Raw genomic sequence first — 72089 nt, forward strand, 5'->3', positions numbered from 1 at the left:
TAGACATCAGATCATCAACCACAAGGGCCCGGAACTTACCCTGCGTTCATCGTAGTGTTAGGCAGAGGGAAAGGGCAGTGGATTCAGAGACAGAAATCCTGGGTTCAATTCCTAACTTAACTTATACTACGTGATCTTGATTAGTTACCTGCCTTCTCTGAACCCCATTATCTTCATTTGTAAAATAGAGTTACTCATAATTTATATCTCACAGCATCGAATGAGATACTACGTAGGAAAGTGCTTTATAAAAATGCAAAGTTCTATGTAGGTAGCATTATGGTGATGATGACTATTAGACTTCCGGGGGAATATAAAGCAGTATAAACTAACCTTTCTGTCTTTAGATAGCTCCTCACACGGCAGACCTAACTCAGCTACTCTTATTCCTCGCTCTCCTTTTTGGAAACTACCATAGAAGGGCAGGAGTGGGGCACAGGGAAGGAGGCACAGGAGCTCTGGCTCAGAGAAAGGAACCTGCTGAGTCTGGTCATGGCCATTTCAGGAACAGAGCTTGTCCTCTGCTTCCGCTCTCTCCATCCCTGCTTCAGAGACAGGCAGCTCCCAGGGAAACACAACCACCCCTGGACCAACTCAGGAAGCTGACCTCTGAAGTTTCTTTATTACCAATACAGCGTTTCACAATCATATTGCATAGAACTGACTCAGAGCAACTTAAAACTGATTTTCACAATGACCTGGTGACCTCACTCTTCCCTAGTAACGAGGCAGTACAAAAGGAGATCAGCTGAACTGCGGGACTGAGGTTTAGCTGAGATTCAAAATTACATTTCCTGATAAAAAAAAAATATATAAAAGTGGAATCCGATAGTTATTGACTGACGGTCTGTATGTCTGTCTGCATACTTATTTGTTTGTTGTTCTGGTATAAATTAAATCAGGCAAACTTGTTGTAAAAAACAGCTAATGAAAATCTGAGGTATTTGTGAGTCAAGGATATCACATAGGCACTTATATATCATAGGAAATTATATATTTGACAAAATCCAAAATATACAGATAATAATAATCAAATTATTATTTTTATTTGATTATTATTGTAATAATCAAATAAAATTTGATTATTATTATTATTGTAATACAGATCTAACAATAAGAAAAATAGAATTTTTTTTGAAGGGGAGGGTAACATTTCAACTAATTGGAGTCCAATGTTATCCTCTATCACAAAAATCTATTACAAGGGCTGGGGTTGTGGCTCAGAGGTAGAGAGGTCGTCTAGCACGTATGAGGCACTGGTTTTGATCCTCAGCACCACATAAAGTAAAATAAAGACACTGTGTCCACCTATAACTAAAAAATAAGTATTAGAAAATCTATTTTACAAATATTCATCTATTGATGCTGATGTATAATGAGATTTTGTACATTCCTTTTCTTAAATGCCTTTTCACACGCATACTGCTAAATACTGATATCCAAGACATGATTTTAATTGAACATGTGCATCATGTGGAAGATACTGAATAGAATTCTACTAAATTCTACACTTCTTGATGCTTGCCTTATAACATTACATTAAAGACTAATCATTCCCAGTGGAAGGTTAGGGGAAAACTCTTTAATTCCATGGTTAAATAGATTTTGGAGTATGGAAATTTCCTCTGTACTTGTACTGTTATCCAAATAATGCTGTTGGAACTGTAGTTTGATTTCAGAAAATACATGAATCACAAATATGTATGGGAATATATATTCCGCTTCCTACTAATATAACTTTTGACAGCACAGGAGTTTTGACATTGCTTGTGATTTAAACAATATTAGTCATCCTTGAAACAACGTGAGCTTCACATTTAGGCACTGTTATGCCTTGTAATCATAGATTAAATTCATTAAACACTGTCAAGTCGGCCACAAAAAATTAACTTCCAAAGCCATTCAGTGTTCAAACATAGTCAATGGGGGGATTCATCTTATTAAAAAAAAAAAAAAACATCCAATCTCAATCATGAGCTCCAAACAATAACAATAAAACTTTACCACGGTAAGCCATTAAGCCATGGTGTGGAAGGGGAAGTGAAGATATATAACTTCTAGTTCTGATTGGACTAAAAAGTCATAAAACTGACACTCATAAAATCACAAGAACCAAAGAAGTTCAACATTACCACCAATGAAAGATCTAATTGTTTTCTTCAAGTACTTTGGCTACTTTGGCTAAGAACAGTGACTCTTCCTTTTGGCCTGTGGGTAACTGCAAGCAGGATAAAGCTTGGCTTATCTGTCTTTGTTTTAGATCTGTCCCTGCTATTACCTTAAATTCCGCGACCTGCTAGCTAAACATGTGGGTGTGTTAATTATTTAAGGAGCGTTCACCTAAAAACAGATGGTACAAGTTTATTAGTCCTGAATTTACTTCACCTATCTCATCCCCCTTCAAGACTGAGGCAAGATTTGCAGCATCCTGTGACAGACCGCCTTGGAAAGGGTTCAGTTGTCCTACACCTTACAGGAAGAGCGAGAGGCAGGCACATCGTCCCACAGAGGTACTGCCCCTAAGAAGGAGCAACCAGCTCAAGGAAACCTAACTGCCCCCTTCCAGGGTCATAGATAAACACCCAACATTCAAGTGTATGGAAAGTGGGGAAATAGGACAGTGGTCCACTTTATGCTTTGAATATAGCCCTTGCTTCTCTGTCAAAAAGAAAAAGGGATAAGGACTTCTCCAGAGCTACATCACAGAATCAGAATTGAGAAAATGATCATCCCAGACCACAATTTGACCTAGACTGCTTAATTATGCATACCTCCTTCCCCCAATTTTACTTCTGTTTAAACCTAAAGCTCATTTGAGCATCCCTGAAACAGGGCTGAGATTCTGGGTCTCACTTTGTCTTCCTCATATGGCCGTATTGATTAAAAGTTTCTCTTCTGCTTTGCTGTATTTCGTTTTCAGTTTGGTAAGCCCTGGTGGTCAGACCTAGTTTACCGGGACTCCCAGAGCCAGGCCTCTGGTCTAGCTAGGACTTTGATAACCACCTACTAGTGAATAACGAAATGAAGAATCAGAGGCATTAAACAATACATTTTCACAAGCTTTGAAAATTTTTCCATTTAGACTTTTTCTTTTTCACGTGTATTTTAGTAATTGTTATAATAGATCTTAACGGATCTTACTTCAGAAAAGTAGCATTTTCTCTACTTTGAAAATATTTTTTGCATGTAGTTGTTCCACACAGACTATCTATAGAAGCTATTTTTTTTGGTCACTTCAAATTTATCATTAACTACTTGAAAAAACAATGAGTAGCATCAGAAACATCTGTAAACTTGCCAAGAAGAAAATAAAATCACCCAAAACCATTTGCCTTATTAATCAATTGACAATTGATAGTGCTCCCAATGTCCCTTCTTATTCTTTGTTAGGGGTCAAAAACAAGTTTATTTTCTGTGAACTCACTTCAGTGGCTGCAATAGAATATGATTTAATAAATTCACCATTGGCAAACAGCTTTCTTTGCTTGGCTAACAAATGAACAAACCAGAAACTTATTTTGATTGATTGCAGTCTTGTTTTGACATTTTTGTATAGAAATTCTGCTGTGATTTCATTGTAAATTTCTTATTGTTTCTGATCATTGTTTCCTGTGAACTGGGAACTTTGTAACAAGGGCTTACACTTGTCTGGTAATGTCAGAATATTACATTGTAGTATACATTGTTTCAGCACAGCTTCAGTATCATTGCATAATAAACATAATGCTTTTCTACCTAATCTGTAACAACAGAAGTACTTTTCTGTGTCTTAAAAGTATGACATTTGAAGTCCACTTTCTTCTTTTTTGTTTTGACGTGATGGGCATGCGCTGGTAATAAAAAAAAAATGTATGGTACAGCAATAAATGTGACACTCTCCAACAATATCAAGCTAAAACCTCAGCATTGCAGTTTATATCACATCCCACTGCAATGTGAAGCCATTGTCACAGGGGGCCTGCCATAGGCTATCGGGTACATAATGAATGAGCATGGCTATGTCCCAGTAAAACTTTAAAGCACACTAAAATTTGAATTTCATATGACTTTTATGAGTCACAGAATATTGTTTTTCTTTTGATTTTCTGACAAACAGTAAAAATGTAAAATCATTCTTAGCTTGTAGACTTTATAAAAGCAGACAGCAAAAACGTGGGGAAAATGTTTAATTTTTTAAAAAAATAAAAAATGAAGTTAAATTTTTTTTACAAAGTGGTCAATGGGCTTGATACACAGGCCATAGTTTCCCAACCTGTGAATTAGATGGTTGCATTTCCTTAAATGTTTTAGTTGTAGTTGAGACTTGGAGTCAGGGAAATGGGCCAGATGACTTCTAACTTCCCCACTGACCAGAGAATCTGTTGCACGTGTCACAGACCATGGGCACAGTGATGCAATCAAGATCGTCACTGGCTGAGCACTGGTATCCAGCGTGCTGGGGCAGCGCAGGAGGGCAGGAGCTGGTAGATGCAAGAAAGAAAACAAAGGATCTGCCCTCCAGCAGCTTGCGTTCAAGATTAGAAGATTAGACTTCCATGTAGAGACATTAAGAGAAGAGGCGGTTTTAAAATACACCTTTAACATTGTCTAATGTCTACTGAATATAGTTGGCGGCAAATAAATATTCAATGAAGGAAGCAGCAAGTAAATAATTTAAAAAATTGTCGCTCTCTCTAAACGTAACAGAAGCTCAGTATGGCAGCAAGAATTAAGCCCCTATTTTCTGGGCTCTGATTGCCTGACTCAAATCTGACTACTGTTATTTATTGTCTTGATGACAAATTATTTTATAACTTTTAGCCTTCATTTTCTCATCTATAAATCATGAGTGAATAATATCCATCTCATAAGCACTTTATAGGCATCAGATGAGATAATAGGTGTAAAGCAAGAAGCATAGAGACTAAAAAGCTCCATAAACATTAACTGAAAGTGTTGTTATTAAAGAAAGGGAGATCTGTGGGAGGGGAGCCCGGGGAATCGGAGAAGGTTTCATGGAGGAACTAGAGCTTCAGAGAACAAGGGTAAGGAAGAATAGAAAGGAGAGTGCAGGCAGCAGACCAGACACAAACGTGGGAACTTTGTTAGAGGGCATTAGGTTTCCCGGTGAACCAGCTTCCAGACCAACGCTGGAGAGGCTAGGGAGTAAGGGAAGGGCTGGTTCGTGGTAACCTTGCAGGTAACCAAAAGCACCGTTTGGGGCACAGTCAGGAACCCTCTATACTGATGGCCCAGCTACTGCCATGGGCATGTCCATGGAGGGCCACAGAACCAAGGAGACAACCCTGGAGGCCTCTGGGGGGCTTGCTAGATGTACAAGTCACCCTTATCATTGCCATCGGTGGCAGCGGCCAACGTATATTGAGCAGGGCATCGTGCCACAGTTTACTTGAGAGAGTAAATTATGCAACATACACAAACAACTCCATAGGTCTCAGGGGACTGTGATCCTGATCTCAACACTGCCTAGCCACGTGTCATATACACTGTGGGCCTCCTTTTCCGTGTTACAAACAAATCAAACTTGATACTGTTATTTTCAAGCGGTTTAACTGCAGAAATCTTTCCTCAAAGCCATGCTTAAAATGTTTTACAGATTAAAAAACAATAGTTGAATGGGTATAAGCAGCAGAGTTCTACCACCAGGTCCCTTCCCTCAGTTCCTGACAGTTGCCAAGGAACATAGTTTGAAAACCACTTGGTTAGCGATAAGCAGTATGGTCTGTCCCAGCTTGAGGATTCTCTACAGAGGTAAATATTTCTCTAAACCAAAGAAGCCTATGAAAGGTAGGATGTGTCCCTGTAAGGGAGAGAGAAATCACCTTTAGATCACTACTTTCCCCTTAGTTCATTGTTTTTTTCTTTTCTTTTCTTTTCTTTTTTTTTTTTTTTGTTACTGGGGATTGAATTTAGGGACACTCAACCACTGACCCATATCCCAGCCCTATTTGTATTTTATTTAGAGACAGGGTCTCACTGAGTTGCTTAATGCCTCACCATTGCTGAGGCTGGCTTTGAACTTGTGATCCTTCTGCCTCAGCCTCCCAAGCCCCTGGGATTATAGGTGTGCACCACTGTAACCAGTTCCGTAGTTCTTATGTGGGTTCTTCAACTGGATCTAGGAATCGAATTAATGTAGGAGTTGATTAACAAAAGAAAAGCATTAAAATGGTATTAATTTTACATGTACATGGTGTCTTTACAATGTTGTGAAAGTCCCAAGAGGTGTTTAAGGCATAAACTTTATACTTTTTACATTAAAATATATATATATATATACTTTTAGCCTGGCATGGTAGCTCATTCCTGTAATCCCAGGGACTCAAGAGGCTGAGACAGGAGAATCACAAGTTCAAGGGCCTCAGCAACTTAGCAAGGCCCTAGGCAACTTAGAGCTGTCTCAAAATAAAAAACTGGGGGCTGGGGATGTGGCTGGAGGCTGGGGATGTGGCTCAGTGGTTAAGCGCCCCCAGCCCCCAGTACAAAAACAAAAACAATACTGTTGTGAAAGAGTGACAGGACCTATAGACTTCTAGACTAGGGCAGTAAATTGTAGGGATGTTACTAAGAGAATGGGAACGGAGTAGAAACTAGTGGAAGATAAAGGTCATTTACTCAGGTTTGTTGCAGCCCGAATTACCAGTGTCTAGTGATCAAGGCTGTTACCGGGCTTTGACATGCACTGAGCATCCCTTCCCAGAGAATCTTTATGGTTTGCTGCTGTCGGGAAATACAGGTCAAATGGCCTTTTCTGAAGCCCCTCAAGTGATTAAAATAACGAATACATCAACACCCCAATTAGTAATGTTCCATATTATAAGATGGCCCATCTTTAACTCACCCCCAGGTTCAGTCCCGGGAGAGATCAAAGAATAGCTGCAGACATGTGGTTGTTGTAGACACTGAGGGGTGGGTAGATTTAAAGAAATTGGGAGGAGAATGGAACATTAGAGAGGACCACCACCGGAGTAGAGGTGTGGAAGTGGTCCCAGGGCTCGGCATAGAGCCCATTTTAACTAGAGCTGGGAGTCTGGGAGGGAAGATGGAATTAGAGGATGGAGGCCCAGACAAGCCCAGGCCCCTGGTGCCCATCCAGCTCAGTGAGGTGGTGCAGGCCCCTTTGTGACAAGGAACCAGAGGGATCTTGAAGAGTCTCTGGCTGTGGTGGACATCAGCAAACTTTCTTGACACCTGTGATACCCCTTACAAGTTCATCAGGTGCCAGGCGCCTGAGCTCTGTTGTCAGGAAGACCCATCAGGGAGAGAGATGCGCTCCAAAAATTGTTTGCAGGCCCAAGGAGGAACAGAGCCATGGCCACAGGGAAATCGGAGGCTTAGCAATGCACTGTGTCGGGTCATTTAGGAGGAGCTAAAAGCCTTTAAACTACATCCTATCCTTCATTCCAAAACGTCACTAATCCTCTGGAACATTCCGGCATTCTTGAGAACGTGTGGGTGGCAGCAGCTATTATCCTCATTAAACTGGGAAGTGAAGGCCAAGGAGGACTCAGTCACGATGCCTAACACAACCAGAAATGTGAGATGAGGAAGGAGTTGAAATTTGGAGAGACGCTCAACAAAGGAGGGAATGCATAGAAGCCAAACAGCAAAGAACTTAAAAGGAAGACAGCCACAAGCTCAGGCTTCCTTCCCAGCCAGCAAGACGGCCCTGAGCCCCTCTAGGTAGGACGGCGCCCCGTTCTGAAGCGCCACCCACCCAACCGTCCCAGCACAGCGTTCCACGTCCGGTTGGGTTTCCACTCACCTACTTCCTTTCTCACCTTGAAAGGTCCACAGAGGTATGGGTCCTTGTCTGTCTTGTTCATAGTGTGTCCCCTCATGTTTACTCAGTGAATGAGAGAGCTGGGACAGGAAAGAAAATGAGGATCAGAAGCACTCGCTGAATGTCAATACCAGGCTAAACGTCCAACCCACAGGGCCTCTGGTTGGGGCCAGAGAGAGAACTTCACCCCTTCAGGCCACTGTTGGATCTCACCTTCCCTGGCCACCCAGTTACAGTCACAATCCGTCCCTGCCCCCCATTCCACCATCCCAGCCCTTCTCATCTCCTACCTTCTAAATTTCTCTCCAAAGCACATGGCACTGACATATCAGACACATAAGTGACGTGTCCCCCTACCCTAGAATATGAAAGCTGGGTGAGGGCATTCCAAAGCAGTGCCTGATGCAAAGTACATATTAATAAACACCGTTGACTGAATGAACTGTGAAATGAATGAGCCTCTTCAACCCAAGGCCTATGAGGGTCTCCCAATTTCTCAAATGTAAACATTCCCTTCTGCGTTTCCTCCCTGTGTCTCCCACTCGTGAACACCCAAGTGAGATGTAGACCCCTTGTTCCCCACTCTTTCTCTTCCCAACACCCCTCCCTCCTGCTTGCTCTGAACAACCCTTACTCTTTGCCTTCTTCCTTCTTTCTCTCATCTGAAATGGCCAACTGGAAGCCAGCCCTTTGTGCATTGATCCGAGAGTCTGCCTGTAACAAAGGCCAGGGCACTACGGAGACAGACAGACAGCCAGACAGCCAGGAAAGGCACCTGGGCTATCAACAGATTCTTTTTTAAAGAACTTATACAAATCGATATTGTATTATATCATATAAATGCATTGTATTATTCTATGTTATTTTTTACACGTACGCGATTTATTTTTATTGACATACGGTGATCATACACATTTCTGGGGTGTGGTGTGGCATTGCAGTACACCCATGCAGTAATGTAATGGCAGATCAGGGTGACTGGGACACCCATCACCTCAAATGCTGATCACCTCTTTGTGCTGGGAATGGATTCTTACTGTTCAGCTGGTCCCACATCTTGGAGAAGGGAGTTCCACCAAATTATGACCTGTTGTTTAAAATGAAACTTCATTTTGTTTGTCCTAAACTTCCCTGTCTCACCTTAAGGCATAGGGACTTTCTCATTCCAGTGTTTCAGTACTTTCCAGCATAGCACATCCCATAAGCCTTTCCTATCTCACGGTCTTCCTCTGTACCCCTTCCCTGGTGTCATCCTCTCCAAATGAAGAGACCATTTTGCCTCCCAGTCCATTCAACAAGCTTTTACCCACCCGGTCAGGCCCTGTTCTAGGCACTGAGGCTGCAAGTTCTTACCCTCCAATAGCTAAGAGGGGAATGATAAATGAGCAAACGTGGACTCCACGAGGTGATGGTGGGAAGTGCTAAAAGAGAAGCAAAGCAGAGGAGGGAAGAGAGCGTTAGAAAGTGGTGACCGGTGGGAGAGCTTCGGTTCTCTCTACTGAGTGCCCAGGGAAGCCTTTTCTGATAACGTTCAGTAGAAATGAGGAATTGAACCGCGGGACTCCGAGGTGGCAGCCTTCCACACAGTGGAAGTACCAAGGCCTGGAGGTAGGAGATCCCTTATCTCCACCTCCTAGTCGCCTTTACCTGAAACTTTCTGATCATGTTTTACTGAAGGATGTGGAGATGAAGCCCTTAGAAACTCACAGACTGACGAGGAGGGTTGTCAGGCCAGAAGACAGAGCCCAGAAAGCGTGCTCATGGAAGGTGGCAACACAGCATCAGATGACACAGCTAGGAGGTGGGCAAACACATGCCCGCACACAGCCACGACCTCGAGAGGCAGTACAGATTCCTGGGGTCCCTTTCCTGGGTCAGAGACTGCCATTCCATAATAATTTGGCTGGTGTTAGTAATGATAACTAGAATGGCCACTATGCATTCAGCAACCACACGTCAAGAGGCATGCTAAGACTTGATATACAGCCATAGTGCTAAGGGCACCTAATATGCTCGAGGGCCTCCTAGGTGCCAGCAGAGTTCTAAGCACTTTGTTGTCATGACAGCTCCATGCTGCCGTAAGGAGAAGAGACTCTGCAGAGGCCAGGATCTTGTATGTTCGCAATCTAGAGGTGGTGTCTGCTAAGTGACAGGAAGGTACTGCATCTATTGAGGTCAGCCTAAAGCAAAAAGACTGCATTCTTTCAAGCATTCTGAAAAGGCTGAGGCAGAGGGACACCAACCTGAGAAGAAGGGCCTATAACAAAATCAAGCCGAAGCTGGCTTTTCAAAGGAAGGACACCACCTGAAGCTGAAGCCGCTGATCTGGTGTCTGGGACTGAGCCACCCAGGCAGGAAGGCACTGCTTGGAGACAGGGGAACATGTGAGCATGTAATGACTGAGTGACAGCTGAGTCAGCAAATGCAGCTTGCAGCGTCGGCAAACATCTACCGGGGCACCCCACATCTGCAGAACTCCCCTCAGTCCTCCCTCTCCATCTCCGAATGAGTCCTTCAAGTTTAGTGGGAGTTCGCAGAGCCAGGAACGGAGATCAACTCTTCAGACTCCAGCTCTAACTTTTCTCCCCCACGGTGCAGTTCCACACAAGAAATATTCCTCACTAAATGTCTTGTTTTATATTTGGCCACAATCGAAATTCATGTCACTTTCCTGCTGACTTTCTGAACCAAAGAGATGGTGGCCCAAAACCTTAATCACCATGGAACAAAGGATAGAAACAATCTGAATTTCTTCTCTCTGTCTTCTCCTCATCCTATTGGTGGTGTGCCCTAGGGGTCAGCTCTGACCACACCAATCTGCCTGACCCTCGAACCTGTGTTGTGTCTGCCTGGCATTGGATTAGTAAATGTAACCACACAAAAAAAGCAGAACGTAAACTCTCAGGACAAGAAAGAGCCCACAACACATGTTAGAAAATCTGGATTCTAACTCTAAGTTTATGGTTCACCTCTTGTGTGATCCTGTATACCCTGTAAAAATCCCGTCTTCTCTCCTGAGACTAAATGTTTTCCTTTTCAAAGGCAAGAAAACTGGGAGTACCTGAAAATGTTGTTTGGAAAGTTTTAAGGGGCAGAGTCTCTGGTCCCTCAAGATGACAGGGAACCTCTTTGCACTCACCTTCCATAGCCTACATGGGCTCTGAGAGGCCTGCCAAGGTGTGCCTCTCCCCTTGCACACCAGCACACAGGTGCTCAGATAGAGAGCCGGCCTCCTGCTGAGTTTGACCTGCCGTGGTACCAGGAGCCCACCTGGGTGTCCCCTCTGCTGCCACTTCTCCTTCCTTATCCCTTATCCCTTATTCCTCCTTCCTTATCCTCCCCTCTGCTCTTGGAACTGGAACGTGCTGCTGTTTCTGCTGCAAGAAGCATGATTTCTTTCTTGCAAGGTGACTGGGGTCATATGGAGCATTTGTGACCACAATAAAGAGGATGGAGATTAAAGGAGGATGCGTAGGCAGGACCCCAAGGCCAAGTGGTTCAGTCATTAAGCCAAGTCATGATGGAGGCACATAGAAGGGTGTGAGGCTGCTGGAGCCCAGGCACTGGGGGTAGGAGCTGAGGGAGAGGAAGTGCATGCCTGGACTAGTCCCACTGACGGGGAAAATGAGTGATGATGCAATTTTGCTTTTACCCCAAACCTGATCCCCAACTCTGCCATAACCTCTCTTAAAATCCTTTGCAGCCCAGCACGGTGGCACATGCCTGAAATTCTAGCATCTCGGGAGGCTGAGGCAGGAGGATCGAGAGTTCAAAGCCAGCCTCAGCAAAAGCAAGGCACTAAGCAACTCAGTGAGACCCTGTCTCTAAATAAACTACAAAATAAGGCTGGGGGTGTGGCTCAGTGGTCGGGTGCCCCAAAGTCCAGTCCCCAGTACAAAAAAACAAAACAAAACAAAAAATCCTTTGCTAATAGGTCTGTCTTCCTCACCAAACATTTGTGAAGAGAATAAATGAGGGAATGAACCAGACAACCAATGAAGAAAGCTCTTGCTTGTCCTCTAATTCTTCACTCCTTCCTTCTTATTTCTCACCTGGGCCAAGAGTTTGTTAGGAGGACATGACAAGGAGGTGTATCATCCAAGCATTAACTGCCCTCATTTAGGGGACCAGGCAACAAATCACAGAGGATTGGCGACAACCCTCAGTTCCAGGTAGTCTCCACCAAAGCCCCTAGGCCATCCCTGGGGCCTCTAATACTCTAGCTGAGTTTTTCTGGCAAAGACTTCAGAAGGATTAATACCCTGACTCAGCAACGGAAGCTTTGCCATAGGTCCCTGCATTCACCCTGAATCAAGCATCCTACTGTGCCCAAATGTGACACAGGGAATGGGACACAGGCATTAGCTTCTCAGGGACAGCGGACATCCGTCCCTCTGGGCAGTCTTAGAATTGACCACTGTCAAGAATGGCCTGAGCATCAACCTACCTGGGTGAGATGCAGGGCAAGAGGAGGACCTCTGGAGGCCCTGATGCATTGGTTTCTCATACAGCACTACATTCAGCTTGTCCCTCCAAAAACTGCCTGTACACAGACTAGCCAGCACCACAGAAGCACTCAGCGCCCTACCGACCAGAGCTGTGTGGCTCCTGGGCTGTGACTCGGGTCCCACCTCTCAGCTGGGCCCAGAAATCCAGCTATTTCTGAGAAAACTGAATTCTTCCCGTGTATAAACCTTTTACTACTCATTCCTTAGACCTTTTGAAATTATGATGGCCCAGCATTGGTCCAACTTCCAACCCTACCTTTCTTCCGCATGCTATATAAGATTTTTCAATGTTCACACATTATTCTCTCTATTCCCAAGAATCGACAAATTACAATTGGGGTTCTTCTGCAGAGGCAAAAAGTCAATCCCGTTCAGCCCCCTACCAACAGGGTCCAGGGGAGAATCCAAAGAAGGGGAATTGAGGTTTCTGCCTTCCGGGAATTCATCCTTTTATTCAGAGGCAAGAGTTACACCTGGGGAACAACATAAAGTGCTAAAGACACATGAAATAAGAGCTTGCATGTTGGGGCTGGGGATGTGGCTCAAGCGGTAGCGCGCTCGCCTAGCATGCGTGCGGCCCGGGTTCGATCCTCAGCAGCACCATATACCAACAAAGATGTTGTGTCCGCCGAGAACTAAAAAATAAATAAATGTTAAAATTCTCTCTCTCTCTCTCTGTCTCCCCCTCTCTCTTTAAAAAAAAAAAAGAGCTTGCATGTTTTAGAACCCTAACTCTTCTAGAGTTACAAGAGCTGGAGAAAGTCAGCAGATCTCACATTTAAATCACTCACCTGTGGATGATGAAGAGAGAATGTAGGAGACAGCAATATTAGGAGAAATCTCCCTTCCCAGAGCTCAAGGTCTAGTGAGACAGGCAGACATGAACAGACACCTGGAGAACCTTATCGACATGGAGAGAGGACACAGAGTGCAGGGTGAGGACAGAGAACAAAGAGGCGAGTTCCGGCCAAGACATGGAAATTTTTGCATAGGAAAGTATCTAAATGTGTTTCAAATGGGGGAATTTTAATAGACTGAGATCAGGAGTAGAGGGTCCAGGAGGAAAAAGCACTATGAATAAAAAGAAAGAAAAGAGCTAGGGATAGTGTGCACACCTGTGATTCCAGTTACCTGAAGCAAGAGGATCGCAAGTTCAAGACCCACCTTGGCAACTTAGTGAGACCCTGTCTCAAAATAAAAAAATAAAAAGAGTTGGAATGTGGCTCGGTAGTGGAGCACCCCTGGGTTCAATCCCCAATACTGCAAAAAGAAAAAAAAATAGAAAGGGGCAATACAGGGTTTTGTTAAAGAACATAAACAAGTCCCACGTGTTTGGAAGAAGTAAGAATACATCAAACTGAATAGATCTGCTTCTCATGAAAGGCTTTGAATAGTATGTTAAGAATTTCGGACTTCTGGAAAATAATAACCTTCTATTCGTATTAAAAATGGTAGCCCTTCTTGAGAAAAGAGAATCATTCTGTTAGTGTAAAAATAAATAAATAAATTTGAAAGGAAGATTGCAGACAGAAAGATCTCTTGAAAGTTACACAGTAGTCCTAGCAAACAGGAATGAGGACCTCTTCTGAGCAGTAGCAGAAACAGAAAGAAGAGAGAGACAAGGGGTGGGAATCGTCCAGTTCAGCCAGCTGTCACTTCAACCTCCTCCTCAGTTTTATAGATAAGGAGAGAAATCAAGTCACAAAGCTGAAATATCTTTCCAAAGTTCACAATGAAAGTGCGCCTAGGGCTCTGCTGAGAACCAGGGATTCCAATTCTCAATCCAAGTGCTCTCTGGTGCCACAGGCTGGGGGTCCAGGAAAGGTAAGAGGAAAATCGGGACACTTGACCGTTCTTAAAGGGAAGCAGGCACACGCCTGAACATGCTTCCACATACTAGATTTTCCAAATTCACCCGTTCCCATCCTGATGTAGTTGACCCAGGGGTGGCAGGTGGGAGTGGGACAGCTGAAGTTTGTGATCTAATGAATCAGCAAATAATACCTAAATGCAATGAAAACGTCACAGATTACAGGCATATTCACCTATCTCCACCACCCATTTTCTCCACTCCCACTTTCCCTCAGGACATATCCATTCCTCCAGGTCAACAAATCTTTATCAGATGCCTAGTACTGCAGTGCTTTGGTAGCTTCTGGGGTAGGAGATTGTGCAAGACCTCTGGAAGGTGCAGAACAGCAGCTCTAACTCCATATCTCTGACCTCTGCCTAGCTGCATCTTAGCCAGGCAGACTGAGCCTGCTGGCATTCTCAAGTCAGTGCCGGTTCCTCGTCATTGTTTTTTTTTTTTGGGGGGGTGGTATTGGGAATTAAACTTCAGGGGCACTCGACCACTGAGCCCCATCCCAAGTCCTATTTTATATTTTATTTAGAGACAGGGGTCTCACTGAGTTGCTTAGTGCCTCACTTTTGCTAGCTTTGAACTTGCAATCCTCCTGTCTCAGCCTCCCAAGCTGCTGGGATTACCATGCCTGACCCCTCTCCATCTTTTTTTTTTTTCCCTCTCCATCTTAACTCAAAACAATGTGGCAGGGCTGGGATTGTGGCTCAGGGATAGAATACTTGCCTAGCCTGTGTGAGGCACCGAGTTAGATTCTCAGGACCACATATGAATAAATGAATAAAACAAATGTTCATCAACATCAAAAAAAGAATTAAAAAAAAACAATTTGGCAGTTCTTCAAAAAGTTAAGAGTTCCCATGTGACCCAGCAACTCCATTTCTAAGTGAAGAGAACTGAAAACATAACCACACAAAAAAGCTTGTACAACAATGTTCATAGCATCATTATTCATAATGGTCAAAAGGTGGATTGGGCACCTCTGTAATCCCAGAGATTTGGGAGGCTGAGGCAGGAGGATCTGGAAGTTCAAGGCCAGTCTTGTCAATCTAGCAAGGCCCTCAGCAATTTAGCAAGACCCTGTCTCAAAATACATACATAAATAAAAAGGGCTGGGGATGTGGCTCAGTGGTTAGGTGCTAGTGGGTTCAATGTCCAGTACCAAAAAAAAAAGAACATGACAAATGCCCATCAATGGATGAATGGATAAGCAAAATGGGGTATATTCATATAATAAAACACTATGTAAACATAAAAAGGAATGAAGTACTAATACATGCTACAACGTAGATGAACCTCCAAAACGTTATCTGGAGTAAAAGAAGTCTGTCAAAAAACACTACAAATTGTGTGATTCCATTCCTGTGAAATGACCAGAATAGGTGACTCCACAGAGACCAAAAGTAGACTAGTGTCTGACAGGGACTGAAAGAGGCCAGGGTGGGGGATGACTTCTAATGGGCACAGGATCCCTTTTAGAAGGACAAAAGTGTCCTGAAATAGATTTTGGTGATGGTTGCACAATGCTAAAAGTGTTAAATCTCACATTTTACAAGGGTGAATCATACGGTGTGTGAATCATCTCAATAAAGCCCTTTAGCAAAAAGGAAGTGAAAAAAAAACTCATAAACCTGATCAGAATGATTCAAGTCTGCCACTTTCTTTCTTACTTACTTTATTTATTTACTGGTGCTGGGGACTGAACCCAGGGTCTGGGGCGTGCTAGGTAAGTGTTCCACCAATGAGCCACACCCCAGCCCTCACCCCCTTTAAAGACGTCTCTTATTGGTCTGTGGCACTGCTAACCATGCTCTAGGAATCACCTAAAATCCCATCAGCAATGACTTCTGACTTTTTAACTCATTTCATTTGGGAGAAAGATGTGGACTGAGACATTAGGAAGGGAGAGATAGTGGACTCCTGTATCCAAACACAGAATCCCATGACAGAAGGGACTTGGTCATGTAGTGGACTCCAGGCCCACAAACCCAGACTAAAAACCATGCACTCGACACCCCCCTCCCCAGCGAAAACCCTAGGCCTTCTTCATTTGGCTCAGAACACTTTCTCTGACAAGGCTAAAATATCGCTGAGGCCGGTGCTACCTTCAAAAACCACTGACGCCTACAGATGTCATTAACAGAGAAATGGCCTGTAATTAAGAGGAGGGAGCTTGACCTGCAAGGACAGATTTTAAAGTGAGAAGTTATCTATGCAGATGATAATAAATGACCTTTCAATCTCGAGAAATCTGAGGGAGTTTTTACGTCTATTAATTCGTCCCACTCCTCTCCAGGGGAAGGTGTTGTTCATTTGCCTGATCTGCAACTTATCCACCTGCTGAATTCCAAAGGGCTAGCAGAAATGAGGTGTCTGCCCCAGCACGACACGGGGGGAGGGGGGCCTTCCCTTGTAGCACAAACAGCCATCTGCTGGACCCTGTGGGTTTCTTTGCACTGAAGAGGCACTGGATACCCCAGTAGAAGGAAAAAGGAAGTCTGACAGTTCCGTGATAATTATTCATAATGATTGGACCAAACTACAACAAGGAAGCATTCTGCAACCTCTATAAGCTCAAAATTGCACCTGTCACCAAGGCCTGCAAATGGAGAACAAACTATAGGGACTAAGCAGTGCATCTTCAGTCTCGCTCCAAACCAATCTCCAGAGCCATCAATTGTAAAAACAGAGGGGTACATTTTCTATGTAGGTTTTTTTTTTAAATAAATAAAATCATCTGTCCTGTCTCACGGAATGAATAGATCACGAGGTTTGTCAGTATTGGGACCGTTGAGGTATGGAGATGCCCAGGAAAATAATAACTATCTGACTAGCTAAGTGCAGGAAATCCTCGTTTCCAGGATGGATTCCTTCCCAGCGTGTCATTAGGAAATCACTTCTGTCTATGTGGAAAGCTATTTCTCCAGTTGAGGAATAGGCAATTACCACTGGTGTTCCAGAAGAGGCCGTGTAACACAGGGACTGTGAATAAGGGCTTTGGAATGAGGAAAAGATGGATCCAAACCTCATCAGGCAGTTGTAAGCTGTGTAACCTTGAATAAATTATTGATCTGACCCTCAGTTTCCTTGTTTGGAAAACAAAGTTAATGCTTCCTTCTGCAAATCAAATAGGATGACATATATATAAAACGCTTGACATTTAAAAAACATAGAGCCTAGCACACAAGACTTCAATAAAATGTAGCTTAGAAACCTCTTGCCTTGGAGACCAAAAGGGCACACTCCAACATGATGGTATTCAAAGTATCAAAACCCACTGGAAAACAATGAAGAAAAAGAGTGTGTGTTTACAGATGCTAATGAGGAAACACAGCAGCCATATTGGCTTTCTCCATTCCCCACAGAGAAAGATAGAGAAGCACAAAGTCCGGAGGCCTCCATCAAATTTGTGAATTGAGCAAAATTAAAATATTACATCTAAGGCCCCAACTAACCTTGATTGGAATCACAGAATCTTAGAATGTTATCGCCAAAAGGAAGCTCCAAACCTCTCCCTTTACAGATGAAGAAACTCAAGGCCAGGGGGTTAAGTGATTTGCCCCAAATCATCCAGCTCATTCCCCAATTCCTTCAATACAATACACATAAGAAAAATCTACATTATTTCTATCCACTGCAGCTTCTCCTTCTTCCTTGTAATCATTGTCCTCCTGCCCAAACAATGACAATCAGATTGGGGAAGCAATTTGAACCACAGACAACGATCTTGTGTGCATTCAATCACCCAGTGAGATTAAAAACTCTTTAAGAACAGTTTGTCTCTTATCTCAGGGCCTACAAAAGGGCCTCTCGTATGCTCACAAATACCCATTTATTAACTGATTGGCTGATCAACACAGTTCTCTGCCCATCCTTAGGAACTTATTAAGTGTTAAATGACTGCATACACAGAAAATCCTACTGTTAAGAACATATTCTCTCTCTCTCTCTCTCTCTCTCTCTCTCTCTCTCTCTCTCTCTCTCTCTCTCTCTCTCTCTCTCTCCACTGCAGCATCAGGCAAAGACAGCTGCCCGTCTAACCAAAAGAAATAGTTGCTGGGGAGCCCTGGAACATACCAACGTAAAGGAGCACTGCTGCTCTCTCTCCTGACGCACACACCCCAAACACACTGTCCACCAACTTCAAAGAAAGAACTTGGAGACATTTTATTACTTACTCTTTGGTGGCTGCAGGCTGAGATACCATGGAGGGGTGCCCCACACGTACAAGCAGGGGCACCGTATAGGGTAGACTGCATGCCCACTAAATCCGTGCAGGAGGATTCCCTTAGATGCTTTATGAGGACATTCCTTTACCTTGCCATCAGGTCACTCTGTTTGGATCCTCTCCTAAAAACTGGAGATAAGGAAAGTTGCCAGATCTCCCTCTTCATTGTCTTCATTATCACGTTTTTAGAGATCTTCTGGTCTCACTGCAAGCTTCCCTCGGCCCTGATTACTGTTTAACCCAACACAGGATGGTATTGTCTTTAGCCCCTACCTGCCCTGCCTCCACACCCCTTATTTGCCTCTAGGATTAATCAAACCTTCACAAGAGAAATAAATGAAGAACACTAAGGAGAGGTACAAAAGCATAAAGAGAATCTTCATGTGACCTAGTTCTCAAGATTTATAAACAGATTTAAGCAAGTCCTGACGGGTACTGGAAGACTTCCAAGAACAGAGGATGTAGGCTCCTATAGAGCATTCCAGACTCTGAAAAGCAGAAATCCTGGTGAACGTAGGTCAGGAGGGGCGCGGAGCATTCCGTGCTATCAGTTGCCATGTAGAAATTACATTCCCTCAGTATGCCACAGTTCCTGCAGTCATCAAAACTTGAAGACTTTGAGTTACTCCTGACATCCTCACGTTCTCTACCCCTCATCTAATCTGCCCCCACACCGTCTTTTTTTTCCCTCCTATTATCTATCTACCTCCCGAAAGTTTTGACCTGCTGCATCCAGGTCAAAGCCCTCATTTCATTTCTCACCCACACCATATAAAGGACTCCTAACTGGTATCCCTATCCTGAAATTCCTATTTCCAATCTGTCTTATGCATCCCAGTCTAAGGTGACAAAGTCGTCCCAGGCTTCCCGGAACTCTCCCAATTTTAACACTGAAAATCTTACGTGCTGGGAAATCTCTTAGTCCCAGACAAACTGAGGCAGCTGGCTACCTACTGCGGTCAGATTAAAATCTTCCCCCAACAATGCCTGGATCAGGTCACTTTTCTGATCAAAATGGCCCCTGCTTCACATTTCTCATTAAAATAAACCCTAGAGTCAGTCCCAGAGAGTGTATAAGAAAGCAGATTGGACTGGGGTTAGAAAACAAGTATGCTAGGCCTGGCTTCTGTCACAGTCCTGGGGGCCTCTTGGAACATCACTCGGTCCAACTGAACTCAGCTTCCTGGTCTGTAAAAAAGGAGTCTAAGACTAGATTTCCTTTTCAGCTCCAAAATCCTCTAACTCTACCTTTCTATGTACCCTCTCTTTGTTCAGACTTAGTTCATCCTCATTCAAACACAACATGTGTATTCTCACCTTTATGTCTTTGGTCCTTCCCTTCTTCCCACCCAGAATTTCTTTGCTTTCTTTTCTGCCTATCTGAAGCCCAAGCCCAGGCCATCAGAACACCACACGCACCTAGGTTTTCTAATATTCAACACTGACCATGTCCCACCCCTGTTGTTCAATTTTTTTTTTCAATATGAAACCTCTTTATTCCGGGTGGACTAAAATCTTCCTGTAATTTTGTGATTCCTTTGCAGAATTCTGAACACATCATAAATAATGACAAGTGTCTTCTACTAATAAATGATAGATAGATAGGAAAGGTATGACCCAGAGACCTAGATGTGAGACAAAAACCAAACAGATAACTCTAGAATTCTTTGTACCTTACACAAAACTCTGCAATACAATAATTAATTTACCCCAAGAACATTTACTAAGAATCTGCACTGAAGACACTCTGCTGGCAAACACAGATGTAGAGACGAGGAATAACTGGAGACCTAGGTCGCGGACAGTGTCTCCCTCACAGATACTACAAGCTTGCAACACAACACGCCTCTCACCTCTAACATTTTAGTAAGACTTAAAAGTCTCAAGTGGTGGCCGTTTCACCATCATAATCCCCCATAATGTGTCCCCAAAATGATCATGTATCTACTTCTCCCCTAGCTTATTAACAGTGGGGCTGTTAAATGAAAAAAAAAAAAAAGCAATTCAAAGACTGGGGCTGTAACTCAGTGTGCCTAGCATGTGTGAGGCACTGGGTTCAATTCTCAGCACCACATATAAATAAATAAAGATCCATTGACAACGAAACAATATTCTTTTTAAAAAAAATAGCAACTCAAAATAGATCAATATGGTAAAAACAAATATCTGCTTATTTGAAATAGAATAGTCTAAGATAAATCTCTTCCAGGAACGATATCTTGGCCAAACACATAAAACCTCCTAATCCTTGCTTTGACAGGTGTTCATCATTTAACCAGGTAGATACCCTTCTCTGTTATGATTTGACTGTTGCCTCCCATTAGTCTTGACAACTGACATTTATTAAGGATGAACTCAGCGTGCACCTGACTTTTGGGACCCCTACAGCATACATGTATGCACACTCCCCTAATTAAGTAGGGCTGAGACTTGAAGAGTGTCGATCTTCTGCAATGACAAACAGGTTCATGAGCAACTGGGGGAAGTAAATACACCAAACAGTTTACAGAGAGAGAGGTTAAGCTGGGTTGAGCTGGGTTGGACCCAGAGTGATTCAGGCTTTACCACAGAAGGGTGTCTCCTATGACGACCTAGTAGGACAATTAGAACCCCTTATAAATAAGTCCAGTTTGTGGGTCTCCAGTATCCTTCCTGACTTCTGAATCGTCGGCTCACTCCTCTTCAAGAAGGTAGGACATTCACGGGGGAGCAATGGCAGTATCTACAATGTTCCTGCTGTCATACGCTGGGCTGGGGAGGCCTGAGACTGTTCCCTGTGGGTGATAGCCAGGTGTACCTTCCATTTCTGGGCTCTAAGAATATGATGATAGCTAGGGTGGCCTATATCTGAGCTTGTAAAATACGTGGGCCATTCATTACTTCAATATATACTGGGCATCCCAGAACTAAGGGTTAAGATGATTCATGGATAGCTGAGTCTCCCATAGTGGAGCATTTACCTTCTGTGCCTGTTAGGCAAGACCCAAGAGTTTGGGGTCCCTGGACCATGGAGCCTTAACAATACTCAGTTGTCATTGCAACAAATCTCTACAAAGGACTCTGTTTGTCCCGTGCAATTCATTATTTGCTACTCATCCTCATAGGCTTCACTGTCTGCTGTTGGAAGTATAATGTGTTCTGCAGTCAGGGCTTTAGTTTGGAAGCCCGCAAACCCAGGAACTGGAAATTTTAGACCACAAGAGGAAATGCCATTGACCTACAGATCCCAAAAGACCCGACCTCCCAGCGTAGCCCGTATGGACTTAACTGACAATATATACTTCCTGTCGCCTGTGCAGTGAAGTGGGCTACGTACCCACTTGGTATTTTTATCCGTAACAGATCTGTATTTACTGATTCCGTTTTATACACAGGTCCCCAGATGACTATTCAGGCCAGAAGCACTTGCTGGAATTTAGCCTTCTAGAGAGCTTACTTAGATCATTGCGAGAGACCCTTAGCCTTCCCCCTTGCTTAATAAAAGTCCATTAGAAGACTGGGACCTGCTCGATGGGGTCTAATCAGTGCCCCCTCCAGTATGCTAACTGTTGGTAGAAAACAATATTCTACTACGCTGCTTCGGGCCATGCCTCTATGGGCTTCCCGACTGCCTTCCATTTTGTTCTGATATGAAAGTTTAATCTTGTAAGTTCTGCTCAGGGTACAGCATGTAAAGCACCTACCATACATTTTGTTGTTGTTGTTTTTTAGTAAGTTTTCTCTTTTCTAGCGGGAAAACCAGTTTGTACCACTTCTACCTTAGCACATGATATTTGGAGCTTGACTGTGGGTATGGCTAAAAGGGGGCTCCATTATTTCTTAAGCTTCTTTTCCAAACCAAAAGAGGTTACATTCTCTCTGGAAATGGTATCCCCTGGTCTTTATCTCAAACACAGACAAAATCTTTTTTTTTTTCTTTTTCTTTTAGGTTAACCTGCATTTTCCAAAATGGCTGAACTCCTGAACAGCATACTCAATGTGATCAAAGTTTTCCAGACGTATGCCAAAGAGAACTGCACTTCACTATCCAAGAAGGAGTTGAAACAGCTGCTCTTAACTGAATTTGGAGACATCCTCCAGGTAAAATACATAGGCACTTGGCCGCACAGAGTCGAGTGTGAATGATTCTGACATTTGCAACCAGAGTTTAATGTTTTATTTCATTTTATTTCATGCTCCACCCTGGAACAAAAAGAATTCAGGCAGCTCCTTAGTAGTTTTCTCCCAGCAAACACCAGACACACACACAGACACACACACACACACACACACACATACACACACACACCTCCCTCCTTGTGTCTGAGCTTGAGCTTGAATGAGAGACAGAACAACTTCAAAGTAATAAGCCATAACTATTCAGAAGAAAGTCTGAGATTCATATTTTGATTTATATATTTAATGCTGTCCATACATGTTCTCAAGTATAGTTTCTTTCTTTGGGTAAAGATCATTGCATACCTACTCTATGCCAGCACAAGCCTAGTCACTAGGGATATGAACATGGATAAAACTAGCTTCTCCTTGCAGGACCTTACAGTGTGGTGAGAAAGAAGTTGGTGAACAAACATTTAGAATATGGAACACTAAGGGATGTTAATGATTCTAATTAATTATTAATAGAACTGATTTTAAATAAGTCTTTCTACTCCCTAGAGTCATTTTCCTGCTAGTCCAGCAAGGAATGAGGTTCTGAGAACCCACTGACCATAGACTAGAACAAAGCCCAAGCTACTTCAGATTAATCCATTTGTCAATAAGCAAAAGCCCTTGCGTGAAATGAATGGATTAGGATGTGAGCATTGATGTGCATCTCAGTATCCATAAGAGAATGTCTGATTTGCTTCTTTGTTGTTGTTGTTGTTTTATCTTCTCACAGAGACCAAATGACCCAAAGACTGTGGAAAACATACTGACCCTCTTAGACCAAGACTTAGATGGACAGGTTGATTTTCAAGAATACCTCTTGTTGGTGTTCCAGTTGGTCCAAGCCTGCCACCGAAAGCTAGGTAAGAAGTCATGTGGACACAGAACCTCCCAGCAGGAAGAGGGGCAGGAAGTAACCCAAGACGCGGGCAGAACACACAGGCAGAAGCATGAGGGAGAGAGACAGAACCCCTTCCACCATCAGTCTGAGAGACAAAGTCAGGATGCCCAACACAATCAATCTGAGAGAAAAGATAGGGATTTCCATCATGGTCCAACTGAGAGACAGGGCCAGGACTTCAGCTATGATCAGTCAGAGAAACAAAATAGGGATTCACACCACGGTCAGTCAGAGGGACAAGACAGGGATTCCTATCATGGCCAATCAGATCAATATGAAAGACAAGGTCAAGATTCTGACTGTGGTCAAGCACTGAGTCATGAGTCTAGCTCTGGCCTGCCAAAAGAGCAAGAATACATTTTTGCTTGCAATCTATCTGAGAAACCAGTTCAATATTCTCACTACAGTCAGTCTGAAAGGCATGAACAACAATCAAGCTGTGGCCAATCTGGGAGACTCAGACAAGACTCTCACTCTAGCCAGAGCAACCAACAAGAATCCGATTCTCAAAATGGACAATCTGGGGAGCTGATTGAGGAATCGAGCTATGGTCGGACAGACAGACAAGGACAGAGTTCGCACTATGGTCAGACAGACAGACAGGGTCAGAGTACCCACCATGGTCAGACAGACAGACAAGGACAGAGTTCCCACTATGGTCAGACAGACAGACAGAGTCAGGGTACCCACTATGGTCAGACAGACAGACAAGGACAGAGTTCCCACTATGGTCAGACAGACACACAGGGTCAGAGTATCCACCATGGTCAGACAGACAAACAAGGACAGAGTTCCCACTATGGTCAGACAGACAGACAGGGTCAGGGTTCCCACTATGGTCAGACAGACAGACAGAGTCAGGGTACCCACTATGGTCAGACAGACAGACAAGGACAGAGTTCGCACTATGGTCAGACAGACAGACAGGGTCAGGGTACCCACCATGGTCAGACAGACAGACAAGAACAGAGTTCCCACTATGGTCAGACAGACAGACAGGGTCAGGGTACCCAGTATGGTCAGACAGACAGACAGGGTCAGGGTACCCACCATGGTCAGACAGACAGACAGGGTCAGGGTACCCACCATGGTCAGACAGACAGACAAGAACAGAGTTCCCACTATGGTCAGACAGACAGACAGGGTCAGGGTACCCAGTATGGTCAGACAGACAGACAAGGACAGAGTTCCCACTATGGTCAGACAGACAGACAGGGACAGAGTTCCCACTATGGTCAGACAGACAGACAGGGTCAGGGTACCCACCATGGTCAGACAGACAGACAAGGACAGAGTTCCCACTATGGTCAGACAGACAGACAGGGTCAGGGTTCTCACCATGGTCAGACAGACAGACAGGGACAGAGTTCCCACTATGGTCAGACAGACAGACAGGGTCAGGGTACCCACCATGGTCAGACAGACAGACAAGGACAGAGTTCCCACTATGGTCAGACAGACAGACAGGGTCAGGGTACCCAGTATGGTCAGACAGACAGACAAGGACAGAGTTCGCACTATGGTCAGACAGACAGACAGGGTCAGGGTTCTCACCATGGTCAGACAGACAGACAGGGACAGAGTTCCCACTATGGTCAGACAGACAGACAGGGTCAGGGTACCCACTATGGTCAGACAGACAGACAAGGACAGAGTTCCCACTATGGTCAGACAGACAGACAGGGTCAGGGTACCCACCATGGTCAGACAGACAGACAGGGACAGAGTTCCCACTATGGTCAGACAGACAGACAGGGTCAGGGTACCCACCATGGTCAGACAGACAGACAAGGACAGAGTTCCCACTATGGTCAGACAGGCAGACAGGGTCAGGGTTCCCACTATGGTCAGACAGACAGACAAGGACAGAGTTCCCACTATGGTCAGACAGACAGACAGGGTCAGGGTACCCACTATGGTCAGACAGACAGACAGGGACAGAGTTCTCACTATGGTCAGACAGACAGACAGGGTCAGGGTACCCACCATGGTCAGACAGACAGACAAGGACAGAGTTCCCACTATGGTCAGACAGACAGACAGGGTCAGGGTTCCCACCATGGTCAGACAGACAGACAGGGACAGAGTTCCCACTATGGTCAGACAGACAGACAGGGTCAGGGTACCCACCATGGTCAGACAGACAGACAAGGACAGAGTTCCCACCATGGTCAGACAGACAGGCAGAGTCAGGGTACCCACCATGGTCAGACAGACAGACAGGGACAGAGTTCTCACTATGGTCAGACAGACAGACAGGGTCAGGGTACCCACCATGGGCAGACAGACAGACAGGGACAGGGTTCCCACTATGGACAGACAAACAGACAGGGTCAGGGTTCCCACTGTGGTCAGTCACAGACTGGGGAAGCTGAAATACTAGGACAAAATAGATGCTCCCAAGGGACCCAGGGAACAGGAAGAAGCTCAGATGGTGAACAGTCAGGAAAGTCGGGGAGAGGCACTCAGCAGACTCCAGGACAGGAAGCGAAGCAAAGCCAGAGACAGGAGCTCCAGCCCAGGGAGGAGCAAAAGCAGAACCTGCAGCCTTGGAAGCCTGAGGCAGACAGCCAACACCATCAACACAAACTCCTAGGGCAAATCCAGCAAGAAAGGCCGCTTTGTCATGAAGGGCAATCAGGCAGGAGTGAGCAGAGCCACAGGCAGGCCCAGACCAGGCAACGCCAGGACGGGGAGCAGAGCCACAGAGCAGAGGAACAGCGCCATCAACACTGGGATCGACACAGCCGGGAGGGTCAGGAGGGCCCATGTGAGGCCCAGGATGGAAGAAGCCACGAAGAGGAAAAGCACCATCAGACAGAGGACAGACGGACCTCTGCAGACAAACAGAACCGCCAGAAACAAAATAGACCAACTCACAAAGAGGATCACCACCACCAACAACAGGATAAACAGAACCATGAGAAGACAGACAGGTACAAGGGGTCCCCAGGTCAACAATCCCAAGGACCCCAGCCAAGGTTTCCCAACAGAGAGAAATTCCACATGAACGAGGAGGACCACAGCCAAAGCTCCCAAGGGGGACGATTCCATCCAGCCCAAAGCCATGGAAGGCTCCAGAAAAGTGAACAGGGTGGAGGTCACCCCACCAAGACTGCTAATGTCCCCAACCCCTTCTACGCCTACGTTCAAGAGCTGAAACGACACAACTACTAGGCTACGTGTGAAGTCAAAGAAGGCACCCCCAAAAAGGTCATCTTTGTTCTGTTTAAAAGTTGAAAAAGTCTATCTTCCTTCTATCTACCTGCAGGGATGCTTTTGAGAACTAGGATTCACTTTTCAGGCACTTCAGGCTTTCAAGCAGCAATCCTAGGATTTTCTGGTTGGGTGAAATCCAAGTAGTAAATGGGGTGAAAGAATCGAATCTTAGTTTTGATCAATTTAGGGATTTACATCATTTCTTGGTTGGCCCTCTGAACAAGTGAGACTTGGTTGGGTCACTGAAAGACAGAACACTTCTCCTTAAAGTTCAGAAACAGGAAAACTACGCCAAAGATTCACATTGCAACTAAAGAAAAGAAACTTGGGCTTGGGAGGGCTTTGGCTCCGCCGGTGCATAAAACATCAGAAACTGCACGCATCGCAGTCTAGACTAGAGTGAACACCGTGAGAGGCGGCCAGGAGACCATCCAAACGACACTGACATCCCCCACGCCCAGGCCTACCCCTCACCAGAGGGAGTATCCATCAAGTGCCTGTCACAAGAACTGACTGAACCCATTCCAACTCAATGCCTTTCTAGTTTCCAATCACATAAAAATAGAAAGCCCATGTCATCTGTTTGCAGATCCCCAAAGGCTGTGGATCCCCACGATCCATAGCTTCCAAGTCCTGAAAACCCTTCCCGACAAAATCCATGTGCAGACCCCAGACTTGTATTCAGATACTCAATAAATGATGGGTGAGCAATGACTTTGATGGCTTTTTCTTCTTCTCTGTGGAAAACCATGTTATCTTTCATTGTGGGCCCTTTTCCAAGAATAAGACCTCATTTCCTGACTTCTGACTTTCTGGGTTGTGATAAAAATAAGGATCAACATGAAACAAATAAAAAAAAAAGAGTCAAAATGGAACTTGTCTAAACATAGCTTTTGGCCCCTCCCCCACCGAGGAGTTCCATTTGACTCTTACCCCTCATTCGCGGCCACATTCCAATGGTCACTGATTCTTGCCTGTTCTGCATCCTCCGTGACTTCTGAGTGTCTTCTCACATCTCCATCTCCTCTTGCCTTAATCTTCTTTTTTCAGAGAGGCTCCCTAGTAACTTTATTAACTTATTAGCATGGCTCATGGGCTCTTTACTCTCTGACCTAAGATGACCTTATTCAGCCCAGTCTAATGAGAGGCCATTCCCAGGAGTATCCAGTGCTCCCGTCATGCCAAGGACCTGGCCTTTTCCTGGTTCACTGGGGTCTTTCATGAATCCGTATCTTTAAATACAACATTCCATCATCCTGAGAAATCCCTCCCTGTTTTCTGCCTGGTCAAAACCCAGACGTTCCTTGGGTCCCCGTTAAGACATCCCCTCTTTTGAGCAGCCTTCTTAGACACTCCAAGCAGTGATTTCTCCTAATTCCCACTCACTTCAGTTATATCGTTTGGCCCATCTGTAAATCATCCTCCCTGCCAAACTGGGGATAAGACCACACCAGCTCAGCGTGGTACGGCTCAGCTCTTAGTGTAGCCACTGATGTTCAGTGACCCTCAGTAACTGTTTAGAAACAGAGAAAATGATTCTGGCCTCAGAATAAATTGAAATGGACATTTATTGAGCCTCCTCTGTACATAAAACACAGGATCAGACAAAAGGGACTACATGAACCTCTTACAAAATAAAACAATAACCTTTTAAGTAATTTCAACAAAAAGGATATTATGCCTAGAAATAATGAGGGCTGGATTATTAGAAATCTGCAAGGAACTCCTGGGACTATTGAGTTCAATATATCACCTGAGCTATAATTCAGGATTCAGAAACCTAGGATCCTGAAGCTGCTGGCATTGCTGCCAAAATTGCCTGCCAACAACCACGCCTCTATAAAATTGCTTTCCAAAACAAACAGCCAAAATCATAGAATGATGACCTCTGACTCACTCTTACCTTTCAAATCTCATGCAAGCACATCTAATTGGAAAAAAACATTAATTTCCAAGTTATGGGAACCAACCTAGTTGTTCATTAACAGACAAATAGTGATAGATCCAACATGATTTTCTCTTAAAATTAGGAGCCATCTCTCCACAAAGCCATGAAAAGCTAATTTCGGCTTTACTATAAATTACTGCAAATTCTGAACCTGCTTGGAATGCCTGCCCGTGCCTTGAACTCACCCATGCCTGGCTCTCTGACCAGATAGCAGCCCTCTCTGAAACCTTAGTGATGCCTCACAAATCTTGGCCTTCCCTGGCCAGATACCGACCCTCTCTGTGGCTCTAGTGACCTACATAAATTCTGATGCCGGAGCCAGCAAAAATGTTATGCTCCTCAGAGTTCTGTTATCTGTAACCCCCTTTGTGTAACTTTCTGGCCTATACAGCTGGGCTGCAGGAAAGCTGCGGCTGCTGTCTTGTTCCCGCAGTTTTGGGTGGGAGAGGCAGCCCGGCCGGTGGAAATAATAAACTTGCTTTAATTTGACTTTAATTGGAGTCAGTGGTCTTTTCTTGCGTCCTGGTCTAACAATAGTTAAAGAAATTGTGATACACACACACACACACACACACACACACACACAATGGAGTTGTATTCAGTCCTAAAGAAGAATAAAATTATGTCATTTGCTGCTAAGTGGTTGAAACTGGAGAACATCACGATAAGTGAAATAAAGCAGATTCAGAAAGTCAAGGGTTGAATGTTTCATCTCATATGTGGTATCTAGAGAGGAAAAAAAAAAGAAATAAACGTGGGATCTCATGAAAACAGAAGGAAGACCAACAGAGTAAAGGAAGGGGGAGGGCAAAGGGAGGCCCTGGGGAATAAAACCATCCAAATTATGTTTTGTCCATGTGTGACTATACCACAGTGAATCCGACTTTGATAGATAATTATCATGCACTATTTTTAAAAATCAATAGAAGGAAGCCAACAGTGTAGAGGAAGAAGATCAGGCAAAAGAGGAGGAGAAGGAAAGAGAAAGTATTGGGGAACTAGATTGATTAAATTATGGTTTGTACATGTATAGATCTCTCAGAATGAATCTCACTGTAATGTGTAATTATAATGCACCAATAAAAACCAGGAAAAAATTAAAATGTAAGCCACATCACATGACTCCCTGCTAAAAATTCTGAGTAGTTTCCCTCTCTACTGAGAATAAATTCCAATTTCATTCCAGTATATCTTCCTACGGTAAGGGGCCCTACCTACCTGACCGCACCTTTCACCACTCTCTTTTACAGTACTGTTTTCCTTCCACTCGGGCCTTTTTCCATGATTCTAGCAAGACTTGCTAGTTCTTACTTGGAAGCCTTTGAACCAGGTATTTCTTTGTTCAGAAGAGTCCTCTCCATGACCATATGTGTTTGGCTCCTCATTTTATTCAGACCCTGACTAAAAAAGGTTACCTCATCCAAGGAACTTTTCCTGATACTTGATCTAAAAGATCATCCCCCCAATCACTCTTTATTTCATAACCCTCTTTCCTGATGTTGTTGTCCTTAGCATTTTCCATGGCTTATGTCTTGCTTTTGTGTCACTCATCTGTTGTCTTTTCCCCCATCTAGAATACAAAGTCCATAAGCATAAGGATCTTGTCTTGTTTGCTATGGTACCCCTGCATCCATGACAGCAGCTTGCCATGATGCATGTCCAATAAATACATGTTGATGGAATGCTCATAGAAGCCTTCCATGATCTGGCTTCATTGTACGCTTGCAACTCAGTTTCCCACAACGTCCATAGAATCCCACTTAATCAGACAACTTTCCAGCTTCCATACCTTTGCTTGCACCATTTCCTCCATTCAAATGGTCTCCTGATCTTTTAAATCCTACCCTGCTAAAATCCTACCCATTGCACTGATTGGCATACCTTCCAGGTCTATCACCAGTACAGAGCTCATCACATGGCACCAAAGTCAAGTCTAAACGCATCTGTTTCTGACCAAACTGTGAGATCCTAGAAAACAGAGATTGCATCTTATTCACCGCTGTATCTTTGGTACCAAGCACGGTGACTGGCCAATTATATGGGAAGAGACTGAGACTGAAAATAAAAAGACCTGTACGTATTTAAGACCTTGCTCTTCACTTACCAATGTTATGATCTTAGAAAAACTTATCTCAATATATATTTTGAGATAATAAATACAAAAATGATTTATGATCTGATAGCTTTATTTATCTGGTACAAATAATTTGTTCCTTTTTTACATATGTTTAATAGGAACTTAATCAGGAAGCTCTTCGAGCAATCAAATTCAGGGGAATTGGTCAGGTAACCGCGAGACCAGCACGCTAGCTTTATGCTAGAGGTTCGAAGCATAGAAGTTAACTAGTGAGATCAAAATAAACAAACTCAAATCACCTTTTTCTTTGACCACGTCTGAGAGGCTCTTCCCTCTGGCTCCTACCTCCAGCCACCGGGTGGGGCAGCGGGGTTTACACAAGACTAACAGGAGAGAGAGGCAGGGCACACCAGAGAGTGGCCTTTTATTGGGCAACAAGAAATTCAGGGGAAAATTCCATCCAATGAAGGTCAAGGGGGGCAGCATTCCAAGGTCAGGGTCAGTGATGGGTCTCAGGGTCAAAGGCCAGTCACACCCCCACACGGATGGGCTCTCGCACCTAGAAAGGGTGGGGATTAGTTCTGGCACAGTCAGGGAGGTGCCCAATCACGTGCGAGACTGGCTTCCCACAGACAGGCTGGCAGCACATACCTATAATCCCAGCTATTCTGTAATCCTAGTGACTCGGGGGGCTAAAACAGGGGGATGGCAAGTTTGAGGCCAGCCATAGCAATTTAGCAAGACACTATCTCCAAATAAAAAATAAAAAGGGCTGGGGGAATAGCCAAAGCAATCTCTTACCCTGCACAAAAGCCATTTAAAGTGGATCAAAGACTTAGAAATTAGACCAGAAATGTATCAACTGCCAGTAGAAAACATGGCTTGTCGATACTTCAACATGTTGGCTCAGCACCTACTTCCAAAGCTCAAGAAATAAAACCAAGAATCAGTAGGTGAGATGCCATCAAATTAAAAGGCTTCTGCACAGCAAAGAAAATAATAAAGAGCATAAAAAGAGAGCCCACAGAATGAAATACAATCTTTGCCAGCTACTCCTCTGACAGGGATGAATATCCAGAATATATAAGGAACTCCGAAAGCTGAACACCAGAAAGCCAAATAACCCAGTCAATAAATGGGCAAAAGAACCGCAGAAACTTCTCAGAAGAAGAAACACAAATGGCCAACACGTATATGAAAAAGTGTTCAACATCCCTAGCCACCAGGGAAATGCAAATCAAAACTACACTTAGGCCTCATCTCACTCCGGTCAGAATGACGACGATCAAGAATAAAAAAAATATAATAAGTGCCGGCAAGCTTGTGGGAGAAAGATATTCATACACCGTTGGTGGGACTGCAAATGAGCACAACCACTGTAGAAAGCAATCTGGGGGGAGAACTGTTAAGGTGTAGATGTGAGGTGTCCCCCAAAAGCTCATGTGTGAGACAATGCAAGAAAGTTTAGAAGTGAAATTATGGGGTTATGGGAGCCTTAACCTAATCAGGGAATTAATCTCCCAATGGGATTGATGGGGTGGTAGCTGTAGCAAGTAGGGTGTGGTTGGAGGAGGTGGGTCACTAGGGGGGCAGGCTTTGGAGGTATATATTTTGTCTGTGGTAGAGGGAGTGTCTCTCTCTCTCTCTCTCTCTCTCTCTCTCTCTCTCTCTCTCTCTCTCTCTCTCTCTCTGAATTTGCTCCACGGGTGCCACTCACCTCCTTCTTCTGCCCTGGTGTCCTGGCTCACCTCAGGCCCTGAGGAATGGAGTAAGCCATCTCTGGATTGAGACCCCTGAAACTGGGAGCCCCCAAATAAACCTTTTCTCTTTAAAAATTGTTCTTGTCAGATATATTGGTCACAGTAGTAAAAAAAAAAAAAAATCTGACTAAAACAGGAACCATGATATGACTCATTTATCTCACTCCTTGGTATTTATTGTTGAACCACAAGGCAAGAAAAGACCACCGACTTCAATTTTACATCAAATTAAAGCAAGCTTGTGTTGTGTCCACAAAAGCTGGCCAGCCACTGTCTCACCCAAAACCCAGGCCAGAGAACAGCACCCCCCAGCCCTCCAGGAACAAGGTTTTCTAGCACAAAAAAGTTGCAAAGAGGGGTGTCTTGAGAACTTACAGCTGAAAGGATTTTGACAAGCATAATACAAAGGCAGACAGCAGGGTAATGATCTACACGGCTTGATATTTTAAGGTAGGGAGTAAATTCAGATCCCAACGTCAGAATTTATGAGGCACCGCTGAGGTTTCAGAGAGGGTTGTTATCTGGTCAAGGGGAGCCGGGCTTGGGCGAGTTCAGAGCTTGGGCAGGACTTCCAGACAAGTTTAGAAATCTCAGTAATTTATAGTAAAACAGAAATTGACTTTTTCTGACTTTGTGACGAGATGGCTCCCAATCTTCAGATGGAATTAGGCTGGGTTCATCATTATCCAGAAGAACCAAAACCAGCAAACAATAGTGATATAGGCTCATCAATGTTTATAGTAACACAATTCACAATAGTCAAAATATGGAACCAGCCCAGGTGCCCATTACCAGATGAATGTATTAAGAAAATGTAGTATATATATGCACAATGGAGTTGGGGTTTTTTTGTTTGTTTGTTTGTTTGTTTGTTTGTTTGTTTGAGGTGCTGGGGATTGGTGCCTTGTGCATGTGAGGAAAGCACTCTACCCACTAAGCTATATCCCCAGCCCCTGCACAATGAAGTTTTATTCAGCCCTAGAGAAGAATAAAATCACACATTGCCAGTAAGCGGATAGAACCTGAGAACACCAGGTCAAGTGAAATAAGCCAAACTCAGAAAGTCAAAGATTGAATGCTTTCTTTCATATGAGGAAGCTGAGCAAAGTAAGGGGGTGGAGAACAAGGGAGGTCAGATATCATGAAGATAGAGGGGAGGTCAGTGGAGTGGAAGAAGGAGATTGGGAAGCAAGAAAAGAGGGATAGGAAAGGGGAGGAAATGTGGAATGAATTTGACAACATTACCATATGTGCATGTATCAATAAATCACAGCGAATGCCACCTCTATGGATATCTGTAAAGCACCAATTAAAAATAAATAAATGAGTGGAAGGAACACGGGTAGAGCAGAGGAAGGGAAATAGGAAGAGTGAGGAGGGGGAGGATAGGGGGTGGGCACTGGGAACTGAAATGGACTAAATTAAATCCCATGCATGTATGATTATGCCACATGAATATTATTTTGACTATATTATGTATGACCATCATGCACTAATAAAAGCAAAATGGAAAATGTCTGGGACATCAGGCACACTGGCTCACACCTGTAATCCCAAAGACTCCTGAGGCTGAGGCAGGAAGGTTGCAGATTCAAGGCCCACCTCAGCAATTTAGCAAGACCCTAAGCAACTTAGTGAGACCCTGTCTCAAAAGAAAAATGGCTAGGGATGTATCTCAGTGGTAAAGCACCCCTGGATTCAATTCCCAGTACCAAAATAAAAGGGGGAAGGAGAGTGGTCCCAATTGTAGTGGATGCTCCCATCCCACCCAACTTCAAATCACCACCTGAAAAAATTTCAGCTGAACAGACTCTCCATCCCCTCACCCCTCCTTCCCCCACCCTGCACCAACAGTCAGTACCCGTTGTCTGTTCTCCTGTTCACTTTGCTTTCACCCACCCCACCTTCTTCTGCCACCCCTTCAGATGTCCTGTGCCCCACTAAAACATTGCTGAACTTCCTCACTCTGAGAGCCAGAAATGCCCTCATGCAAGGACAGATGCCCAGGAAGCTGACCACAGGTCCCCTGGCTACCTAACGCTGCACATGTGTACTTCCTGCCTGGGGGCCCCCTACAGTCCTCTTATCAAGGCTCTCCAGGCCCCAGACACCTCCCCACCAAGATGAAGATTTGAAACAGAAATTCTCCTCTGTTTTTCTGAAAGCTGATATTGAATACAACCACTCCCCACAAACCCCATTTAAATAGGACCCCGGAGATGTGGTAAATTCCCCCAACACCAAACAACTTCTGGACTTGCAGGACCCCAGATTGTGAGTTTCTATTTTCTTGGTCTTTAGATACTTTCCTCCTTCTTCTCCCTTGGAGTTCAAACCCAACATTTCCTGTCTCTTAATTCCTTGGAATTTAAGTTCACAATGTGTCTCCTCCAGTGCTCAGTCAGCCACAAACCCTTCTTTGTGTTAAGGGTGCACCTCTCCTTTTGAATATAGCTCTGAGGCTTACTTTTTGTAAAGGAACCATTTCTTTTTCCTATTCTCCTTCTCCTTCCTAACCTGGAGGCAGGGAACAAGATTCCCTGGAGTTATGGGAGCTCCACAGGATGGAGAGGCCTGCCAGAGGATCTAGGAAGTGAAGAACTCCCAGGTAACAAGTGAATTCTAACACACCACCAGGGCGCCCTGGGACCCCCCCACCCTTGGGTACACCTGGAATGTAGCCTTGGAAAGAGGCTTTCTGCTCCATGCCCGCTACTGGAAGGACAGGGAAAGAAAAGTCCAAGGACATTTTCCCTAAGCTTTTGCCATTTAAAATCCCAGGCCTCAGCCAGAGTGAAGGAACACAAAAGGAACTCGAACCTGACCAGCACCCCACCCCCACCCTAATGGGTCAGCTGGACCCCCCCACCACCCTAATGGGTCAGCTGGACCTCCACCCTAATGGGTCAGCTGATCCCAATATAATAAGCCCCAGGAAATTTCCTATTCCCACCCTAAAGAATCAGCAGACCCCAATACAACAAAACCTGTATAACCCTGACCCTTGTTTAGCCCGCTCCCATTTTCTGCCCCAGAGGAGCCATGCCAGGTGTTCTCAGCAGCTGAGTTAATCCGAGGGTTGCTTTCTGTCTTTCGAGGTTAGTTCCGTGGTGGCGACTTGGTGGCGACTTAGAACAAAGCAGCCCATGGGGGAAAGGAACATCAACCAGGCGCCAGCGGAAACACCTGTCAATCAGCAAGATCTCCTGACTTTTAGAATCTGCCTCCTTTGGTTGCTGCCCGCCTCGCCTGATCTGACATCCACCTCATCCTGTGTGCATCATCTGGGCTAAGACCACTCACAAAAATTCACTCAAAATAAATTAAAGACTTCAGTGTAAAACCAGCCTCAGAAACTTATCAAAGCCATAAGCAATTCAGTGAGACTCTGTCTCTAAATAAAATATGAAACAGGGCTGGGGATGTGGCTCAGTGGTTGAGCACCCCTGGACTTAATCCCTGGTACCCCCCCAAAAAAAAACTTGGGGGAAAAACTCCTCCTCTTCCTCCTTCTACTGGGAATTGAACCCAAGGGTGCCTACCACTGAACTACATCCTCCCCTTACTGTTTTTGAGGGGAGGAGTATCACTGAATTGCCCAGGCTGGCCTCTAACTTGGAATCCTTACCCAGGCCCAGCCTCAACCTCCCAAACTGCTAGGATTAGGTGTGTGCCACCGCGTCCATTGATTGCAGGATGATTTTGGGATATGATGCCAAGAGTAAAACAACAAAAGCAAATATGAAGAAATGGGACTGTAGTCCACATCAAACTAAAAAACTCATGCATAGCAAAGGAAACCATGATAAGGCCACCTGTAGATGGGGAGAAAATATTTGTGAACCATGTATCTTACAGAGGATTAATATCCAAAATACATAAGAATGTGAACAACTCAATTTTCAGCAAGAAAACAGCCCAACTGAAAGAAGGGAAAAGAACCTAAATAGACATTTCTTCAAAAGAGGATATGTGAATGGCCAACAGGTGCTGTAAAGGTGTCGACATTAGTAATCATCAAGGAAATGCAAATCAAAATCATACTGAGCTATCACCCACACCTGTTGGAATGGCTATTCTCAAAAAGACAAGAGAGAACAAGTGTTGGGGAATAAGTAGAGAAAAGAGAACCCCTGTACGCTGTTGGTGGAAATGTAAATCAGTATAACCATTTTGAAAAACAGTGTAGATTTTCCTCAAAAATTAAAAATAGAAGTACCCTATGATCCAGCAAATCCACTTCTGGTTGTATAACTAAGGGGAACAAAATCAGTTTCTTGAAGGCATATTTGTACTCCTATATCCATTGAAGCATTATTCCCAGTAGCAAGATATGGAAACCCGAGTGTCCATCAGCAGATGAATGAATTTAAAAAACGGTAATTTGTGCATGTGTGTTTGTGTATGAGTAATGGACTATTATTCAGTGACAAACAAAATCCTGTTGAGAAACTGATGTGACTCCATTTTTGAGAAACCAGCTTCTACCTCAGAGCAAAGCCTGTCCAAGGAAGGGGGCATGACCCTTGTCCATGGAAAAACCCACAGAGCACTCCTAGGCCCATCCCCACCCTGCTGAGTTTTTCTGTAAATAACAGGAGAGATCTGCAGCACCAGGTGTCCCTGACTCGGTCAGGCTAGGTGAGGGCCCATAGCAACCCCCTAGCAGCCACCAATCAGCATGAGACAGGGAAATACCTGGGATGCCAGATGACCCCCCAGTAGTTTATGGTGGTTGATAACGTGTTGGGAAACCATGTAGTTTAGCACGTACACCCCTCGTGGCCTAAACCAATCAGTTCAAACGAATCCCCCTCTTGCACTAACCAATCACCCCTCCCCAACTTGCTCCCGCCAGTGAATCTGCTAATCAATGTTAAGAGTTGTTTAACTTTCCCGCGGTGTGTGATGATTTTTTTGCTGTGTGACGTTGTGATGTTGTATACCCCCCAAATCTATAAAATCTCACTGGACAAAGGACCGGGACTCACTCCCCTGGACCGCTGCATCCAGGCTCCAGCTTGCAATAAAGACTCTAGTGTGATTGCTTCGGATTCGGCTCCTGGAGGTCTACTGGGGTCCCACGAATCTAACATTACACTGTCACTCTTGACAACGTGGATGAAACTTGAGGGTATAATGCTAAGGGAAAGAAATCAGACAGAGAAAGACCATATGAGCTCACTTCTAAAAAGTTGAACTCATAGAAGCAGAGGATAGAATTGCGGCTGCCAGAGGCTGAAGGCTTAGGGAAAGAGGAGATGTTGATAGAAGGGCAAAAACTTTCAGTAATATATGAATACGTTAGGGAGAGCTAACCCGCAGCAGGGTTATGACAGTTCATGATTCTGAACTGTATACTTGAAATTTGCTAATGGTATAGATCTTAAATGTCTTCATCACACAAAAAAATGGTAACTCTGAGGTGATAAATGTGCTAACCAGCTTTGTAGTTGGAGGCATTTTATAACACACCTGTATATCAAGTCATCACAGAGCACCCCTCAAGTTTTTATGAGTTTATTTGTCAATATACTTTAATAAAGGAAATTTTATTAAAATAAAGTAAATAAAAACCAAGTAGCAACAGGAGAGAAAGAGAGAGAGAGAGAGAGAGAGAGAGAGAGAGAGAGAGAGAGACACTCAAGCACTAGACTAGAACCTCAAGAAAACTTGAGATGCATTCCTGTTGCTGTTACTAATGCCACATTTGACCTTGGGTCATCTATGTCCTCGACTGTGCTCCAGTTTTCTCAACCTTAACATGAGGAGTTGGCGTAATACAATGTACAACGTTTGCAAAAGTAAATATTCTGGAGGCTGAAAAACACCATCAATGCAAACTGGAGAAAAGTATCCCGTGGGGTTCTAGTGCCACCTGCTGGTCACCAGAGTCCTAATGTCCTTAAGAAATGCCTAGACAAAAGGACAAGCAGGTTGGGAAAGGGTTGGTCACAGTATGGCGCTCTCTGCCCAGTGAATAAGCAAGACTTCTGTCCTACAGGCTGTCACCAGTTTCTGCTGAAACCACTCCTGATGTGAAAAGGGACTCGTGCTGGTTCCTGCCTGACTGGATGTCCCTGGCGACTGCTTTTGTGTGTGTGTGTGTGATTTTTTTGCTTTGGTTTTGGTTTTTGTTCTATATCACTGTCCCCAAACCAATACGGCTGAACCTTGCTCTAGCCTTGATTGTCCCCGAATGAGACACATATGTTTCAAGTTTGCTCAGTAAATTCAGTCTGTTTAATAGTTGTTAAGCCTTGCACTAGATTCCCTGTGGAGTATGCTGTGGAGTTCAGAGCAGCAGATTAGAGTACAAAAGAAATGAGTTCCAGGGCTGGGCTGGGGCTCAGTGGGAGAGCACTTGCCTAGCGCATTCAAGGCCCTGGGGTCGATCCTCAGCACCACATAAAAATAAATAAATAAAATAAAGGTATTGTGTCCAACTACAACTAAAAAAAGAAAAGAAATGAGTTCCAATCTGCCCCAATTTCCTGCACAACTTGAGCCTTGGTTTCCTTATTTTAAAATTTAGAGAAGTTTAGATTTTTTTAAAAAAAATAAAAATTTTTAAAAATAAAATTCAGATATTTTTTTAAAAAATTATACGTAATATCTTCTTCCTCAGGTGTCTGTAGGGATTTGTGGGATGCCGGGCATGGTGCCTGGTGCATTCTGTGTGCTACAGAACTGCAAAGACACAGCTCATGCCCTAAAAGAGCCTGTCAGGGTAGTGGCAGGGGCTAAACTGTGCGTGTAACGGTGATTCGATATGACAATATTTGTTGATCACCCCTGAACACTGAGGGCTATAAAGGGCTGTAACAGACGGTATTAAGGCCTTAAAAAGAATGTACGTGGAGGTTCAAGGAAGGGTGGATCACATTGTGTGGGGCAAGACAAGTGTCTTCACAGTAAAGGAGACATTACTGAATGATAAGAATTTAAAGACAGATGAGGCTCTTCCGTCAGTACTGTGTTCATCCTAAATGTGGTCTTGAGTTTTTGTCTCCGTAAAGCCATCCCCCACACCTGCCTTGGTCACTTATGTTCTCTCTCCACCTCTTTGCTTCTACCCTCCTCAATCCTTTACTGGGACAATGCAATTCATTCTGTTTATTTTAAAATTCATAAGTTGAAAGTATGTCTTTCATACTGGTTCATACTCTCTAAAGCCAGGGAAATCATTGATCTTACTCATGTTTAAAGTCCAGCAGTGCAATGCCTACCAATGGCAGCAGCACCTTACACATGTAGAACAACACTAGGCTGCAGTTAAAAGGTCTCAGATTCATTCACTCAATCAACAAACACTGATGGTAATTTTATGGTTACTTTGCTGGGCACTGGGGGTACAGAGGCAGGTGGCCACCATCAGAGACTCACAGGCCATGAGGCAAGAACACAATCCCAATCCCATATGATCAGTCTAAGAAAAAAAAAAAAAGTGTTTGCACATAGGAGTAAAAAACAACCAATGCTACCTGCCCCTGAGCACCATGTGTGAGCCGGGTACAGTATTAAACTGTCCCATGATGCTGCCTTACTCCATGTGAACCTCATAAGCCCTCACAAGTTATGGTGGGTTTTTTTAAATCATCTCCCATTCTTCAGATGGGAGATAAAGGGGGACAGAGAGATTAAATAATTTACGCAAAGTCATATGTCTTGTAAGGAACAGAAGCAAAGTTCAAATCTGTGTCTGACTCCAGGAGTCTGTGTTTTCAAATCACTTTATTGCCTCCCAGTGAGTACAGCTGCCTGGTGGGCATTGCAATCCATGGACCCAATGCCTGAATCAAGCCGTGTCTTTGCTAGAAGTGACGGATGCACAAACATGAATCAAACCATCCCTGCTCTGGGTCAGTCCACACCTACTGAGAGGTGGCACGCGTAAGTCAACCTATCTAATACTGTACTAGGTCTATAATCAAACCCAAGGTCCAGGGGAAGAAAAAGTTACATCTGATGAGGGATACTAGTGAGATTCCTGCTGAAAGAAGCATTCAGCCTGGGCCTTTAAAGATGAGTCATCTTAAAAAGGCAAATGTGAGGAGGTGGAATGAAGGTCACCAGGTTCAACCCAAGTAGCTCTGAGAGATCTAAGGCTTTTCATTGATTGCAATGATAATACAATAGCAGCATACTGGTTGCTTGAAGAAGAAATAATGCAGGCTAATAATTTTAGTTTAAATTAACAGAAGTAGTGTCCAGACAGGCAGGAAATAGAACTCTCTGTTCTGCCACTACTCAGTCCAGACATTGCGAGGGCTGGGGGCATTGCATCCTAAAGGTCTTCCAGAAGAGTGTCATAAAGACTCCTCTCCTCGGGGAGACTTACCGGTTAGAGGTGTTGGCAAGTACACGAAGGCTATACATAGAATAAAGAGCCATTCTAAACTGCTCCAGAGAGTAGGACTACAGACAAGGAGTCCAAGTTAAAAGAAGGTTTTCCCAACTTCAGGAGAAACCTTTATACTGTAACCGCCCCCAAACAAAGTCCACTGTTCCAGGAGGGAGAGATTTTCTCTTTGCAAACCCTGCTTAAGAAGAGGCTGCAGGACCACCAGTCAGGTTTACCCCAGAGGGACTTTGCAATGGATGGGATTTGGTAAATGATTTCTGAGTTGACTGGGTGATCCACCTCCATGATGCTATGACTTAAAGGGATCATCCAGTACCACCTCCCACGGAACCCAGAAATCTCTACCTGGACATCTTTACCAACTGACCAGGCTCCAAGCCCCTGCCAGAGTCCGAGTTTAAAATAACAAAGCTCATGTGCCTTACCCCCACCTTTGGTGTAGCCACACTTGGATTCAGTCCCTCACTATGTCCAAGCAGAGTCCTGAAGAGCTTGGGAATCACAGCACAGTTGTTCTCCAGGCAGGACCAATGGTCTATGCAGCCCTGCTCCTAGGCTCATCTGAAAAAGAGCCGAGGGAGAGAAGAGCGTCCACACACATTCAGGTGCCCCTGCACCAGCAACTCTGTGTAGGTCTAGAATCTGTGAATTCAGTCAAGCTCTCTCACGAAATACCCACATTTACAACGTTATCAGTCTCCTCAGAGAATTTTAACCACAAATTTACAAACCAACATGACTCGATTCTTCTCTCCATGTGTCTTCAAGGTCAAAAGAAGGGTTCTTAATTTTCAGAAAATGTCCTCCCAAGCAAAGTAGGAATTTCCAGAAGACTGGGAGCCACGTTCTGGAGATAGGAGAGAAGAGCTTGAAGTGAGATCTTATAAACAAGGACCCCTCACCTCTAGGTTTTATTCCCTTTGAAAGAAAAACAAGTCAGAAAACTAAAGAGTCATCCATCCATGGGAATGAATAAGCACTTCCACTATAGTTTGATCAAATAATCTCTTACCAGGAAACTAGAGTAAGGAGAAGAGTTAGATTTCTTGGCCTACTGGGTCTCTATCAACTCCAAATACTGTGGTCATTAATGAGTAAACTTTATTCATTTCACATTTACTCATTTATTCATTCAGCAAATATTGAGTGCCTACTGTGTTCCCCAAACCATCAAGGTACTAGGTTTAGAGCAGTTTTAAAAAAAAATGTACAGATGTGGTTCTCATGGACTAGACCCTCATTACAAGACAGTAGGTCTGGGTGTGGCAGAGCACACCTGTAATCCCAGCAGGTGGGGAATCTGAGGCAATAGAATCACAAGTTTAAAGCCAGCCTCAGCAACTTAATGAGGTCCTGAGCAACTTGGCAAGACCCTGTCTCCAAATAAAATATAAGGGCTGGAGATGTAGCACAGTTGATAGAGTGCTTGCCTCACAGGCACAAGATCCTGGGTTTAATCTCCAGCACCACAAAAAATAAATTAATAAATAAAAAATAAAAATATGAAAAGAGGCTGGGGGTGTGGCTCTGTGGTTAAGCACCCCGGGTTCAATCACCAGTACCCCCCCCCCAAAAAAAACAGTAGGAAATAAATGAATATGACCTCAGATAATACCAAGGGCTACGGAGAAGAGCAATAATGCAATGAAAAACGATAAGGAATGTTGGGAGGCCCAGTTTTAAACACGGTGGTAAGGGCCGGTCCCCTGAGGCAGTAACATTAGAGCAAAGACTTGAAGAAGGTTTAGTGATATCTGAGAGAACATCCCAACAGCAGCCACAAAGCCGGGTGTGTTCAGGGAAGAGTCACAGAGGCAGGTAAATGAAGTAACTCCAGACCCACTCCCCAGGCAGAGCCCGTGGGCTCAAGGACTAGATTCCCCTCAGTGCCGTGAAGAGCTCCTTAGATAGTTTGGCTTTAATCCCTTCCCACTGTCTGCACACATCTAGAGTTTTCTCCTCCGTGTTCAGAGCCCGCAGTTCCGGACGAGGTGATCCTGACTCAGATGACATCCCAGGATCTGCAGGTTGTCATCGGATCCTTAGTCCTGCTCAAAGGTCCAGAGGTCCTGTGGCCTGAGACCAGCCTTGACAGGGAAGCTGCACTCAGCTAAGACAACCGAGGCAACCAAGGTATGTGGCTGCCGCAGAATTGCAGCAGCCCACGAAGCTAAATGGGATCACAAGAGAGACGCAGTATAGGTTCTGTCTTCAAAAAGTTCACACACACACACACACACACAATGGAACCACTGCAAGGCAACCAACCACAAGTATAAGATTCAGTAATATCACTCTACGACGTAGAGCTTTTAGTCCCCTTTATTGAGATATCATTGACAAGTTCATTGTACTATTCAAGATGTACAATATGATTTATTTTTTTAAGTTGTAGATGGACACAATACCTTTATTTTATTTATTTATTATTTATGTGGTGCTGAGGATCGAACCCAAGGCCTTACATGTGTCAGGCAAGTGCTCTGCCACTGAGCCCCAATGCCAGCCCTGATTTTTTAATATATGTATACACTGTTAAATAATTACTACTATCAAGCTAATTAATATATCCATCACCTCACAATTACGTTTTTATAGTAAGAACATTTAAGATCTACTCTTTTAGCAAATTTCAAAAATACAGTACAGTAGTATTAACTGTATGTACATTAGATTCCCAGAATGGATTCATCCTGAATAAATAAAACTTTGGACCCTTTGATCAATACCTCCCCATTTCTCACAGTTCATTGTTGGTATATAGAAATCCAACTGATTTTTGTATGTAGGTTCTGTACCGTGCAATTTTACCAATTTCACTTATATTTGTTCAAATTTTTGATAGAGTTTTTAGGGTTTTCTATATATAAAATCATATCGTCTGCAAAGATGATTTTACTTCTTCCTTTACACTTTGGATGTCTTTTAATGGACTGTTAAATTTGATTTGCTAGTATTTTGCTGAGAATTTTTATGTCTCTATTCATCAGGGTTATCAACCTGTAATTTTCTTTTTTTTACACTGCCCTTGTCTCCTGTTAGAAAAGTTAAGTCATCTACACTTAGAGTAATTATTGGTAGGCAAGGATTGTTGGTCATTTTCTTTCATAGTTTTGGTTTCTCTCTTCTAGTTTTCTTTGTGGTTTTATGTTTGTTTGTTTGCTGTAGTGATATGCTCTGATTCTTTTCTCTTTATTTTTTGCTATCTACTACAGGTTTTTTCTTTGTGATTACCACAAGGCTTACTTGAAACATCTTCTAGTGATTATATCCACTTACTACAATTTAATTTAACTTCATACAAAGACTTTTTATCCTTCCTCAATATTGTGTTACTGATGTCACCATATACATCTCTTTTCTTTGAAATTTAAAGAAAAAAAATTCATTGAGGACCTGAAAAACAATTTCTAAAAGATTGACTTGTCCAGAAAACTATAGCTACACAAAGCGTTGTGTCTATCATGTTAAAACAGGCACCACACACAAATACAAAAACCAGGAAACAAGGTGTCATCGTTTTTCAACAATTTGAGCAAAGAACAACACAGATGACTTTAAAAGAGTAGGCTTTTTATTATAAGCACTATTTTTTAAAAGGAGCACAAATGGATAAATATGTTCAGTTAACTATGCTAGATAGAACTTTTGGCACTAGGTATCAGAGCATTTTGTCATATAGTACTAATATATATTATAAAAGTGTAGAGTATCAAAAGAATAGTACCACCAGCATTCCAAAGTAGCTTTTTCCACTAAGTAATGAAACCCTCAACAGCATGCCTGTCTTCTGTCTGCACTGAATACACTGGTAGCATCTTTAAAATGAAAAGAAGAAAGGAAGAAAGAAAGGAAGAAAGGAAGGAAGGAAGGAAGGAAGGAAGGAAGGAAGGAAGGAAGAAAGAAAGAAAGAAAGAAAGAAAGAAAGAAAGAAAGAAAGAAAGAAAGAAAGAAAGAAAGAAAGAAAGAAAGAAAGAAAGAAAGAAAGAAAGAAAGAAAGACGGGCCATAACCTCCTTTAATTTCTGTTTAAAATCACACAGAAAACAAACATCAATTCTTTTATATACTGACAGCTTCAAAGTACCTCATTTGTACAAGACAGGGTTGGAATGTGTTTACAGAGATTCAAACATACGTGCCTGAGAGTACCTCATGCAGCTTTCTGATGAAACATTTCATAATCTCTGGTACTAAGCAAAGTTGTCGGCAAAGTCTTTGGTGCTTTAGGAAGTCGTAAAGATGATTCAGTAATAAAGCAAGTTCCTTCTCATCCAGAAGTGTATCAGGCCTACATCAATTTAATTTGCACAAATAATCTCAGTAGATCTGAGGCTCCATGTACCGGGGACATGGGGACATCCTGGTGATCTGCAAGAGCATCCGCAGACTGGAGTCGCTTGAGTTTGCAAAGCATTGATTGCTCATCATCACGTTGGCATGTTCTTTTATCCCCGCCACTACCTCATTAGCAGCACACTCCTGGTATTTCCTAGAGATTTCTTGTACTTGGCATAATCCTGTAGAATGAAATCCACATTCTTCCTGGCAGGAAGATAAAAGAGTCTTTTTTGCCTTGTAATTAAGTCTTAGTCACCGACAAGCCATGGTTTCAGCTATTCAGGAATCTTGACTTAAGCTCTGTTCATCAATGTTTCCTCATTTCAACAGGAGGATCTGCCGGGTCTTTCCTTCTGAGACTGGGGCTGGTGGGTACTACGGCCATCTCCCTTGCCGGGTGTTCTGTTTGTTGGTTTTCATTTTTACTTCCACAGAACGACTCCTGTCCTGGGGCAGTGCCTCTGATCTTCCCTTCTGCATTCGTTTTCCTGGTTGGCTTTTTGAAGTTCTTACTGTTTCTGCAGATTGGTGTTCACATAACTGGAGCATTCTGCTCTCTGAAAACCACTTGTCCCAATTTCATTTGAATATTGTCAGGTATCAGGCATTTCACTTGTTTGTCGTTTATGATAAACATTACTTACTTTGCTTCATAAAGAGGCCATGGAATACAGCATCCCCCCACCCTGCTGGAATTTAGGATTTGGGCCCTACTTGGGCACCATGATATGTGAGTCACCGCCTCATCCATCTCTCACCAACCCCAACTACTTCCCCCTACTCCCACCCAATTCCATGTCAGATGCATTGTCAGGCATCACCCCCTCTACGTCCTGGGCCCCACAATTGACACCTTTTTAATTTCATATTCATTAGCACGTTTTTGTAGCTACAATTTTTTTTGAATTTGTTTAGTTATACATGGACAGAATATTTTATTTGTTTATTTTTATGTGGTGCTGAGCATCGAACACAGTGCCTCACACATGCTAGGCAAGCGCTCTACCACTGAGCCACAACCCCAGCCCCTGTAGCTATAATTTTTAATACTTTGTCCTTTAACTTTTACACTTAAGTTAAAAGTTATGTATGCACCATCGTGACAGTATTTAAATAATCTGAGTTTGACTATATTCTTGCCTTTACGGTGAGTTTTTTAATACTGACATGTTTCCCGTTGTTAGTCGATGACCTTTCATTTCAATTTTAAGAACTCCTTTTTAAATTTCTTGAAGGAAATGTTTGTAGTGATGAACTCCCTCGACTTTTGTCTAGGAAAGTCTTTACCTGTCCTTCTCTTTCTGAAGAACAGACTTGCCGAGTTTAGTATTTGGGGTTGACAGTTTTCCTTTCACAGTACTTTGAATATATCATCCCATTCTCTCCTAGCCTGCGAAGTGTCTGCTGAGAAATCTGCTGATAGTCGTATAGAATTCCGCTTGTATGTAACACTTTGCTTTCTCTAGCTGCTTTCAAAATTCTCTTTGTCTAACTTTTCAGAATTGATTATAATGTGCCTTAGTAAAAATCTCTTTACCACATGGAATGATTTGGACATCATGGATTTAGATGGTCATTTCCCTACCAAGTTTTCTGTCATTGTTTCTCTAAATAAGCTTTCTTCTCTCATTCTCTTTCACATCTCCTTCTGAGACTCCCAAAATGCATATTCCATCATGGCCATATGTAAGCTGAAGAATCAGAAATTGGTAGATGCATCAGTCCAGATGTAGCCAGAAGTAATGCTTTATCAAGTTTCTAGGTATCTTTCCTTCCAGTCAAACTGATACCCAAAATTAACCAGCACAGAGACTAGTGCTAGAAACTACTATTCTGACATTTTGTTGATATCGCCTTCCTATATAGAGAGAGCTTTTTACATTCTCACATGGAAATCTCACATCAACCCTTCAAAAGCATTATTACTATGAATACCTTACAGGTAAACTGATGAACTTAAGTAACTTTCCCAAGACGGTCAAGCTAATTAACATGCAGCACGGCTGAAACTTGAACCTGGATCCTCGGAGTCAAAACCCAGGACTCTTGCCAGTGCCTCACAACTAGGCCGTCATTGGCATAGAAATAAATGCATAAGAGAACACAGAAAAAGGAATGATCAGAATCTGATAAAATTAGTCAGGTATTCCTTGGAGAAGCAGCTTTGAACTAAATCTTTAGAATGAAATGAACACAGACTGGCATCCTGAAGAAGAACTCTAATCCTGGGCATCAGGATTAGCTTCAGCAGAGACACAGATGAGCATCTACCAAATAACATGCAGGCAAGAGCAAACAGATTAGGTCCCTATGAGAGAGGCTGTGTCAGGGAGAAACCAAAGATTATGTAGAAAAGTGAAACCAACCTTACAGATTCTTCGTGTCCATAATACCCCCTCTCTGGTTCTCCTACTCTTTTGGAAACTTCTTTGGCTTCTCTCTTATTTTATCACCTTTAATGAGGCCCTTACAAGTTTCTCTTAACCAGATTCTTCTCAACATTGGCTACCATTTTGTCATCTACGGAGTTCTAAAACACTGGTACCATTTCTAGGATTTCTAATTTTATACGTCTGTAGTGTGACTTTGGCTTTCTGCGTTCTTAATTCCCCCAAGTGGTTCTAATGCACAACCCCCTGCATTACCCCCTTTCCCTGGGGAAATCTTACCTTTGGTTGAGATTTCAACCATCAAATTCTTCCAGATGGATTCTAATTACATCGTTATCCAAGATTTCTCCTCTGAGTTCCAGACCTATGTGTCCTACTACCCTCTGAACCACCTTACCCAGGTGTCTCACAGACATCTCAGACTCAGCGTGCTTGAAGTGGCTGTTCTCTCTCCATGTTCCTCTCCCTGTGCACTGGTTTAGAATGTGGTTTGTCTCCACCGTCACTCATGCTGGAGTTTAGTTACCAATGTAATGGTATTGAGAAGTTCTAGGGCTTTTAAATGGTACTTGGGTCATGGGGAGGGTACGTTCATGCAAGGACTGATCTAGTTTCCAGAAGAGTTGGTTAGTTATTGTGAGGGTAGGTTGGTATAAACAATCTTTTTCCTCTCCTCTCTTTTGCAATACCCCCTTGCCCTTCCATCTTCCGGCTTGAGTTGAAGACACATGAGGCCTTCATTAGATGCAGTCACCCAATCTTAAACTTTTTGTCCTTCAGAACCATGAGCCAAAATAAACCTCCCTTCTTTACGTCACCCAATCTCAGCTGTACTATTCTAGCAACAGATGCCATGGAAACAGTCCTACCATCTTCCTTGCTACTCAAGCCAAAAGCTAAATCTGTCTAATACCTTCCTCTTCCTCACCTTCTTCGACATCCAATGTGTCTGCAAGACCTGTGTGTTTCTACTTCTTAAATTTAAAATACTCTACTTCTTTACAACTTAAAATATTTTCTCCAGCCCAAATACAAGCACATTAGTTCAGACCCTCATTTCTTATCTATTTTATTAAGTCTTCACTGTTTCCAATCTTGCCCTCCTCCAATCCATTCTCCATGCTAAGGCCACAGCGAACCTTTCTAAAATGCAAATCTGATGATGTCAACATCTCCTGCCTAAAAGCCTATTGTGGCTGTCCATAGTCTGTAGGATAAAATCTGTACTCCTTACTTTTGCCCACAAAATCTTTCATGATTGCCCCTGCTTAGTTCTCCCAACCTCACCTCTCAACACTCCCTGCTCCACACCCTGCACTCAACTTGTCCCACAGGATTCGGCACCAGCCTCACCTCTAAGCTACCCTCCTTGAGCCCACTTTGTAAGTGAAGTGCCCCTTCAATGTGCTGCCTTAATACCCTCTGTCATCGCCCTTATTATCCTGGATTACAATATGGGCTGATCTGGATAACTCCCTGACCACAACTGTAATCTCCTTCAAGGTCAGGATCATGTACTATTTCTCTGTATATCCCTGCTTCTTTGCACATCCCAAGTGTTTAATTAAGGTTTGTTGAATAAATGAATGAATGAATGAATGAATGAATGGTCGCTGGGGTGGACCAGCTGTCAAAAAGGTTTGAACAACTGGCTAACAATTTTATATTCAGCCATAGGTAGGTCAGGGGGTAAGCTTCCTAATCAGAAGAGTGACACAAATGAAAATCGGATTTGAGAAAGAATAATTCGATAATAGATTATATGATATAGTTGGTCACCAGATGAGGGACACGAAGCAAAATACTCTCCAAAATACTCTCATCAGTTTCTTCATCTAAAAAAAAGAAGTGGGGAGATATGGTTCTAGGTGGTGCCTACTTCATGTCTGTTGCAAACGACATAAGAATTTTGAGAACTTTCTGAAGGCATAAATCATGACGTGAATATAATAAATTATAATTATGCAAATATTGAGAGGCGTGGCTACCAAAGGGGTAGTCAGCGAAACCCAAGGCAGCAGGACCTTGTGGAAAAGACCATGCGCCACATGTCAGCTCCCTGGCTTCACCGTCACGTGACTTTGAGCAGACCACTTGGCCTTTCTACGCCTCAACTTCCTCATCAGCAAAATATGAACAGCCCACTCATAGGTTCATTATGTTGTTTTTGTATCTCGTATAGAGCATGACAACGGAATGTGTTTAACAAATTATCGTCTCCCACCCCTCCTGAGCAACCTCTCTGCATAAGATAGTTATTCCAGACCTCTGACACAGGGCCAGAGCCCAGAGAATCTGGAGTAAGTGAAGGGTTACACTTACTGCAGCTTGGACTAAATCTTAAGTAGAAAGACAGGTGAGAGGCCCTGGGGAGTGACCTGAGAACCACCTAGAGGTGATGTGCTGAATGACGCATTAGACAAATGAATTCCGGCAAAGACTAACCATGAATGGGAAAAGGTACCAGGAAAGTTTGGGAATCCAATTCCCAAGCAGGCCGGTCCATGAGAGGACAGGGACAGTACAGTACACGGTCTGGGAGTGAGGTCAGGGGGTAAGAATCTCTCAGCCTCATCCCTCCACCTGGTGTTCATGAGTCACCCCGGGGCCTCGGGCAAATCCTTCCAACCTCTGCCTCCGTCTCCTCCTCGGAAAATGGGTATCATGATAATATAAGCACAGCAGAAAACGGGAGGTGTGGGCTCCTGACAGCGGGAAACTGCCGAGACGTCAGATCCCGAGGATCTCATATAAAGAGCAGCCTGAGACACCTGGACTTCCTGGGCTGATGGTAAGAGGAGGTCAGGGGAGAACGAGTACCCAGCAAACGGGCCTGGATCTCAGCAAATGGGTATTCCATGAGGTTGAATGAAGAGACTATTCTGAGTCCTGACACCCAGTAAAGACTTAATGCAGAAGTCTAAAAGATTCAGACTGCACACCCCACAATAACAACAGAAAAAAGGAAAGAAAGACAAAATTCAGCATTCACGGTGGCTCATGGGGGTTCCAAGGAGGGCAGTGTGTTCCATATCAAGTTGTGTGAAAGCTCCGGGCCAGTCCCATTCATAGGCATCTCTTCCTGACCTCATCTGTCTCTTCGTAGATCTGTCCCCAAGATTTCATACTTAGATGTTATGGGAAGAAGAGAACAGAGAGAAACTTAAAATTCTCTTCCTGTTCTTTGCTCCCCTATAAGCTAAAAGTTCTTCACAACTTATGATCCAGTTTGTCCCAGCACACCCCTCACTCCCAACCCAGAGAGGAAGCAGGAGTCATTATAGTTTTATAGGTAGACACGTAGGGCCCAGAGAGTTTAAGTGACTCACCTAAGGTCACAGAGAATACCAGTTCTGAGCTTGTCCCACAACACAGACCCCCAGGCTCCCGATTTACCACATGGACAGCCAGAATCTATTAAAAATATTAACAGATCCTAAAGACACATTCTTGCACCCTGACGCTACCTTGTACAAAAAGAAGTCTCTATATAGTAACTTATGTCCTAACACATACTCTTTAACCAAACTCACTTATTACATTTCAGTTGGTGTAATAAGCCAAGACTAAAAATGGAAGTTCGGTTCAAAGGATGTCTGGTTCATTTTCTGGCTTTGGTTACCGGCTCATGCTTAAATGGTTTAGACAGTAAGTAAGATATTTTGCCTTGTGCCTCCCATAAGAGCAAAAAGAAGCCCAGTGAGGAGCCACGGAAAGAAGGAAGGGGGCTGTGGGCTGCCCGTCTGAGTGGGATACGCTTGGTCACATTTTCTCAGGGGTATAAAGTGTCCCCACCAGCAGACAGAGCGAGGGGAAAGCAGTCTGCGGCCCGCGCGTTTCAGCAACGCTTAGGCTACAGTCCCCCTTTGGAAACTCACCGTGCAGATTAGAGGGCTTGAAAAGCCCTGTGTCACAAGAATAAAGAACAAAGAACCCATTTCAATTTGCTTACCCACCCAGTTCCTAAATGTAGGTGACATTAGCTTCTGAAGCACCTGGAAGATCTCATGACCAACACTCTCTCTAGAAGCCCTGTAAGAAGAGTAAGAGGGTGGCATAATGCCTTCTCCAAGAAGAAAGAGAGTCACCTTGACCTTCTCATTAGACCTCTACTCAGCATTATCAGAACTGCCCACCTGTGCCTTCTCTAAAGGCCTGGAACCTGGAGTCACTGGTCCAGGACCAACCGCTTCCTTTAGAGAATAAGGGGAATAAATGGTACCGGAGAAAGGGAGAATCAGAAGAGAGTGAGAAATGCCTGGCCTTTGACTTTTGATTCAGCGAATTCTCGACACCCAAACAAAATTCACATCAGAAAGTAAAATACAAAGTTCAAAATATTCTGCTTCCTTCCGTAGCCCCAGGTAATTACTTCATTGCTTTTAATCTTCCTGGTCCCTCCATCAATCCACTGGCCCAAAGGAACCGGCTCTATCTGGCCAATCCAACAAGATGGAACCCCAGCTCAGCCGCTGCGTGACCTCCGGCAGGCAACTTAACCCACCATGTCCCTGTTTCCACACCTGCAGAGCGGAGGTGGCAGCCCTTCTTTCAGGCTGGGCAGGATGGGGAACAACTAATAAAAAGATTGTAAAAACCCCTTGCAATACATTCAGTGTCCTGTAAAAGCTTAATGATTATAATCAAGCTGTAGCCAGTCGCCGTCAGAGTGCACCCATGACTCTCAGCAGTCACTGCCCTGGTATCTGATAACAGGACACGCTCTGTCCCGTGCCTCCTTCATCAGCTGCACAAACTGGTCTTGACCAGCTCTGATTCCTGCACATCACATTGTCGAGGGGAAAACACTGCGGCTGGGTCTAATCATCACCATGTTTTGCTGGAAACAAGGCAATGATGCAGCCTCCTGACCATGATCACAAACCTCTGTTCTCCGATCGGGAGAGGGGACCCCCTTCTTGATGAGGGCACCTGCTGCAGAGGGCCACACCACTGTACAGCATGGAGTCCTTCTACTTGGTAAAGAAGACACTTCTCGACGGATGCTTTCCATAGCACAGTGCTGCCGTCTCAACACAGGCCGCAAAGAATTAAGAGAGTAACGTGAAATGACAATAAAAAATCTAAGCATTCATATTACATTTCTGCTATTCGCCAACTTCTGTGACCTTAGGTAAGTCACTTCACATCTCAAAGCCTCAATTTCCCCCGTCTACACAGTGAGAATAATTGTGCTTACCATACAGGGTTGGTGCAGATTACTTGAAACAACATTTACTATTGGACTTGCTAACAACGATGATGACGATGACGATGACGATGATGATGATGATGATAATGTCAACAACAATGATGATGATCACAACAAAAAATAGACTCCCACCATTATGCTTTATAGGCCAGAGCTTCCCCCACTGGACTGAAGGTGCAGGACAGAGACCTGTCTGGTCCGTGTCTGAGTTCTCAGTACATGGGCCAGCACTTTCTAAATGTGATTAGAAGGAATTGATCCAATTTTGCTGAATACAGAGAATCAGGATGGAAATAGCAGGTGCTTGAATTGGGCACACAAGGCCTTCTCCATGAGCCAATGTGGGGCAAAAGCAGTACACCTACACTCACCAAACTGGTGCCCCTGGCAGTTTTCCTGAGACAAATTCTGCTTATTCAAAGTCCTTATTTGAATAATAACAGCAGAGGAAGCCCAGACTGGCTCAGGTGATACTCTCTGGAATTGCTCTTAAGATATAGATATGAAATGAGCCCCACGGCAAAAATAACTTCTTTTCCCCAACCTCTGCTATTAATCTCCCCAATAAGGCCAGCGTAGCAAGAACTAGGCTATTAATGGTAATGTCACTACTCTCGCCCTCCCACCTGCTGTGCTCTGACGATCTAGTCACCCTTTCAGTACTCCCAGGAGGATTTAAAAGGGCTAACCTGTGACCTCTCACCTTCTGATGGTCCATTGTGGGGACTTCTCTTCCATGTTTCTTTTCTACCCTTCTTCTTCCTCCGAATCTCCCCATCAAAAAAGTGGCTTCTGAACTCGCATGGGTTACTTTCTGGTCCTGGCGTTTGTATATGGTTTTCTATATGACACACGAATGCCATTCACTCCTTCTTTCAATCAAGGTTTCCCGAGTACCCTAATGGCAAGCACTGGGAATCAATCCACAAACAGAACCTGCTCTCCTGGAAGCTGGACCTTACTCTACTCACTTGCTTCCTAAATGAATGGACAATGGTTGAAATGAACATTCTCTTCTGTACGGTCAACCTTTGAAAGGACCAAGGAAATGCAGCCCTTGGTCAACAAGACAGCTCCTCTGTGGTCTGACTGGTCAGACTGTTCCTTCGCCTCATCTTTCTTCCTACTTCCAGGTGCACCCATGACTCTCAGAAGTCACTGCCCTGGTATCTGATAACAGGACACTCTCTGCCCCGTGCCGCCTTCATCAGCTGCACAAACTGGTCTTGACCAACTCTGATTCCTGCACATCACATTGTCGAGGGGAAAACACTGCAGCTGGGTCTAATCACCACCGTGTTTTGCTGGAAACAAGGCAATGATGCAGCCTCCTGACCATGATCACAAACCTCTGTCCTCCGATCCATTCTCCTTGGGCTGCGGGCTCACTCTGTCCAGAACAAGCCCATCTCCTCGGCAGTGCTCCCTTCCTCCTGTAGAACACCTGTAGATCACAACAGCCCTCCACCACATCCTCACTGAATGCTTAGGGTCATGTCTTTCAATGTTTACTCCCTCTTACCAAGTGCAGTTCCTAATTTGGTTTTGATTAGCTGGGTAGCAAGGTACCGTGGACCACATGAGGGTGTTTAAACCAATATTCTAGGGCCAGTATTCGGGGATTTTCAAAGAGCTGTTAACTTGAAAAGCATAAAGAAAGGGACTCTGATTTTGAAATGTGCTGGCCCTGAGAGAAACGATTATGTTCATATCAAAAAATCTGATTTTTCCCCCTATGGCATGTTATAATTAATCTCCTTTTATAACACGTAGATTATAATTTGCTTCAAAGATCCAATTTATGCTGCTGAAAGCATTTTTTTTTCTTTTGTAGTTTGGGAAATACTTTCAAAAGATGTGGTTATAGATGAGCCTTTCCTGATTCACCCTCAGCCCAGGCCTGACGTTAGCCAGCAATGAGCCCAGAGTGGGACGGGCTTGGTGACACCCAAGATGGCAGCATGCCAGCTCTTGTCATCTGCAGAGAACGGGTCAAAGAAAAATACCTGAAAAACTTCAACTGTACCTCTGACAGAAAAGCCCAAAGGCTAACATGAATGTTTATTGAACAATCATTTTAGTGGCTTTAAGGCTTGAAATTATTTAATTAAAAATAATATACTCTGTTTTTTGGAAACAATAATAAGAAAAAAGTCTTGATTCTTCCCACAGTAAGTCCCTTTGGGTCCATAAAGCATTTATTAAATTCTCTAGTCTACTCCAGGCTTGGTACCAGGCACTATACCGTATTATACCATAAACAATCAGAAAAATAACTATTTGCATACATTTGTATTGCACTAAGTATTGTAAGTAACCTAGAAATGAATTAAAGTACATGGGAGGTCCACATGATTCTATGCAAAGACTCCACAACTTCATATAAAGGACTGGAGCATCTTTGGATTTGGTCATTCACAGGGATATTGGAACCAGCCTCCTCCGTTGAATTCCAAGGGACAACTGTACAAATTAATCACTAATATGTGGTCTTCTTTTCAGAATTCAGCCTTCCTTATTGCACACACACCCCACTCCAAACCATGAAGAGGTGGGGGAATGCTCTGTTGTAAGGCAGTACACGCCTGGTGTGGAACAGAGGGCGCAGTCGATGCTTGCAGACTTCCTGTGGGAGGAACCAATCAGCACCCAGCACCCCGTCTTCCCCTTCTTCACCCACACTTGTGGCTCAGTCAGATCCTCGCTGGAGGCAAAGAGAGAAGGGCCCTGACTGGTCCCCCCGAAGTTCCTTCAGCCCATCCCATTTCCCACCTGAGTTCAGGATGGTGTTGAAGGTTGTGGAACTCAACAGAAGAGATCATCAAAGAGGAAGGAAGCTGGGGACGGGAGAGAGTGGAGCTCCAAAGGCCCCCTTCTGGAGAGGAAGGAAGGGTCAGGTGGACGCCACGCTGAGCCCTGGCTGTCACACAGATGACTGCTTTGTTCTTCCCCGTAACTTACTTTGGACCCAGGATGGTATTCAAAGTGCTGAAACACCCAAGATGCGGACTCGTAAGGGTATCACGACGTGAGGAAGCGACTGCAGGCCTGGGCCTCGAGCAAACACTCTAAGCTAGCCTGGCGCATGCCTACCTGTGCCCCTTCCACACCTGGGAGGCCATGGCCTCTACTCCAACAGTTCAAACACTGATTATGTTTTGCTTTAGCTTCAACCCCTTTATGCTATACCCTTTTATTCAGGCACAAAACCTCTCTCAAAAAAAATTTTTTTTAATTCTTTAGGTACGCACGCATTCTCTCACCTCATTTCAAAGAATGGCTTATCCTTCTACTAGAAACAGAGCTAAGTTTAAGAAGAATATAGAATGTTCTAGAGCACTTCTACCCTTGAGAAACTCTGATCCTTCTTTCATATGGTGGCAGGGACCTTGTTTATAATAATAAATTCCATTAAAATCTTGATGGCTTAGTCAAAGATGCCTGCTTCCATCATTCCCAGTAAATTATAAAAATTAAATTCATCTGTCCCACGCAGGGTGTCCTTTGACAAATCCCAAAGCTCTGTGACACTGAGGAGCCATTGGTTAGGATACAGATTCAATTACAGAGCAGAGAAAACAAATAACTTGAAATCCATGTCTAGTTTAATGACAGAAATCTAGGAGCCCTCTGCTACTCTAGGGGACAGTGGGAATGGACGGAAGGTGGAAGTGCTCACAGGTGCCAGTCACCTCGAATAGCATGACGTCAGGCGAAAGCATCTGCTGACTCTCAGAGGTGTAATTACCAGCAGGGTGGGGGTGTAATTACAGTAAGGATAATTTACCTTAAAGAAGATAAAAATTAAGAATTATTAATGATCACAATAATTAGCCCTTTCTATCTAAGAATCACAAAAGGCTTTACAAGCTGTAATTACCACAGCTCCCCTATGAGGAAGGGATTCATATCTTGCAGCTCCTCAATTTACACGGGGGTGAAGCGATGGACATAGGGGAAGGCCGAGAGGGGTGGAGTACTGCCTCCTCTGTCATCTGCCTCCTAAGTGGCGAAATTAGAAAGAGGCCCCAGCAGGGCTGACTCCCGTGAGAGTGAGTACCCTCATCCTCAAGCCATGGCCTAAATGGATGACCCACTCCGGCGTCAGCAACTCATCTCATTCTGCCCGGCTGGCCACTTCGACTGCCACAATGCAATAAAATTATCACAGATCAGCAAGGATTTTATTAACGCCTAGTGGAAAGAAAAGGTACAGCACCACTTTCAAGGGACATAAAACCTAATTGAGAAGACAAAGTAAGCATCCATTAAATTAGAGAGAAGAAGAACACAAAATTATACGTCATCTGACATTAACTAGCACTAGGCTTATGACCCTGACTGTGCATGCTGTGGGGACAATTTTAAGGGGGAGATTATGGTGGGTAAAAGTCAAGAAAGGTTTGGGGGGAGGAGATGGAATTTGAGTGACTTCAAGTAAACCGTGTTAGGTTTTGGCTGAGAGGAGATCCCAAGTAGGCCAATAACGAAGAGAAAACAGTGGGAAGAATTGAAAGAAATGTCACATCATGTCAAAGAAAAAGTCCCTACCAAAGAGGTGTTTAAAGAACTGACAAAAGAATGTCACTTCTTTCAAAGTCATCCAATATCATCCTATTTTGGACATTTTCCCAGAGTGTGGATATCATGGTTTATATTTGGTTCTCAAGAAATTCATGAGGCTAAATATGATCCTGGTCTATCAGTTGTTGTTGGTGGTGGTGGTGGTTTTTTCTTTTTTTCTTTTTGCATAAGTTTGTGGTACTGGGGATTGAACCCAGGGCCGTGTGCATGCGAGGCAAGCCCTCTACCAACTGAGCTATATCCCCAGCCCCAAATATGACCCTACAACCTTCTTCACTTTATTTACATTTTCATTTTGGAGCCATCTAATCACAGGCAGAACCTGGTCCTAGAAAATGCCTCATAATGTCAAATCTATTATCTTCCTTTTCTAGGTTCTAAGAGGAGGAAATTGGAAAAGAGTCCTTGAATGAAATAAAAATCAGAAGAACAAATGCTTCCTTAATTCTTTGTTTGTTAATCCATCAAAGCCTCACATCCAAAGATCTTGGCACGGAGGGGGCCATGATTATTGTGATGTTAAAGCGTTTGGGTGATCCAAATGTTTTTTTCTCTTTTCAATTCTTCTAGTATAAAGAGTCCAAGTCTCAAAGTCAGTTCTAGACCAACTGATAAAGAAGGACACTTGCAGAATATCCCTTCCTGGGCCAGTTAATAATGTCCTTTGGCCTTAATACTAAGTCTTAGAAAGGAAAAAATTTTTGTCTATAAAAATATAGAGATCTTCAAATTATAAAAATACCATTATTTTTGGATGTCTCCACAATGGCTGGACACCAGCACATTTCAAGAATTTCCAGTTGACCTTTTAAAAAAGTAGACCAGGGCTGGGGTTGTGGCTCAGTGGTGGAGCACCTGCCTAGCACCTGTGAGGCCCAGAGTTCGATCCTCAGCACCACGTAAAAATAAATAAATAAAACAAAGGTATTGTGTCCATCTACAACTGAAAAAATATTTTTAAAAAAGTAGACCAAAACAATTTGTAAAGACTTGAAATTTTCCTATAATCTCTGATATTTTACAACCTTTTAAGAAATTAGAAAACAATTTATTTTTTTCCGTGTCCAAACATCACGTGAAGAACTCCTAGTAAAACGATATTCTTAAATAATGACCCAGTGTAAAATAAAAGAACATTATATAGCAATGAAGGCCACTTTATCAGAAGGGTATCAAATCTGATGATGGGATTTATCATTTGAACCTATTTACTAATGGACCAAGATTCAGAAAGGAAGAGAGGTAAATTTCCTGAGGCTTTTGGCAGGTTTTAAAATAGTTTCTCTTATCCTGTCCTGACTTTGAACAAGAATCTCTAAGAAAGCCACTACTGGATTTAAGATCTAGCTTCACTCACAGTGGGGACCTGTGCTGAAGTTGCCCCAAAGGTCACCCAGAAGCAGGCAAAAACAGAAGCGGATTAAGGCCAGCCTTGGGCAGGTGATCTCTTCAAGGGCTCTGGAAGATAAAGGGGCTCTGCCACGTCTCGGTGGCACTGCTCATTGTGTACCTAAAACCCAAAGATTAAGGGAACGGTATAAAATCCTAAATAGAAGAACAAAAGATGTCTTCAAGCCTCACTAAGAACTGTCCCATCAAACTGACTTACTAAGCTATCAAACAGCGACAGTTCTGACAGTTCAAAGGAAACTTCTAAATCACAGACTTCAGTAATGAAGCTCTTAAGGAGGCGGAAGGCAGCCAGGTTTACAGTTGTTTTTCCCGTCTCCTATCACTTCCACCTTCCTCTTCACCCCACATCCGGGAGAGCAGCGTCTAAGGGGGCAAATAACATTCAACTTCGCTATCATTCAGGACAGGCGTCACGTTGAAAGAATAGACATCAAGGTTCTGTATTTTTCACTCGCCACCTGAAGTACCCCGAAGTCTCTTCGAAATTCAGAAAACCAATACTTGCCTCTGCTGAACAAAGGATGAGACAGAAATGCAGAGAAGCCACTGAATCATTTAATAGTCGCCATAAACCTATTATGAACCAAAGTCTCAAGTAGTCTGGAACGTAAGGGTGGGAGTTGCTGACGACCAGGGATAAAACCTAGTTCCTGACAATAAAACAGCACTAAGATTCACCGATGGTCACCAAGGTTGAGAAAGCGCTGATGGCTATAATGGGCTAGAATGACCGATTAGCTTAATGCGCTTCCAGGAGAAGCAAACTCAAGTGTTTAGATGTCATAATCATTAGTAACTTGGGCTGAGAAGGATGATTATATCTACAATAACGCATTACATTAGCTCTTTTGCTCTGGGGACATCAATATGCGAATAAGCATAAAATGAACAAACTTCATTTAGAAACTAATATCTCTAAGAATGAAATTTCACACTTTCATGTTTGCTTATAACAGTTTAACAAAAACCCATTTTAAGGTACACTCCAAAATTGTCCACTGCAGAGGCAACCCCCAATCTGTAGGGAAACCATTGTCATAAAACCTAAGAAGACAAATGTAAAATGTCTTGCCACTTGCATGTTTTAGAAAAGCAGTTTAACAACTCCTTATCTCTTGGGGCTGGGGTTGTGGCTCAGTGATACAGTGCTCGCCTAGTATGTTTGTGGCACTGGGTTCCATCCTCAGCACCACATAAATGTAAAATAAAAGATACTGTGTCCATCTAAAACTAAAAACTAAATGTTAGACACACACACACACAACAATTCCTTATCTCTTTCCCATTGTCCGAGAATTGTTTCAGGCAGGGCTTATGAGCATGCCTCGGAGAAATTAATTGGTTTTTCATCAATTTATTTCAAAGATTCTGTTTAATTCTAACCTAGAACTTAAATCTTTTATAAAGTAAATGGCTCAGAGTTTGCTTCCTTTGTAATGAAGTCATAATCAATAGAGATTTGGAACATTTAATACCTTTGTTTTATTGTTTAACTTACTTTTAACAATTAGAGAGAACTAGAAATTCAGCCAAATATTCTACCCTTTCATGTTAGGTGGGGCCGGTACCCTAGCATGTCAGGAGGCAAGGTCTGTGAACCTCGTGCCAAATAGCTACATGAGCAAATAGCGAGATAAACAAGCCCTTGGTAGAGACAGAGGTGGAGCCGGGCTTGGGATGAATCAGGCCAGCCCACAGAGTGGGTGTCTCCTTCCCAAGTTGCTCTCCAGGGCACAATTCAAACCCCTATAAAAGGCCCGGCTGCCAGTTACCCAGTACACTTGCCAGCAGTGTCAGCGAGCACTCAACGTCCTCCTCTGGTGAAGTGGTAAGTCCCATTCTGTGGGATCGTGTTCTTCTGGGTCCTTCTTCAGTCGTCCAGCCATGGTGGATGTTGGGGAACGAGGGCAAGTTCTATGTGCTGGGCAGGTCCTCTGTGCCAGGGGCTCTTTCAGTGGTGGCTAGTTCTCATGGACTCCATCCCACCTTGGTTTGGTTGGACCCCTACGTGGCCCTTGGCTCCAGGCTTTCAACCCAATACTTTGGCACATCAGGGAATGATAACATGTGGCTCTGAGGGGGCTTATCTTCCTAAAAATCACCAGCTCGAAAGTGTGCCAAACCTCTAGTCTCTTTTCATATCTGGCTTACCTCATATGGACCATCTTCATAGAGTTATGGCATCTAAGAGTTAAGGCATCTTGGTAAAAAACTGCCAAGATGAACCACTATGCACACACAGCCAGCAAAACCATCTATGTGTTCTTTTAACATTGGTCTGCTGGGGCTAATTTTTTGTGTGTGTGTTTGTGTGTGTGTGTGTGTGTGCAGAGCTGGGGAATCAAACCTTGGGCCTTGTGCATGCTAGGCATGCACGGTGAGCTATTATACATACCCCAGGCCCTAATGTTTTTTAAAATGCCAAGATTTGAATGGCTTATTTGGGTTTAACAGAGGTTTACCATAAGACCAATATCATCCAGTTTTCCAGGCTCAATTTGGCCCATTGACTCTACCAATCAGGAAGGACCTCTCATAATCTTTCTATAAGTGCATATGTGAATATCCTTAATATATCCGAGTTAAGGCAGGTAACATGCATCCTATGTTTGCTACATTAGTGTATCTGAATGTTGCAATGTCATCTTTTGAAGTTCAGTTTAATCTTAGAACTGGTGACTTATGGATTATACTTCTTGTTCTCTTCTGGACTATAATGTTGGGGAATAATTCCAATTCTTTTTTCATTGTTTCATTTGCTGCTAAGTGTTTGCTGACACTTAACAGCAAATAAACTGTACATGGCTCTAACCACTTGAAGATATACTAAAGCCTTCCTTCATCTTTTGGGTTTCATCTATCCTCTTTGTTCAACTTTAGAAGTCCTTATGAGTAGCAATATACCAGTTTTAAATTCCTGCACTCTTCACTATCTGCTCTGAAATGTGCTGGGGAGCTGAATGAGAGAAGGAAAGGATATGGATAATCCAGATTGGATAGACAATGAGAAGTCTGTCATAAGATTCTCTGAAATTTCTCAGTATCTCTCTTCCTCCTTTTGAATACCATATTCAAGAATAAAATGCTCTGAAAGCTCAGATTGGAAATAATTAGTACTTAAAGTAAAATTGTTTAGAGCTCTGCCTCAGACAGTGAAATGAAGCCTCCCAAGAGCAGAAACAGAGTTTTGATTCTGGATTCTATTTTATTATTCTAGGTTTACTTGAACTTGAAGGAAGGAAAAAAAATGTCTCCACTTCTGAAAAGCGTCTTCGATATCACCGAAATTTTCAATCAGTATGCCTCCCATAGTTGTGAAGGTGCAGCACTAAGCAAGAAAGACCTAAAGAATCTCCTTGAAAGAGAATTTGGAGATGTCCTTCGGGTAAGAACTAACAAGAAAAGGAAACCGCTCCATTAATTTAGGACTATGAATTTTCTTCAGGAGAGACAGAGCAAGGAATGATACCTAATATGCCCTTTACACCAGGCCAAGTCTACACTACATCCCTCATTCTTTTTCAAAGTCTGAAGGTATTTAGTTGACATTGAACCTGAGTATTTAAAAAGTTGGTAACAAGTTCATCTACTTGATGGCACTGTCAGCAAGAATGAGCTGTTCATGGGACACTGCCACCAAAGATGGCAAACCAAACTAGACTTGGAAAGATTTAAATGTGCCTCCAAGCTTCAAGAGCTAAAATCAGCCTATTCTCTACTAAAATGGTATTGCCATAAATATTTTAAGTTGTTTGTCTTGATACTGGAGATTGAACCCAGGGCCTTGTGCAAACTAGGCAAATGTTTTACACCTAGCTGCATCCCCAGCTCTTTTCAGCTTTATTTTGAGACAGACTTTTGCCAAGTTGCCCAAACCGGCCCTGAACTTGTGATCCTCTTGCCTCAGCCTACCAAGTACTTGGGATTACAGGACTGTGCCCACAGCACCAAGTTTGCTTTCAAACATGGAATAGAACCCAGATGAGAAGGGCTGGGAACATAGCTCAGTTGGTAGAGGGTGTCCCTTGCATTCACAAGGCCCAGCGCCACAAAAAAAAAAAAAAAAGAAGAAGAAGAAGAAGAAGAAAAAGAAATCAGATGAGAAGTACTGGCTGCTTCAGACAGAAATGGCTGCTAGAAATCTTCATAAATTTCCATGCTATCTCTCTCTTGAGGATAAGAACATTCTTATTCAAACAGCTAAAGAGAAGTTGGGTTATAAGATACGAAAATTGCCAACAAATGTACGCTTTGAAATGAGGTGTTCACATTTTACGTGGGGAAATGACTTGACACACACTGCACATTCTTTCTAATTGCTCTGAATATCTCTTGATAGTTGGCATAATATAAGTGTGAATAAGATTTTTACTGCCTGTAAACAATACATGCTAAATTGTACATGCTAATTTGTTTGTTTGATTTTTCCGTAGAGACCACATGACCCTGAGACGGTAGATGTGATCCTGGAACTTCTGGATCGCGACTGTAACGGGCACGTCGATTTCAATGAATTCCTCCTGCTGGTTTTCAAGGTGGCTCAGGCTTGTTATTATGCTCTTGGCCAGGCCGCAGGGCTAGAGGAGGAGGAGAGGAGAGTCCAGGGTGAAAGGAAGGGGAACCTGATACAAGATCGTAGGCAAGAAGACCAAAGGAGATTCGAGTCCCGGGACAGACAGCTGGACGAGGAACCTACACACCAACGCCGGCAGAGGAGGCAGGTACAGGAGCGGGAGCGCGGGGAGCAAGAGGAGCAAAGGAAGAAGCCAGAGAGACGAGAGCAGCGCGACTGGCAAAGGCAAGAAATCGAAGAGCGCCGCGCAGAGGAAGAGCAGCTGCGGAGACGCCAGAGTCGAGACGCCGAGGAGTATCTAGAAGAAGAACCAAGTCGAGAGAGGCGGGCGCAGCGCGAACGTCTGGAAGAGCAACTGCAAAAGAGAGAGCCAGAAGTGCGACGCGAGCGGGCGCAAGAGAGACAGCTGCAGCAGAGGCGCGAGCAGGAGCTGGTGTCTGAAGAGGAGGCGGAGGCACAGGCCCGGGAGAGGTTGCAGTGGCAGCTGGATGGCGAGGCTGAAGCACGTCAGAGCAAAGTCTACTCCAGGCCTCGCCGACAGGAGGAGCAGGAGGAGGAGAGGCGGCCCCGGGAGCGAGAGCTGCAGCGGAGGGAGCTGGAGGAGGAGGAGCAACGCCGCGACCAAGACTTGAGGCCGCAACTAGAGGAAGAAAGTCAGAGGCGCCAGCACACGCCGACCGCCAAACACGGCCCGCGGGAGCAGCTCAGGAAGGAGGAGCAGCGGGAGGAAGAGCAGCTGCAAAGGGAAAGGAGGCGCCAGCAGCGGGCGAGGCAATATCGGGAGGAAGAGCAGCTGCAGCAGGAAGAGGGGCAGCTGCAGAGGGAGAGGCAATATCAGGAGGAAGAGCAGGAGGACGAGCAGCAGCGGTTCCGGGGGGCAGATCAGCGCCGCGATCTGAAATGGCAGTGGCAACCAGAAAGAGAAAGGGAAGTGCGTAATAACAGGGTTTTCTCCAAACGCAGAGAGAACGAAGAGAAGACCCGACGGCTGGATGATTCTCAGGCGTTGGACAGGCCTTTCCTGCAAGAGGAAGAGGAGAAGAGAGAGCTAGAACGAGAGAGAAGGCGCCGGCTGCAGCGCGACCGGGAATTCCCTGCCGAAGAGCCGCTGGAGCGAGAGGAGCGAAGAGTGGCGAAAAGGCAAGATGCGAAGTCCCAAGAGGAGGAGCAGCTACCGAGGGAAGAGAGAGAGAAGACCAGGCAAGAGAGAGACCGCAAGTTCCGTGCGGAGGAGGAGCGGCTGAGGCAGGAGCGCGAGGAGGAGCAGCTGCGCCGCCAGGAGCGCGACAGAAAATTCCGCCAAGGAGAGCTCCGCCAGGAAAGGGAGGAGGAGCAGCTGCGCCGGGAGCGTGCTAGAAAGCTCCGCCGGGAAGAAGAACTCAGTCAAGAAAGGGAAGAAGAGCAGCTGAGACAGGAGGAGGAGCAGCAGCTGCGCCGGGAGCGTGCCAGAAAGCTCCGTCAGGAAGAAGAGCTCCGCCAGGAACGGGAAGAGGAGCAGCTGAGACAGGAGAAGGAGGAGCTGCGCCGGGAGCGTGCTAGAAAGCTCCGTCGGGAAGAAGAACTCGGTCAAGAAAGGGAAGAGGAGCAGCTGAGACAGGAGGAGGAGCAGCAGCTGCGCCGGGAGCGTGCTAGAAAGCTCCGTCAGGAAGAAGAGCTCCGCCAAGAAAGGGAAGAGGAGCAGCTGAGACAGGAGGAGGAGCTGCGCCGGGAGCGTGCTAGAAAGCTCCGTCAGGAAGAAGAGCTCCGCCAGGAACGGGAGGAGGAGCAGCTGAGACAGGAGGAGGAGCAGCTGCGCCGGGAGCGTGCTAGAAAGCTCCGTCAGGAAGAAGAGCTCCGCCAGGAACGGGAGGAGGAGCAGCTGAGACAGGAGGAGGAGCAGCTGCGCCGGGAGCGTGCTAGAAAGCTCCGTCGGGAAGAAGAGCTCCGCCAGGAACGGGAAGAGGAACAGCTGAGACGGGAGGAGGAGCTGCGCCGGGAGCGTGCTAGAAAGCTCCGTCAGGAAGAAGAGCTCCGCCAGGAACGGGAAGAGGAACAGCTGAGACGGGAGGAGGAGCTGCGCCGGGAGCGTGCTAGAAAGCTCCGTCGGGAAGAAGAGCTCCGCCAAGAAAGGGAGGAGGAGCAGCTGCGCCGGGAGCGTGCTAGAAAGCTCCGTCGGGAAGAAGAGCTCCGCCAGGAACGGGAGGAGCAGCAGCTTCGCCGGGACCGCGACAGAAAATTCCGGGAGGAAGAAGAGCTCCGCCAGGAAAGGGAGGAGGAGCAGCTGAGACAGGAGGAGGAGCAGCTGAGACAGGAGGAGGAGCAGCTGAGACAGGAGCGGGAGGAGCACCTACGCCGCCAGGAGCGCGACAGAAAATTCCGCCAAGAGCTCCGCCAGGAAAGGGAAAAGGAGCAGCTGCGCCGTGAGGAACAGCAGCTGCGCGGCCAGGAACGCGAGCAGCAGCTGCGCCGGGACCGCGACAGAAAATTCCGAGAGGAAAGGGAGCTCCGCCAGGAAAGAGAAGAGGAGCAGCTGCGCCGCCAGGAGCGCGACCGAAGATTCCGCCGGGAACCCGAGCTCCGCCAGGAGCGGGAGGAGGAGCAGCTGCGCCAGGAGCGCGACCGTAGGTTCCGCCAGGAGCGGGAGGAGGAGCAGCTGCGCCAGGAGCGGGAGGAGGAGCAGCTGCGCCAGGAGCGCGACCGTAGGTTCCGCCAGAAGCGGGAGGAGGAGCAGCTGCGCCAGGAGCGCGACCGTAGGTTCCGCCAGGAAAGAGAGGAAGAGCAGCTGCGCCAGGAGCGCGACCGTAGGTTCCGCCAGGAAAGAGAGGAAGAGCAGCTGCGCCAGGAGCGCGACCGTAGGTTCCCCCGGGAACCTGAGCTCCGCCAGGAGCGGGAGGAGGAGCAGCTGCGCCAGGAGCGCGACCGTAGGTTCCGCCGGGAACCTGTGCTCCGCCAGGAGCCGGAGGAGGAGCAGCTGCGCCAGGAGCGCGACCGTAGGTTCCGCCAGGAAAGAGAGGAGGAGCAGCTGCGTCAGGAGCAAGAGGAGCAGCAGCTGCGCAGGGAGCGAGCTAGAAAGCTCCGTCGGGAAGAAGAGCTCCGCGAGGAAAGGGAGGAGCAGCTGAGACAGGAGCGCGACAGAAAATTCCGGGAGGAAGAAGAGCTCCGCCAGGAACGGGAGGAGGAGCAGCTGCGCCAGGAGCGCGACCGTAGGTTCCGCCGGGAACAAGAGCTCCGCGAGGAAAGGGAGGAGGAGCAGCTGCGCCGTGAGTTACAGCAGCTGCGCCAGGAGCGCGACAGAAAATTCCGGGAGGAAGAAGAGCTCCGCCAGGAAAGAGAGGAGGAGCAGCTGCGCCAGGAGCGCGACCGTAGGTTCCGCCAGGAACGGGAGCACCGCCAGGAAAGAGAGGAGGAGCAGGTGCGCCGTGAGGTTCAGCAGGTGCGCCAGGAGCGCGACAGAAAATTCCGGGAGGAAGAAGTGCTCCGCCAGGAAAGGGAGGAGGAGCTGCTGCGCCGCCAGGAGCGCGACCGAAGATTCCGCCAGGAACGGGAGGAGGAGCAGCTGCGCCAGGAGCGCGACCGTCAGTATCGGGCGGAGGAACAGTTTGCCAGGGAGAAGCGTCGTCAGGTGCCAGAATTGGGGCAACAAGAGCAGAGACGTCGCCAGGAGCGGGAGAGGAAATTCCGAGAAGAGCAGCTCCGCCGCCAGCAGGAGGAGGAGGAGAGACGCGCCCAGGAGCCAGCCTCGCGCCCGTCGGTCGGCGCTCCCGTGCGCTCCAGCCCCCTCTACGAGTACATCCAGGAGCAGAGAGCTCAGTACCGCGCCTGAGCGAGGCCGCCGGCATCCCTGCCAAAGCTTCCAGCCAAAGAGAATGAGAAACACTGGGTACCAAGGAATGGCTCACGTGTTTACGGTTGTGGGAAAACTCTCTGATGTTCGAATGCGCCTTTTCTTCCAAACTCTCGAGCTATGCTCATTTCATTACTTTGTACTCCTACCTTTAATTCTGTCTCAGGTAGTTCTTTACTGCAAGATGTCTTTGTTCTTTGGTGCAGGTATGGTGTACATTTTTAAAAACATGTCATTTAAATTGTTCACAGAGTTTTGTTTGAAGAACACATTGATTTGTTGCCTTTTAAAGTAACAATACAACAAGTTGAGACTCAAAATAATTGAGTATAGTTTTAATGGCTCATTACCTCTGAGTGGTTTACATGTTTTTAAGGTTGATATATTTTTTCTTGTGCCTAAATTTCATTGATCTACTGCCAAATAACTCAATGGGTTTTGATTTTGATTTTGGCATAATTAACACATGTTCCACAAGTTGCCTGAATTTTTGCAACCCTCAAATAAATCAGGGAGAGAAACTTTTGGCAGAAAAACTCCCTGTGGAATCAGCACCTATAACTAAAAGAAATATCTGTTAAGAATTTAAGTGTAGAATTTGGAATTAGATTTTTAAAAAATATATATACTTAATGCCACTCAAAACCCCAGGAAGCAAAAGCAATGTGTTTATCAACTTCATAGCTCTAATTTTGAAGCTATATCTGCTGTAGTTTGTAGTGCTCAGTTCTGTTCCCCCAATGATGAATTTGAGAGTATTGCTACTTTTGTTAATGTTAGCTTAGAGGAAACCTACTCAGGACCCTGTAAGTTTGTCTTGCTCTAGGGCCAATAGGTGACAGAGAGCATGTTGGGAAAGGAAAGAGGGAAGTGTGTGAATAGAGAGGCAAATTTCTAGAGGCCCTTTGAGAAGACTTATCCCCAATCCTTTGAGGCCTGATACTTACTACCTTGGAGACATTCTGTTGAAATAATTGGACTGTATAAAAATTTAATAAATGTTTGGCAAATACTTATTTTTGTCTGTTTTCACTCTGTTGTACTTTACTGTCCAATAACCTAGAATTGCATAAATTCCCAATCACAACAATGTTACTATCATCTATGTACAAATATGAAAAGGGGAGAGAAAAAAACACCTTTGCTCCATTTTTTCCAGTTAGAGTGAACCCTATACTGTGGCTAACCCCACTGGGGTTCTCTTTGCAAGTGTGTGCTCTGTGTGTGTGTGTGTGTGTGTGTGTGTTGTTCTTAACCATACAGCTTTCTGTGCCCCTTATTATAGTGACTCACTCTGGTCATGGAAAATACTGGTGCTCCCAGTTAATATTTGTTAATATTTCCTTCTGAGAATGCAGCGGGTTCTTGGTCTCTGATGTCTGACAAGCCAGTAGTAAAACATGGCATGAAACTTCAGATCCACACTATAGATCAAAAATGACCTTTTGATTTAAGTACATAATCCATGAGGACAATTGAGCCAGAAGATGCTAAACAGTAATCAGGCCAAAGTATTAAACTGCATCAACCACCTGGAATCTATATTAGTACTCATCACTTGGAAACAACATCATTTGGAATCATGAGGGTCATGGATAAGAAGATGCCCTAAGTTATAGTCCATCAACATTTTGGTCAGTGGTATAGACAAGGAAGCTAAGCATATAGCTTCTAAGTACCATTCTGATGGGGGCGGCACTTTCTGCAAGAAACACAGCCTGTCTCTTACTTTGAGGCAAACATAAGATACCCACCAAAGACAAAACCAAGAAATTCCTGACACTGTCTTAGAATTTTGAGTCTTTCAAATGATTTATGAGTACAAAGCTATTTTTCTTCTAAATTAAGTGTATACTCTTTCCTCAAAGTCTTCACAGAAACCATGTAAGAGCTTCACTAGTTTTTCCCAATAACCTCTTAAGGAGCACCAGTTGGAGTGCTTCCTTATGAATGCCAGCCCCAGAATCTGAAGGTCCTGCCCACGCATTTTATTCAGGTGGAAGCTGGTTGTCCTCCAAGTTTTCCTGTCCCCCAAGTTTCTAAAAAGCAGCTAGAGGGCATGGTTTGGATGTTTTCATCCAAACCATGCCCTCTAGCTGCTCTTTTAGCACATTGGCAGGAAAACTTGGAGGACAACCCAGCTCCACCTGAATAATAAATGCGTGGGCAGGACCTTCAGACTGCTGGGCCATTACCCTCTTAATTACAAACTGGGAGCTCTCTTAACGTGTTGGCTACTGCTAGGGTGTTGTGTGGAGGGTTTACTATGCGGTGATGACAGGCCATCTCCCTGTGTGGTGAACTGAATTGTGCCCCTGCACCCCCACCCCAGGTGTATATGTGGAAGTCCTAACCCTCAGTAACTCAGAATGCACCTAAATTTGTAGATACAGCATATGAAGAGGTAATTAAATGAAGTTGTTAGGTTCTATCCTAATCCAATATACCTGCTTCTCTTACATTAGGAGGAAGTTTGAATACAAAGGGATGATGTGAAGACAAAGGAGGAAGGTGGCCACCTAAAGCCAAGGAAAAAGGCCAAGAACCGACCCTTTCCTTACCATCCTCAGGAGAAACCAACCTGGCTGACTCCTGGATCTTAGACTTTCAAGTTCCCAGAACTGTGAGAAAATAAGTTTCTCTTGTTAAAGGCACCTACTTCGTTATGACAGGCCTGGCAAACTAACACGTCATGTAAGGGGGTGTGCTGGTGCTCGGCACGCCTAGCTGTACCCGGATGATACTTACCCTTTGCCCTTGTGCAAGCAGGTCCTGGTTGCTTAAAGACACTCTTTTATTTAACCTTCCACAGTTTCTATGGTTCAATGGAAAGGATGCTAAAAGAAAAGTTCAAAACTTGGTTGCCAAGGTCTTGGCTTGGCACAGAATCACGAGCCACCACACACTTGTAGATTCAAACAGCAATTCTTTATTCCCGAACTCACACCGGCTGTCTACAAACACGTTCTGGGGAAATCCACAATCTCCCGCACAATTCACGTCCTAAATGCTTTCTCTCCATGAGAACTCAGCGGGAACTCAGGCAGCAGGCACGCTCTACTCCCAGCAGGAATAACCTTCAACCTCCAACTTCCCTAAAACTCCTATTGTCTTAAACTGGGTTACGCCCTAAACCCAAGGACTGGGATACTTCCTCAAACCTGCAGGATACACCCTAATCCTGGATCCACCCTGGTCATTGAGCAGGGTCACCTTTCTCAAACACACATGCAAGGTCACAGCGGATTTCCAAGGCAAGTCCATTTAACATGGGGTACGCTGGCAAGGATTTCGATGCGTCATACCTACTTGGCAATGGCCCTCAGCACTTGGTATTTAGTCATTCATTTATTCCTTCAAGAAATATCTACTGCGCTCCTGCTATTGCCAGACATTGCTCGAGGAAGTATCCAGGTAGTGTGAAGGTGGGGTGCTGGCCTTTCCCTGCACTGCCCGTGTGGCCTTCCTGAGGCCCTTTGGCTTTCTAGGACTCCATTGTTGTTTCATTTATGAAGCTGAAATAGTTATCATCAAGGTTATTCCCAGGACTGGAAAAAAAAATCAATTCAATATTCAGCTTATTCAACTGAAACTCTCAAAACAACTGGAATAGTTTTCATGCCAACTTCTAGCTTTAGCTAATAGAAACTAGAAAAAAAAGAACTGACAAAATGATCATCAGCCAATTTCAGCTTCAAAGCTCTTACCTTTCTAGCCAACCATCCCTGCACTTCTCTCCACCTGTCTCCTAAAATCCTTCCCTGGTCTCTTTTTATTGTCCCAGGTTTATTCATTGATGGAGAAGACCCTAAGCCCACTCCACTTTCTTTGACCCCAATAGTATCAAACATCAATGCCCTTCTGATTTATGAGCTCCACATATGAATTTGATTCTTCTCATGATTTTCTAAGGAGAAAAGTAAGTCCTAGAATTCAAACCCGCTCATGCTAAAATTGAGTGATCATTAGTGTTAAATATGATTCTCTCTCTGCTCCATCTTCTGTACTAATTACATATGGATAACATTTGCATTCAGTCATGATAATTATGAGGTTTTTTTTTCAGCAAGTGTACTGGGGCTGTAATCTGAAGATTATAATCTGTGCAATATGTAATAAGCATATTTCCCTTGTTAAAGAGATGACAGTCACCTGCAATAATCAGAAACTAAATCAAAAGATAGATTTATGAGTAGGCTACCATTTTCTGAACACTCAGAACAGCTATGGCAAGCTCTCAACAGAAACTTCTAGAAATTGATTTGTCACTTCTCCTCTTTCAAAAAAGGGCATGACATTTTCTACAAGATGAAGTTCAACATCTTCAATTTGGAATTTAAGAGCCTCTACGATCTAGTGTCAATTTACCTTCTAAACCTTGGATCCCAGGATACCTCTGGAGCCAACCATGTGCTCAAAGCAGACTGGTTGGTTTATTGTCATTAGGACATCTTATGAATGTCCTATTTCAAAGACTTATTGGTATAATTTTATCTATTTGGAATTCCTTCTCTCTCTTTCCTGTCAACTGAGGCATTTCTGCTCAGTTTATAAGGCCCAGGTTGAATATCACATCCTCCCTAAAATCTAAAATCCACCCGATATACAATGATATCTCCCATTGAGATCCTAGGACATCTATTATCTTTACCAATCATTACTTGATTACAATTTTCTGCCTTAGTTGATTTTGTACTGGCTTCAGTCTTTGCAATCACATCACAAACTCTTTGAAAACAGAAACTACAACTTGGACGTTTTATATTTTCTTTCCATGATGAATTATAAGAAATATAGCTCTATGAATTTAAAAAAAAATTTAAAAATTTGCCTAGGATTTCTAAAGTTCTTAGTTACAATGAAGCCCTCCTAACTTCACACTACTGGCTCAAGGAGTTTTGAAAATTACATGCATACTGTAAGTATTCAATAGATGTGTGTGAAATGAATGAATTAAT

The 72089-nt window shown here is 44.3% G+C and overlaps 2 protein-coding genes and 1 pseudogene across 2 annotated transcripts; 2 read left to right on the top strand and 1 right to left on the bottom strand.

Annotated features, from left to right (window-relative positions):
* Positions 1-22328: 22328 nt before the first annotated feature.
* On the top strand, positions 22329-27339 carry Rptn (repetin). The gene is made up of 4 exons (XM_078027872.1): positions 22329-22460; positions 23260-23863; positions 24203-24355; positions 24536-27339. The coding sequence occupies exons 1-4, from the start codon at positions 22329-22331 to the stop codon at positions 26602-26604; spliced, it is 2958 nt and encodes a 985-aa protein (XP_077883998.1). The 3' UTR covers positions 26605-27339.
* A 17584-nt stretch (positions 27340-44923) lies between these two features.
* LOC144368770 (mortality factor 4-like protein 1 pseudogene) lies at positions 44924-46095 on the bottom strand (annotated as a pseudogene).
* A 15887-nt stretch (positions 46096-61982) lies between these two features.
* Positions 61983-68143, top strand: Tchh (trichohyalin). Its single transcript, XM_078027873.1, has 2 exons — positions 61983-62120; positions 63169-68143. The coding sequence occupies exons 1-2, from the start codon at positions 61983-61985 to the stop codon at positions 67108-67110; spliced, it is 4080 nt and encodes a 1359-aa protein (XP_077883999.1). The 3' UTR covers positions 67111-68143.
* The last annotated feature ends 3946 nt before the right edge of the window (positions 68144-72089 follow it).

The sequence above is a fragment of the Ictidomys tridecemlineatus genome, chromosome 11, assembly GCF_052094955.1.
Source record: "Ictidomys tridecemlineatus isolate mIctTri1 chromosome 11, mIctTri1.hap1, whole genome shotgun sequence".
NCBI lineage: Eukaryota > Metazoa > Chordata > Mammalia > Rodentia > Sciuridae > Ictidomys > Ictidomys tridecemlineatus.

Bases quoted from the DNA above. Each gene is read 5' to 3' on its own strand.
- Rptn (XM_078027872.1), top strand. From the start codon at position 22,329: ATGGCTGAACTCCTGAACAGCATACTCAATGTGATCAAAGTTTTCCAG. The intron at 23,864-24,202 runs GCTGTGGCCAAT...ATGGTCAGACAG, and splicing joins AAGGCATGAACAACAATCAA to ACAAACAAGGACAGAGTTCC. The intron at 24,356-24,535 runs GTCAGGGTACCC...CAGACAGACAAG, and splicing joins TGGTCAGACAGACAGACAGG to AACAGAGTTCCCACTATGGT.
- Tchh (XM_078027873.1), top strand. From the start codon at position 61,983: ATGTCTCCACTTCTGAAAAGCGTCTTCGATATCACCGAAATTTTCAAT. The intron at 62,121-63,168 runs GTAAGAACTAAC...ATTTTTCCGTAG, and splicing joins AATTTGGAGATGTCCTTCGG to AGACCACATGACCCTGAGAC.